Source organism: Equus asinus, chromosome 9 (assembly GCF_041296235.1).
Source record: "Equus asinus isolate D_3611 breed Donkey chromosome 9, EquAss-T2T_v2, whole genome shotgun sequence".
Lineage (NCBI taxonomy): Eukaryota > Metazoa > Chordata > Mammalia > Perissodactyla > Equidae > Equus > Equus asinus.
Window position 1 is genome coordinate 43,125,830 of NC_091798.1, and position 65,644 is coordinate 43,191,473.

The window sequence follows — 65,644 nt, forward strand, 5'->3', positions numbered from 1 at the left end:
TCTTTAATGCTAGAGCCTCAGGTGGGAAACAACTGGATGCTGAAAAATGCATATATTTGGCAGAAGATGAAGTGGAGACAGCACTTTTCTTGCTTAAGTGCAGCTCTAAGGGGCTGCCTTCATTGGCTGTTGGTGTGTAGCCCTTGAGGTTTCCTTTGTTTCAGACCTGAAACAGCATCAGGGCAACACAGATTCTCTTCTCTGTGAGGAGCTTGTCCCTTACCTATCAAGAGCCTCCTGGGGGCCAGCCTGGTGGCGCAGCGGTTAAGTTCCCACGTTCCACTTCACGGTGGCCCAGGGTTCGCCGGTTGGGATCCTGGGTGCAGACATGGCACTGCTTGGCATGCCATGCTGTGGTAGGTGTCCCACATATAAAAGTAGAGGAAGATGGGCACAATGTTAGCTCAGGGCCAGTCTTCCTCAGCAAAAAGAGGAGGATTGGCAGCAGATGTTAGCTCAGGGCTAATCTTCCTAAAGAAAAAAAAAAAAGAGCCTCCTGGGTGGGGCTGCACCCTGCTGCATGTATGGCCAGTCTTGCTGGTGTCCTGGTTTTTAAGGACCAGGGCCTTTTCATCCAGGGCCAGGCAGAACAGCTGGGCTTTGAATAGCCTCCTGTGACCTCCCCAGAGCCCCGGTGTGGGAGCTGGAGGGCTGGGCCTGTTCTCTCAGAAAGGGGAAGGGCCCACTTATTATGCCCCCGGTGGCCACCCCCAGTGGCCCAGGGCCCTTGTTCTCTCCTGCTTCTTCCACTCTCCTCTGTAACTGAACCCCCGCTCTTCAGCGGCCGGGGGTACTCCAGCTCAAAGAGGCACAACCATTTTCGGCTCTGTGTTTATTTTAGAAGGAGATCATTCAGAACTGTCCCAAAGACCCCTGTCTAGAAGCCAGTAGTCCTGGGGATGAAGGAATGTGTCCTTGAAAAGGATACCTGGTGACCTTGTGGGGATGGAGATCCTGCCGCCTGACCTCGGGGCGGGCATGGGGTTGGTGGGATGGCATATCTTCAGGGTAGGGAAGGAAGAGGACCCTGCCAATCCTGAGAGCTGAATCAGTGAGTTCAAGCTGTCCCTTCCATCTTTCTCTTGCTTTTTTATCCTCATTGTGTCCCCAATGACAAGCACTGCGCTTGGCATGGAGTAGGGCCCAATGAAGAGATGGTGAGTAAATGAATAAGGTATAAATGACTCACAGGGCAGTTGTCCCATGAACAGGACACTCAGAGCCCGAAAGCTCTTCTTTCTTTAACACTCCTGGGGCTTGTGTGGATGGGTGGGGGGGAGGCACACAGAGTCAGTGTGGGCTAAGCTAACAGACACTGACTAGCAGACACTGGTGAATTCTTCACATCACAAACAGCAACCCGCTTTGGGTTCTTTAACCGAGTGCCTCCACCCACAGTTTTGCAGGAACACAGGTAATTGGTAAAGCAGCCTTGCCCCCTACATTCACCCCCACCTGGCATGTGAGGATTTCTTTGAGCCTCAGTTTATTCATCTACAAAATTGGGGGTTTACAGATAATATTACCTACCTCATAGGTGAGAAAATATTAATTGTAAAGAGACCATTAACTATACACATTAATTAACCTTACATACAGTTAAAAACAAGAAAATAGGCCCCAAATGGAGTCACTTATACTAAGCCCCATGTCACCAAACAGACTTAATTACAGTTTTGGCCTTTCCTGGAAATGCAATCTTGAACAGTCAATCAGGAGTCACCAGGTCAGCACTAGTGAGGTCGTCTGCCTGATAGACCCCTGCCATCCCCTAAAGGAAAGGGACCTTGCCACAACTAACCCACTTTTTCTTGTCTAACTTCCTTGTTCCCGCTCCCTTCTGCCTATAAGTCTTTCATTTGGTACAGCTCCTTAGAGCTCTTTCTATCTGCTAGATTGGATGCTGCCCGATTCACAAATCATTGAATAAAGCCAATAAGATCTTAAAATTCACTCAGTTGAATTTTATTTTTTTAAAAGTTTGCATGTTAGCTAACATACCATTAACTAACACAAGAAATGGTACTACCGCTTCTCCTCCCAGCCCCCGTTCCCAGCACCGTGCCATTCAATACATATTTATTGAAAGAATCGATGAATGAATGTTCAGAATGCTAATCCCACTCCCTCTTTTCAGAGGCCGGGGAGATCCCACTGCTTTCCAGAAATGGGTGTTTAAACTCCAGAAACTCATGCATTAAATTGAGAAAAAACCCCAACGAACTCTGCATTGCATCTCCCTGGCAGCTGTTGGTGAACCAATAAATAGACATCTGGAGAGAGGGCTGAGCCACATCTCATTAAAATCACAAAGTCAATGGCTTCCCTTCAAAAATGTTCTTTTCCTATTTGCATAATGATACCAAAGTTGCTGCCCTTGACCTTGTCAGGAAGCTGAGAATCCAGGCTGGGCTCCAGATGTGGCTGGCAGGACCCTCCTCTGCTTCCTGCTCAACCTGACCTGGCTTCTGGGGAAACAAAGCTTTGCCTTTGGAATGCAAAGCAGAGACTGAGAGAGCCAGACCCCCTTTTTCTGCTGGCTCTGTCCCAGCAGATGTGGCCCATTTCTGTAACAGGGGTCTTTAACCTGTACCCTGCATCAGAATCACCAGAGAGCCTTGTTAAAACTGCAGGCTCCACCATGAGTTTCTCATCCAATAGGTTGGAGCTGGGCCCCCCTCCCCCGCCCCCAAATTTTCGTTTTTCACAAGTTCCCAGGTGACGCTGCTGGTCCCAGGACTATACTTTGAGAAACATTGGTCTAGCTAGGGCAGTTCTTCCAAATCTGCTGGGACACTTATCACTCAAAGTATGGCCCCTGGACCAGCAGCATCCATGTCACCTGAAAACTTGCTTGAAATGCAAACTCTGAGGCTCCATCTCAGACCTATTGAATCAGAATCTTCATTTTAACAAGTCTGAGAAGCACTGAGCTGAACTGCATGGGGGTGGTGTTCACTATGCTAATTCCTGGGCTTCACCCTGGCCCAACTGAAACACAATCTCCCAGGGTAGAGCCTAGGGATCTGCATGTGTAACAAGGTCTCTAGGGGGTTCTTACACATGGCTGTGTGGGAGAACCACTGCTCCGCGCGTCAAAATCACCCAAGGAGGTTTTGAAACTACTGAGGCCCCAGTTCCCTTATGACCAATTAAAATCAGAGCCTCTGGCACTGAAGTCCAGATTTCAGAATTTTAAGAAGCCCCCCTGAGGATTCTAACATCCTCAGTACTGCTAACACACAGCAGCAGTACTGAGCACCACTGACTGCTCTGCATGTCGTTGCTGAATGCATGCCTTCCCCTTGGCTACTAAGAATCCCGGCTCCATCACTTATTTAACGATGCCTCCTTGCATAAATTATACAACCTCTCTGGGCCTCAGTTCCCCTCGCTGTAAACTGGAACAATGATAAGATAACAAATGAGAATGTGAGTGTAAAATACCTAGCGTGAGGTTTTGTACAAGGCCTTCAGGGAGAAGGGGCCTTTTCTCCTCCTGAGAAGATTATGATGATTGGCACTAGAGGGTGGGGCTGGAGGAGCTCCACAGCCCTTTGTGATCCACTCTCAGCAGCCAGCCCTTGGCTGCTATAGGACAGAAATGTGAAGACTTAAGTGTGTTAAAATGCAAAGGAGGCACTTGTTCCCTGAAGGCCCTGTGAAAGCTCACAGGTTCAGCTGATGGGCATCACAGTTTGTCAGCCAAATGTAGTCCCACTGTGCATGTGGAAGCCTTTAGGGTGACAGCTAGACCACCAGGGAGGATGCCCAGGAACGCACGTGGAAGAGAGGTGCAGCCAATCCAAGGGAGTCCCACACCCCAGCTCTCAGCAGGTCTTTTGCAGGTGTGGGACAGTTCTAGGGTGGGGAGTCTCCCCGCTTCCTGAAGGAAGGGCCTTCACCTGCACAGCAGGGCCTTGCAGGGCCTGGTCCTGAATCCCAGTCCCAGACATCCCATCTTGGCCCAGAACACAAGCTTTCCATGGAGCGAGGGTGATTCAGAGGCCTCTGCAGATGCTGAGGGAAGGAAACTAAATTCACAAGAATATTCCCAAATATGATTTTCCTAATGTTGAAAATATAGTTGGAAATATGATAAAAGGGCTTTTCTTCTTAATCATTCACCAGTTTAAATGCCTCTATTAGTTGTCTCCGGCTGTGTAACAAGTTACCACAAACTTGGTGGCTTAAAACACCACCAATTATTTCAGAGCTCTGTGAGTGAGAATTCTGGGTGGACTTGACTGGGTTCTCTGTTCAGGGTCTCATGGCGTCTGTGAGCCCTTACCCGGAAGCTCTGGAGAAGAAAGCAGTTCCAGCTCATATGGGTGGGTAGGTGGGAGAATCCGGTTGCTTGTGGTTGAGGTCTGAGGGTCCCCTTTCCTTGCTGGCTGTGGGGCGCTGGGGCTGGGGTCTAGCTCTCTGCTCCTAGAGGAGCCTGCATTCCTTCTCACCCGGCCCCCTCCATTTTCCTGCCTTATTTTTACTTTAAAACTTATTAATAATTTATTTTGGTGCAATAAGGAAGATTATACATTATGTATGCTCACATTCTCCTCAAAAGCATCTGGAAGCGTCTGATCCAATAATCTGACAAGGTTGTACTAGTTGGTAGAATTATAGGGAATCTTTACTTTTTCTTCCTGCTTCTCTGTATGCTCTAAAACTTTTGCAAGGAGAAAGTGTTAATTTTATAAAAAGAAAAAAGTTATCTTCAAAAGCAAAGAAATCTGATTCCATGAGATGTTAAAAGGTACGAAATTAACACCAATTTAAGTGGTGTGGAACAGGTGCAAGCACAGATATGTAGATCAAAGGCACAGAAAATGTGACCTCAAAATACAAGCTGATGTGCTAAAAGAAAGCGCATGTCCAAGAAGGCAGAACAAAGTCATGGGGAAGGAAGTGACTGGAGACTTCCTAGTGGCGGGATAAAAATTTGGAGGTGAAATTGTTCATTAAGGTCCTGAATTCCCATCTTAGAGTATATTGGATTCAAATTGGACTTTAAAGTTCGCAAGAAAATGATAGACACATTAGGAAATGAAACTAAGTTCACAAATAATGATTTTTCTAAAACTAAAAACATGGTTAGAAAGAAGACCAAAGGGCTTTTATTTTTAATCATTCACTGGTATAAATTTCATGATCTCTAAAAAGGTATAAGCTATTGATAAATACCTTCAAAGATTCACTTTATTTATAGGATATTTCTCCTGGTTGAATTCTCTCAAGTATGTAAACTATAAACCAAAAATAAAGGTGTTTCCATGTTACTCAAGCGCCCTGGGGTCCCCACAAGGGTGGATTCTCCCAAGTTGAAAACGTCTTAGCTTCTAAGCAAAGGTCTTCCCACCCTCCTGACATCTGCAGGGGTCTCCCCAGTGTCCTTGCTGAGGCAGACGGCGCACAAGCTTCGTGGGAAGGCCTTTCCACACCATGCCTGATCCCGACTTTTCTGTCTCCTCTCTTGCTGTCAGGCTGCCCCTGGGCCACTGAGGGACGGCCTCAGAGCCCTCCTGCAGGCCCAGCAAATGGGTTGCAGATCAACAGCTTACTCATTTTCTATTTATTGATGACCTACTGCATGTCTAAGCTAGATGCTTTTGGGGCAGAGGACTTGCCTGCTCACTCAAGAAGCATGCAGTGCTGCAGAGTTCAGGCTGAGTGGCTGTACCTGGAGTAGGGCTCAGGAGGCGTGGTCCTCAGAACTGTGTGTTGTAGCTACCTGTGCATTTTCCTCAGAGGAGGGTCCCCGGCTTTCATCAGGAGTCCCCGGCTGAAGGAAGATTAGGAGTCCCTACTCTAGGCTGAAAGTTAGTAGGATCTGAATAAAGGTGTTTCCTCTCAGAGTAGGGCAGGGATTTGAGGCTGCATCCTGGCAGTTCAGAGTGTTCGTCCTTCCTTCTCAGGCTTGTTCTGAGGTGTCGCCCCTGCACGACTGAAGAGCTGAGGACACAGGGGGCTTACACGCTGGCCCGGATTTCGCTCCCCACCACCAGGGGACTTAGCCTTCTCCTCCCCCAGGGCTGTTTCCCTCACTCTCCACTTCCACTTCCAGAAGCCCTACTGAGAGCTGTCATCAGAGAAAGGTCCCTGTGTGCAGATGGCTTTCTTGAACTTGAATTATTTAAGGGCTGTTGCCAAGAAGCCATAGGGACTCACTGGCCTCACTGACAGGAGAGAGTGGTTTTCCATCTGTTCACTCAAAATCTCATTTCTGCCTAAATGAGCATATTTAATCAGAAGTCTTTCCCTTCTGTCTCTGCTGCTCACAAATCTCAGACCTTCTTCCTTCTAACAGAAGTGGAGGAAGAGGATCTTAGAAATGGGGAAAAGCTCTCTAAGCACAAAACCTCCTCCCCAAAGGAGTTAGAGGGTCCAGTCACCTGCTCAAGATGAAGTGACCCGTTCTGCAGTGTGATTAAGCCGCTGTTGTCTGTTCTTTGGACTTAGATGCTCTCCTTGACCTGGAGCCTGCTGACCCATGGAGTCTTCTTAGCCAAAGTGGACTAAAGTAGAGCTGGGAACCTGGCTGCCCTGGGGATGGTGATGTCCACAGGCCACCCTCTGCTTTTCTGGGAGAAACCTGAGGAGCATTCTGGATGCAGGATTCCTCCAACCCACATGCATGAGAACCCCCAGAAGGATACCAAAGTCTCTGGAAAGCCCCCTCTTCCTTTTCAGAGAGCGACAGGGGCCTGAGCTCACCTTGTTGAATGAAGGAGTCATTTGTTCTCTGGAAACCAGGCTCTGGGGTAACACCTTTGGAACACTTCCTGTGTGCCAGGCCCTGTGCTAGGTGCTGGGACACAGGGGTGGGACAGAATCCCTATCTTGGAGTAGCACACACCCTAGCAGGTATAGCCAAAAAGGAAGTGGGAAATTACTCCAAATAAGTTATTAGGGCTGTGATAATGGATGCACAGGGGATGGCGTGAGGGGCTTCTGATCCAGGCATGAAGGATGAGACTGAACAAGTAGATTATTTCCAGCTTTTCATTTACCTACAGGGTTCTCAATCCCTAAAAATGGCATCCAGTCAAGCACTCAAACCAGAAAACGTATCGTTTTCACCCCTCATTCCCTCTTCCTCCAGATGCAGTCCTCTTGCCTCCACTGAGAATGCTCTCGCCAAGGTTACTGATGACATTCGCCTGGCCGCATCTAATGGGCACACCAATAATTTAACAGAGTTGATGCTCCCTCCTTCTCGAAAGGCTCTCCTCTCTTGGCTTCTAGATTCCACACATAACTTCTCAGGCCCTTTTGCAGATTTCTCTTCCTTTGCCAGGCTTCTAAACGCTGGAGCAAGCCAGGGCTCTGTCCCAGGCACTCTTCTTTATCTATCCTCTCTCCCTAGATGATCTCGCCCAGTGGCTACTTTTGAATAACACCTATTTTTGATGACTCCCAGATACCCCATCTCAGGCCTGATCTCTCCCCTGAGGTCTGGGCTTGGATATCTAGAAGGCTTCTTGACATCCCACTTAGATGTTAAACAATTTCCTCCACTTAAAATACTCAAAGTAGAACTCTCAGTTTTCCTCTACCAGCAGCTCCTCCCCCATTCTTCTGCATTTTAGAAAAAAATGGCACCACCTTTTAGCCAGCTGTTCAAGGTGAAACATAGGCATCATCCTTGAATTTTCCCTTCCTCTCACACCACTCTTCCAGCCCATCTTCAAGTCCTGTCTGTTCTTCCTCCAAAATACATCACAGATCCCTCCCTGTCCTTACATGTCTAATGCCACCGCCCTGGTCATCCATCATCTCTTGCCTGGATGATGGTAACAGCCTCTTAACTGGATTCTCAGCTTTCACTCTTACCCTCACCCTAACTTATCCTCCACACTGAAGGCAAAGCAATGTTTCAAAAACACGTTGTAAAATTAAGAGAACACTTCCATTTACAATGGCATCCAAAAAAAAAAAAAATACTTAGGAGTTAACCAAGGTTCTATGAAAGACTTGTACACTGAAAAGTGCAAAAGATTGTTAAAGAAATTAAAGATGATACAAATAAATGGAAAGACATCCTGTGTTCATGGATTAGAAGACTTAATATTGTTAAGATGTCAATAATAGACAAAGTGATCTACAAAGTCAATGTACTCCCTGTCAAAATCCCAATGATGTTTCTTGCAGAAATAAAAAAATCCATCTTAAAATTCATATGGAATCTCATGGGACCCTGAAAAGCTAAAGTAATCCTGAAAAAGAAGAACAAAGTTGGACAACTCACACTTCTTGATTTCAAAACTACAGTAATCAAAAAAGTATGGTGCTGGCACAAAGACTGACCTACAGACCAACAGAATAGAGAGCCCAGAAATAAACCCTCATATACATGGCCAAATGATTTTCAACAAGAGTGCCAAGACCATTCAATGGGGAAGTAATAGTCTTTCCAACAAATGATGCTAGGAAAACACAATGATGCTATCCACACACAAAAGAGTAAGATTGGACCCTTACCTTACATCATACACAAAAATTAACTCAAAATAGCTCAAAGATCTAAACATAAGAGCTAAAACTATAAAACTTTTAGGAGAAAACATAGGAGAAAAACTTCATGACATTGGATTTGGTAATGATTCCTTGCATATGACACCAAAAGCACAGGAAACAAAAGAAAAAATAGATAAATTGGACTTATCAAAATTTTTAAAAATTATGCATCAAAGGACACTATCGACAGAATAAAAATGCAATGCAAAGAATGGGAGAAAACAGCTGCAAATCATATATCTTATAAGAGATTAATATTCAGGATATGTAAACAACTTCTATAACATTAAAAAAGCAAGAAACACAATTCAAAAATGGGCAAAAGACTTGAATAGGTATTTCTCCAAAGAAGATATACAAATGGCCAATAAGCACATGAAAAGATGCTTAACCATCACTAATTATTAGGGGAAAAAATAAAATCAAAACCACAATGAGATATCACTTCACACTCATTAGGATGACTATTATCAAAACACAGAAAATAGCAAGTGTTGGTGAGGATGTAGAAAAATTGGAACTCTTGTGCACTATTGATAGGAATGTAAAATGGTGCAGCCACTATGAAAAACAGTATGGCGGTTCCTCAAAAAATTAAAAATAGAATTACCATATTCCATTTCCATTTCTGGTTATATACTCAAAATAATTGAAAGCAAGGACTTGAATAGATACTTGTACACCCGTGTTCATAGCAGCATTATTCACAATAGCCAGAAGGCGGAAGCAACCCAAGTGTCCATTGATGTGGTATACACACAGTGGAATTTTATTCACCTTAAAAATGAAGGAAATCCTGATACATGCTACAACTTGGATGAACCTTGAAGGCATGCTAAGTGAAATAAGCCAATCACAAAAAGAAAAATACTATATGATTCCATATATATGAAGCACCTAGAGTAGTCAAATACATAGAGAGAGAAAGTCAAACAGTGGTAACCAGGGCCTGAGGGGGCGGGAGAATGAGTTGGTGTTTAATGGATATAGTTTCAGTTTTACAAGATGAAAAGAATCCTGGAGATTGGTTGCACAACAATGTGAATGTACTTAATGCCCCTGAACTGTATACCTAAAAATAGTTAAAATGGTAAATTCCACACTATATATATTTTACCATAATAAAAAAAATCTGATCATGGCACACCCCTCCCTATCTCTCTTCTTGAGCTAAAATCCTGCAGGAGCTTCTCATTGTCGTAAGGATAGTGTCCTAAGTGCTTACCACAGCCTGCAAGCCAGGCACGGTATGGCTCTCAGACATCTCACCAGAGGAATTTTCTCTACCTCTCCACTCTAGCCACACAAATCCTTCCAGCACCTGCCTCAGAGACTTTATGCACACTGTCCTTTCAGCCTAAACTCTCTTCCCCAGCCCCCTCACCCCTCAGGTCTCAGTGTCAACTCCACCGCCTCTCTCATGGATGGCAAGCTCCGTGATGGCAGGGACACCACTGCTGCCGCTGGCTGAGGTGTAGATGGCTGGGTGCAGCCTGTCCCCAACCGGCCTGAGGGGGGGAAGGTTCCTGTGGGGCAAGCCTACCTCAGCTGCTTCCTTCCTCTCCCAGGTCCCAGAGTCCTCTCCCCACCCACAAGGGAGTGTGAAGTGTGAGTTGCCTGGACCCCAGGCTCTGTCTTGGGCTTCTTAGGGCTGTGTGTGTGTGTTTGTGTGTGTGCGTGAATGTGTACATATAGGCGGTGTCCCAGGCCTCCACTCCCCACTGCTTATTCTCTGAACTGGCTTAGTTCGGGATTCGGCGGAAGGATCCCACCGAGCGGATGTGTTTCTTTCCTCTCCAGGCAGGACGGCCAGAGGCGGCCCCATCTGACTTCTCTGGACAGGGCATTGGGCCCGTCCCTCATTCCATGGCCTTCTCTTCTGGCCTTGGAAATTCTTCTGAGCACAATATTCCAGGCAGCCCCTCTCAGACTATGACACTGAATTATGGTTTCAAGCACAGAGGTATTTTCCTCTGCGTGAGGAATCCCTTCGCCCTCTCTTCTTTCCTGACACCCACGTGGCTGGGGCATCTATGACTGTTGCTGGCCCCCTCCCAGCCCCCCAGCAGCGTGTAGACAAGTTATGGTCTAGGCCATGCAAACAGATACCAGGCCTGCTGGGGCTTCTCAGGAGGAGTGGGGGTTTCGAACCCTTTCTGGTCACTCTGGTACCCATGTCCTACTTTCCCAGGGCTGCCTGGCCTCCTCCTCAATGGGCCTTGGTGTGGGGGGATGGAGGGGACGGAGTGGTTAAGAAGTGTAGGGTCTGGAGTCACATGGGCCAGGTTTGTGTTCCAGCCTCTTCCTATCCTGTGACCTGGCAAACTACTTTACTTCTTTAGGCTTCCATGTCCACAGCAGTAAGATGAGAATTCTACAAGGACTTCCCTATTTCATAGGACCGATGGAAGGAAGAGGAAAGATCACACATTTAGGTGCATAGCCCAACCACTCCTCTGGCCTGATAGCTGAGCTGGCCTCTCAGTTGGCCAAGGCGGCCTCCTGTGTGGGAAAGGCACAGCCCAGCCTGGAAGTCCTTGGCCCCACTGCTGAGGGTCCACGCAGCCCTCTCTACCCCAGGGGCCTGGTAGCCCCAGTGACAGCACAGAAAAGGTGATCCAGCAGAGCCCCTTTCCCTCCTCCCTCTCCTTCCTTTTCCTGGTTGGGGCCGAGTGGGCAGGGCTCACAGGAGGCCTGGGCAAATTCCCTCTGGCTTGGGCTGCTCTCTGGCCTTCTGACGGAGGCGGGCACAGGGCAGGCGCACACCTCCCTCCAGCAATCACCCACCCCCCGGAACATTCATTGTCCGACTCCTCGGCCCTGGGAGTCTGCAGCACCTAATTCTCAGCATGGGTCTCCAGGGAAAACGGGGGAGAAGTGGGTGCTTAGGACCCAAAAAAGGGAACTTGACCCTCTTTGGCTGGGAGGGGAAGGCAGGGCCACCGCTGCTTATGGTTCTGTCACATGGGGGACTCTCTGGCTGAAAGAGTAGGGTGAAGATGTTGTCCCGGAGGCTGGGATGGGATGGGGGCAGGGCCAGGGTCACAGGGACAGATGGAGGTGGGTTGGCATTCTTAAGGAATCGTGTAGTGATTTTTATTTTAAATTAAGAGATCTTTAAAAGTTATACTGATCGCCTCTTTGGGTTCTGATGTTGTCTCGTAAAGTCCAGGGGTGCGCATTTTGGGTGCTCAAAGTGAAGCTCAGCCGCAGCACACCCAGTGAGAGCTAGGCTGTCACTGGCAGCCCGAGGCAGTACGACCACCCAGGGGCGGGCGAGCCGGGCAGAGCTGTGGGAAAGTGACAACGGGACCAGGCACACGCAGAAGCCAAACCTCACCTCTCGGGACACCTTCTCCGGAGCTCCCTCTAGCCTGACTCCTTCCCCTCCAGGTTAACATCTTCAACTCCTCTCATTTCCTCCTACTTCCCGGAGCTCCGGGGTCATTTCCTCCCACTTCCGGGAACTCCGGGGTGTCCCTTCCCCCGGCCCCCACTTCTTCAGATTCCTTCATTATCTGTCGCAGAACCAGCGCTGTCCTTCAGAGTCCACGTGGACCCATAGGCAATCGTGCTGATTAACAACTCTCTTCCCCAGGAGTAGGGAAGCTTCGTGAGTATAGGGACGTGTCTGCTCCCCAGGACCTAACACAAATATTTGCGGAACAAATGGACGAATGACTTTATTGGATGACGAGTCTTTCCCCAGACTGGAAGCTGTGTAAGGGTAGGGCTCTGCCTGCTGTCCACTGCTCTATTCTGGCCGTGGACACACCGGCCGTGGACACACCAGCAGTGGTGCGGTCGACCGCACCATCTTTGGGTTTTCCGGTCCGTTAAGTGAAATGAGCTCCCCCTGCTGGAGCGAGTCAGCCTTGGCAGAGTGAAGAGTGGAGGGCAGGACTGGCCCATTCTCCAGGAAAGTGGGTGCCTTTGGGAAAGACACAAAAAGGGGCTCGCAGCTGCACTGATCCTGAGCAGTCCCAGAGAGCAGGATAAGAGTAAGGATATCTAATGCCGGGCCAGGCGTTTTATAAGGATCACCTCCTTTCATCCTCACAACGGATCTATGAAGTAGTTGCTATGGTCCTCCCTGTCACAGATGAGCAACGGAGGCACTGAAAGGTTAAGTGACAGACCCAAGGCCACATAGGAAGGGAGAAATGATACCATGGCCGCATTAGCCTCTCAGCGCTAAGGCCATTTTAAGATGAAGATGGGGAAAGGGATTTGAATGTGGGTCAGCACAGAGGGTATGAGGCTCGAAAACCTGGACTTGCTTGCTTATCAAATGGTGGTCTCTGGGAGTCAGGACACAGGGGTTCCCGTTCTAGCTTGGCTATTTTCTGTGTTACTAGTGGTTCTCCCTTTCTTGAGCCTGGGTCTCCTCATCTGTGTAATGGGACTGTGCTGGCAATCACTTCACAGGGTGGTGCCGAGGATTCAAAAGTCCAACACAAAGCGGGGGCGGGGGCGGGGATGGGGGGGACAGTCACAATCCTGGAAGGGAGATGGACGCCTAGGGCCAATAAGAGGAGTAAAGTGCTGGTGAAGTGACCAGTGAGGACTCGAGACCCCAGAGCTGACTGAGACTGAAATGAAAACAAGCTCAACAGAGCCTTAGGTTTGAACCTCCATGTGCTGTCTGGGTGTGCGAGGGCCAGCTGCTGGCATCTCCCAGACCATCCCTCAGCTCCTGCTGAGCTGCTCTGGGTGGAATCTCCGTATGAAGGAGCATCAGAGCCCCAAGGAGCAGAAACCCATCCCTCGTGAAGACCCAGGCCAACACACAGTTCCCATCCACACGGGCATACGTTTCTTTGGTTTTATTATTACAAACACACCATGGCTCTGCCACACCTGGGAAACCCTGGGCTCCGCACACTCTACCTACCCTCTCTCTTCTACCTGGACAGGGCCACACGGAAGTGTCCAAGCCACAAGTAGGCACAAGACATGTTTGACAGATCAGTTCAACTCATAGCTTATAATGATGCCATTTCTCCAGCTGTGAAAGAGCTTTACAAAAATGATACCAGGGCTTCCCCCAAGATACTGGATTGCTTGATTCATGTTCCGTGAGCGCCACAAAACTTCAGCTTCCTTTTCTAGAGAACTTGGCATAGGCAGAAAATTCCACATTTGGGACAGGTCCTTTCTGGAAGTGAATGTCAGGCAGGGACATCCAGGTCTCTGCATGCAGTGGGTTAACAGCCATGTTTGGGGGAAAAAAAGTTAAAAGTACATCTCCCTCCTCCCCCAACCCGCCCGAGGCTCAGATCTCATTATGGTGCAGCCCATGTACATTGAAGTATGATATTTGGTTTCAAAAACATTCAGTCTCTTTGGCAAACTGAGAGAAACTGGCGGGGAGCCTCTGAGGTGCCTTCCTCCTGTGGTCCTTCACACTACTGCTTCATCCTCTCTAATAACCGCTGATAGACAGGGGCTGAAAGAGAGAAGTTTGAAAGACTAAGAAGATGCAGACTTCCCTAGATCAGTCTAGGACGCTGTCAGAATCATGAACCTGGGGGACAAGTGGCTTCCTTCTACCATACCCTCCTGCACACAGCAGGCACTTTTCGGTTTGTGAAGCTTCGTATCTTACTCAGTGATGTTCTGAACTGGGATTTTCCACATCTACCAGCTCGAAACCACGTCTGCACCGTGGGCTTCTGCCAAGCCCCTGAGCAACACTCCCAGCTCCCAAAGCCAAAAACTCAGATCAACCCTAAAACCTTGGCACTCTTATTATCTCCATCTTATGGAGAAGGAAATTGGGTGTTCTGTGTCTGACCTCAAAGGCCAGGCTCATTTTATTTCACCATGATGTTCTTATTTATACACAGCAGATGGCAGGTTTGGGGCTGCTTGGGGGTAAGGCCTAAACAAGTCTAGAGGACTTCAAACCCAGACCAGACTTACCTAGTTTCACAGAGCTCTGGGCAGCCTGAAAGAAAACACAAGGTGTCAGGTTTTCTAGTGACAGTCATACCCACACCTGCTTATGGCAGTGGCTTTGCCCATTGCTACCCCTACTCAGAAAAAATGCTGGGGTTGAGGAAGAGGAAGGGGCACAGAGAACTGCCGGGTCCTGGGGAGCCCCAGAGTTGGTCTTGTCAGCCCTAAGTGATGTGCAAGCCTCTCCCAAGCAGAGTCTGAGGTGGGCACAGAAGAGCAGAAAGAGTCAGAGAGGTTCTGAGAGGGAGGTGGGGCTGAGGCAAGGAAGCGAGGTTCTACACACACAGCTGGCCCTGTAGCCAGAATCCACACCACCACCCAGGAGAGCTCCGGTATCACCCAAGATGGGCTACGTCGTGGAACACAGAAGAGAGACTTGGAGGCCCAGGCTCAGGGCAGGCCAGGCCGCTGTAAGGTGAATTTGGGATGGGTTGCCCTCCTTGGACAGAGGAATTCCAGAGCTGTTTCTCTTCTTATCAGCAGTGGCTTCCCACAGACTGAGGCTCAGAGGCCTCACTTTGAAGGCCTGGGCTTTGGCCCACAAAGGAAGCACAGGCTGCCTGGGTTCTTTCCTCTGAACTCCATACAAGCCAAGGCTAAGGATGCCCCAGTGGGAGTGGGAGAGGTTTCAAGAGAGCCCTGGGAGAGCAGCCAAGGAAGACAGGGGCCGGGAGAGCCTCTTCCATGGGCCCCAGCAGAGGACCTAAGGGGTGAACCCAGCGGGCATCTTACCCTGGAAAATGCGGATGCCTGTTTGAAGATTTCAAGTGCAGAGTCTGCAAGTTCATCCCCTCGTTCCTGAGGTCTGTTGGCTGGAGACGAAAGAAAGGCAGCTTTGGTGGGAGGGAAACTATTAGCATGTCATTCATAACCATGACTGAGGGGCACTGTTGGGCTTTCTGGCTCACGTTCTCAAATGAATTTTTCCTTTATAACTTTTCATAACTTATGGTGGAATTTGGCCCATGGGGAAAGAGCTCAAAGAAAGCTGAATGCACAAGTGAGGACAGAGGCTGGATTCAAGTTCAGCTTTGCTGGAGGTAAAGAGAGCTCTCACGAGGTGAGATGCTGTAAGAGGGTGCTCAGAACCACGTTCACAGCATCCACGTGTAACAAACAATGGGCCATGTCTGCATGGGGCCAAGACAGCCAGGCAATTCAGCAAAGAGAGGTCTGTCCTCCAGATCCTTAGGCTAGTGCATTCGAGCCAACAGCTCCTGATTCGCTTTTCAATCAGCCACAGCGATGCCATCCACAGAGGCTCAGCTTGCATGTCGCACATTATGCTTATCTTTGCTTAGAATAGATTTTCTATTGAGCACCAGCTGCCACGTGTAGAGAAGGGCCAGCTGCAGACTCAGTGGGGATGTGGTACTCTAGGCCTGACCTGGAGGCTGCAGGACAGTATTGATGGCGTACACAACGCCATTTGTGGCCATGATGTCAGCTTCAGCAACAGGCTCCTTATTGACATTCACGACATTGTTTTTCTAGGAGACAAAAGACAACAATTATTGAGTGTGGAGCATATTTATCTCATTCGTTTAGCAAAGGTTTACCGGGCACTTCCAGACGCCAGATCCTGTGCTAAGTGCTGGGGATGCTCTGGCGAAGGGAGCCCTCCCCATCCACCACAGACCTGCAGTGTCGGGGATTCATTCTGATCCCCGGATGGACTCAGCACATTGTAATTTACAAAATGCTCTTTTGCCTTATTCACTTAGTCCTCACAGCAACGTATGGTGAAGAGGTCCATACTATTGCCCCCGTTAAGGGAAGAGGAAACGGAGACTCCACAGAGGCCAAGCGCCTCCTTTGAACTCAGTAGGTGGGACAGCTGGGAACAGAAGCCAGGCCTCCAGCTCTGGGTGAAGAGCTCTTTCCACTTCTCCTCGGTGCCCTACTTAAGATTTCCTCACAGGAAGCACACCCAGGGTAAGTCTATCTCAGGCCTTCCCCAACAACCCACACATCAGACCCCAGGGAGAAGCGGGCAGCTGAAGCCTGTGACAGACAGGACCCCACACCCAAATCCATGAGCTGGGAGATTCTCAGGTGAGCTGCAGACGTGAGGCAAGTCATCCCATCCCTCCCACCAAGCCTTCCCAGGCTCCAGAGAGAAAGTGACGAGCAAAGGGATGGCTGAAGGCTAGGAGAGGATCAGGGAACAGAAGCTGAGCCAGCCACACCCGGAAGAGCAGCCCCTCCACAGGGGGTCAGTGGCCTTGGCTGGTGCAGCCAGGGAGGCCACAGGCAGCTCGATGGAGCTGGGCTGGCTCTCTCTTCTCTCTTCAAGGTAGGGGTCCAATGGGGCAGCTCCAAAGTGGAATAAGCATCATCAGCTGGCAGAGCAAGGGAAGGCTCACAGGCCAAGCAGAGAAGAAAAAGCCCCTTGGGGTGGTCTGGCTCCTGGTGCAGCACAGTGAGCTCCTGGATTTGCGGGAGGGCGGGAGGGGATTGGGGATTGATCTCTCAAGACACACATGTAATTTCTATCACCTCCTTAACGGAAGGAAGATCTAACAGCCTCTCCCACATGCCAAATGAGATGCTTATTCCTCTGCAAAGCTGGAAGTTCTTATTTATGTCTAACCACAACCTTGCTTGATTTCCCTGAAGACCTTTTCTGTTTTCTCTCTCTCTTTGGACAAAATGCACTCAGAGATTCAAGATGCATCTTAAAAATGGTGTGTGTGTCTAATGCCATCCCAGGGGTAAGATGTGCCCTGGAATCCTAGTGGCAGGGCATGGCCAGCCTTTTAATTTTTAGACACACTCACTGAGCTGACTTCCAGCTTGTCACCTTGGAGAGACTTCAGCCGCACAAGGGCCCCGATGCCTCCACTAACCAGGATTTCATCGCCAACATGGTATTTCAGGATGTTGGCAAGCTCCTTGGCATTGCCTGCAGGTTTATGGGAAAAGGAGACAGAGTTAATCCCAAGGTTGGTAACTGGGGTGGTCAAGGGGGGTCCCCAGAGAAGATGCCAGTGGTTACCCCTGAAATGGAGAACTCCTTGCCCAGGTAACAAGCACTCATTAAGCACCCACTATGTGCTCAGCCCTCTGACCCACTGTCTGCATAATGGTCAGGAGCACAAGGCACAAGTCCATGGCAGCAGTCACGGGCTGCTGGTTAAGCAAGAGCTCTCTGTGCTGCTGAGAAAGAGTTAATCCATACTCTTCCGTGAGTATGACTCATGTTTCCATGAGCTAAATATTTGCTTGGAAAGCTAGGGACCTTTCCAGCACCAGCATCTGGGATATTTCATCATCAGTGTGGCTCCCGACGGTTATAACACAGTAGTGAAATATTTACACATTCTGCCCTCAAATGCAGATTCTGAGACGGCTGTTTCCTGAAGGGAGAACTTAAAAGACTCAACAGCTGCATTCTGGAGGAGCTATGGAGCCGATGAGGTCAGGACTGAGGGGGGTACTCCCTCAGCAGCATCCCTCCTTGTCACGTCTCAGCATTCCTTCCAGCCCACATCAGCTTCTCCACCAACTGGGGAAAGCAACCGATTGCTCATAAAGGTGCACAGGCATTTCCCAAATTAAGTGTGGGAGGCAATTCTGAAAGCTGCCAGCTGCCCTCTCATCTCCGTCAAGGCTGCCCCTGACACTCACATTACCAGCCAAATGGCTGGATTTCCCCCGGGCGTACGGATGGCTATTTCTAGCATCTTGAAACTGAGAAGGAGGAAGTTTTAAAGCATTTTGGTGAGTTCTCTTGGTTATCGACAAATCCACATTAGTGCCCTGGGATGGAGCCACAAGGTACCAAGTGAGTTCTGCACATCCACAACCTGGAGCTGATAAGAGCTCCCTTCCACAAAAATACTGCCTGGGGGCGCTGAGCCGAGCCAGCCCCTAGGGTGCGAAGGGCCTCCTTCTTCTGAGATCTCTAACACCTGCATCGACCTCTAACACCTGGCTGCCCTCCGTCCGTCCAGGGAGTGCTGGGGTCTACTCCTGCTGCAGGCCTGGGGGAGGGTGTGAGTGGGAAGCTTTGCCCTGTCCCTTTGCCCCTCTCACACTGGAAATGAAAGGGAAGCTGAGCAGGCTCAGACCACCTGGGAAATAATTCTGTTCCTGCTGGACAGGGAGAGGATGGAAAGCTTATGTTCAGAATGCACTTCTCCCCTCTTCTCAGGAACATACATCAGCATCATAGACACAGGCATTCATTTAGCAATAAAGAAAATGAAACAGGACACAAATTCAGCTCCCAGCTGCCTGCAACCTGAACTTTCTATTCTCCTGCTGCAGAGCGGGAAGGGAGGTGTAGACAACGTGGGCCCCAAGGGTTGGCCAAGGTCCTTCCTCCCCCTCAGCCTCACCTTTCTGTGATGCGTGAAAGAGTCTCTCAGGAACACACATCAGAGCTAAACACCGCAACACCACCGCCCTGCCCGTCATCATAGCCACTACTGACGGAGGCCAAGTGCCCAGCACCGTGGGCAACACTCATTTAATCCTCACAACACACTGAGCAAGATAGTCTGACCACTCTCATTTTTCTAATGGGGAAACTGAGGCTCAGAGAGGTTAAGCAACTTGTTAGAGGTCACTCACCTGGTAAATGCCAGAGCCAGGATTTGAATCTGATCTCAGGTTATCCAGTAGCCAAAGCTATTAACCACTCGATTGCCTCTCAGACATCCTGAATTAAGTTTCTCAGGGCTATGACTAGCTTCTGGGGAAAGCTTTTCTCCTGAGGGACTTCATTATCATTACGGTTTCATTAGCACTGTTCTCACAGGTCCTCAGTGGAAGACACGCCGGATGACTGGGCTGCTTGTTACCCCCATCAATTCCTTCTACTCTTCTCGGCCTTGTTTGGTGCTTGGGGAGGCTGACTGCTGGGAAGGGCATGATGCGGGCTCCCTTGCCCTCCTGTAATCAGTTGACAGGAGGCCAGGCAGGCAGCAGGCGTGTGGGAGGGGAAGGAGGCTGAGTCACTTAGTGGCCCCCTTGCGGTGGCTCTGATGGCAGCTGCATGTGGCTCTGGCCACTGTCCTGTGCCCCTCCCTGCTCCAGGGCTCCAGCTCCCCCTGTTCCTGCCCTCCCTGCTCAGCTTCTAGGCCCAGAGCGGGAAACGCTTCCCACGGTAGTTAGTGCCTGGGTGTCATCACCCTCTGCTGGCTCCTTAATCCTGTCCACATCTCTGCAAATAGTCTCATCATTAAATTTCTTTCAGTTGAACCTTTTACAATGTGCCAACTGTTTCCTGCTGGGAACTTGACCTAGACAGTTACTTTAGAAAAGTTGAAAAATGGACTAAAGTTGGTCTTTACCCAAGAGTTTGTTCAGTTCTCCTGGCGGCAGGGCCTGGAAGGCTTCATCTGTAGGAGCAAAGACCGTGTAGACCCCCTCCCGGTTGAGCGTCTCTGTCAGCCCCGCAGACTGGATGGCGGCTACCAGCATGCTGTGGATACACACAGAAAACGTCACCTGCCCGGAGGGGGAGTGGGGTTGTCATTGTCCCAAATACCTCACCACTGAGGGTAGGTGGAGCCAAGACCACTGGGATTCACACCCCTTGCTGGTTTTCACCTCCTCCCCACACACAAAGAGGGAACGAGTCCAGTCTGCACCTTCTGTCCATAAATGCTAAGCTCAGTTAAACGGCCAGAAGGGAAAGGCCAGCAGCGTGGCTGACCCAGAGACTGGCTGAGCCATCTGGCTGAACCACTGGGCCCTGAGAATGTGATTCCAGGGAGGGTCAAGGGTGGGTGGTGTCCCAGGCTGTCCTGCAGGTGGCTGAACTCGCGAATAGGAAATATGCAATGTCACAGCACCCAGTGGTGAGTGAGCAAGTCAGAAATGGAGAGAGTAGGGCAAGAAAATAGAGTGACACGGGAAGCTGGAGAAGGAGTGGCAAGGAATAGGTGCAATTATTAGATACAGCACAGAACAAGACTCATCATATACTCAAAACCAGGTGCTCTCAGCTTATTTGGGACTTTAAAATGGAAGTGTGATGTTTTCCTTGCATTTCAAGAATAAAAATGCAGTCTCTCCCTGTTCCCATGGATGTGAGGATTACACTCCCAGAAGTAACCTTCTTCCCAACATAAGTTTTCAAGGTGACCCTCATCTTTTCCACATCCCAAGCCTGGAAGGTCACACAAGCACACTGCCAGCATCAGTTGAACCCCCAAGGAAGTGGGGAGCTTGAGAGAGAGCTGAGGCCTGGTGTCCTGCCCCACCATGACCATCTGGCAGGGATGGGGCTGGTTACCTGAAGCGATTATCCCCCTTCAGGACATCCATGACGGTCCCCACTGGGGGTGTCAGCACCCGGTCCATGGTGAACAGAGTCCCGTACCGCCCCCTCTTGTCATGGGCGGCGATGCAGCTGTTCTCGATGCACAGGCTCTGTGCAAAAGAGGGGCAGAGAAAGGGCAGGTTACCCACCCAGGCAGGGGCCTCCCAACTTGTTCTGGGCATGTGCTGATGGATTCATGCACAAAGATCAATAAATATAGATCAGGGTGGGTCTTTTAGACAGGACAAAATGATGTGTTTTCTCTAGGAAAGAAAAAAATTAAAATGATGTTCCTTAAGGAAAGAAGGGCCACAGAGGGCCCAGTAAAGTCACAGAGAGTCCTCAGAATGAGGATATCATGTTACATGTGAGGCTTATTGACAACGACCAAATAAAAGGATCGAATCTATTTACTCGTTTATTTAACAGAGGACAACCATCTTTAGCCAAACTTCCTGGCTGGTCCCAAGAAAGGGTTATGTTTTGTTGTGCTTCCTGTTTGATATTCCAGGGTAACTGTTGGGTTTGAAGAGAGAGAAGAGAACCTTCTGGACCAAAGACAGCCATACTTTAGTTCAGGGGCTTCTTTTCGTATAAGCTAAAAAGGATTCAAAACTTCCATCCCTCTTATTTTTGTTCATCACTCTGAGTTCAAGGTGGACTGACTACCCAGCCAGGTCAGACGGGTGCATGGTCTACTCCCAAAGGCCTCCGGAAAAGGAGATTCTCATCCTTCCACAGGATCCCATTTTAACTCTTTGATATCAGATACACTTTCCAGAAATTCCTTCCGCCCTCCTTAGAAACCAGTTCTCAGGCAAGCTCCTGCTTATTGAGGACATTTTTTTTTTTTTTTTGACACTACTATGGGTGCCATTTCTTAGAGCTGAGACAAAGAAGGAGCATGACTTAGGACCCAGAACTTACATTACGATAAACAAAAACTCTCAGTTTTTTGCCACCCAGCGTGTCCAGGGTCTGTCCATGGTACAGATACTTGGAGGCCAGCTGGTCTTTAATGATGTGGTTCAGAAGCAAATTCTTCATTTGGGCATCAATTCGAGGGGTTCCATCTGCAAGAGAAGGTGTGGTGAGGTCAGAGGCATGCTCCAGAAATGAGGAGAACCGGAGACAAATGCCGTGGGAAGCCCGTCCCTCTTTGAGTTTGGAAATGGAGATTGAGAAATCAAGGGAGGCTGCCAATATTCCTTAACATCTGGCATCTTCTGAGAATTAAAAAAACAGAGAAAGGTCTGGATCATCGAGGGTGTTTGGAGTTTTGCCCTAAGAGGGAGGGGAAGCACGGACACAACTTGGCCTTCTTCTCCGCCTTCCCCGTGGCCACGGCTCGGCTGTATCCTCACTCTGACCTCCTGACTATCACATTGGCAGTTGACTCTGCAAATCAAAAGGCAAGGGAGTGCTCTGCTCTCCCGACAGATGCAAACTCTGGAGTTCTGAGCACCAGATCCCCAAGTGCATCCTCTGCTCTGCCAAATGGAACAACAGGGCCTCTGCAGTTGCTGGTGACATCACCTCTGCTCTCCATTGAGCTGGGTGGAAGCGCTCACGTTCCACACGGTGCTGCCGATCGGGGAGAGTGCTGTGGAGGTGACAGCGGGGGGCAGCTGTCCCCAGAGACAAGCTCACAGGGATGCCCTCCCCATGTTACCTTTGAATACAGAATTCAGGGGGGCCAGGAGAGTCAACCGCTCGCTTCCGGAGAGATGAGTGCCGAGCCCTGCTTGTCTGAAAAGGTCCACGGCTGTGGAAACATCCGAGTCTGCAGCCAACTCAAACAGCGTCTTGGCTACAAGGAAGGAGAAAGTCGGTTCCAAAGTTAAAAGTGCTGTTTTCATTTATCATTTGTCCACCCCAAAGCATGACATAGATCAGCAGGAATGTCATCTCATGAGTCAACAACCCCTCTAAATGCTGCTGGGGCACAGCAGGTTTGTGTCATCAGGGGTGCAGTGGCCCAGAAAATTTCACTGGTCGGGGAAGTGAAGTGAGGTGAGGTTCGGTAGAGGTCAGCCTCTGGCCCAGCCCCTGGTGAGGGCACTTCTACTGCTCGGGAGGAACACAGCTGTGTCTGTGTCATGGCTTCTGAAGAGCAGATAATGCCAGTGACCACACCCATACAAAGAGTTTTCTTCTGGTTTGTTTTTTTCTTGTGAAATTCCTTCACTCATGGGCAGTAGACCTCACTGGAATTCTACAATGAGGCTAGGACGCTGAATGAAATCCAAGCCAGAGTCCCTTCGGTCATTGCTCCCAGGGTCACTGACCCTGGGATGCTCAGGCACTATTGAGAAAACAAATGCTCTGAGGTCAGCAAATGGCCCTCCGTGCCCAATAAGAGCAGGCAGACCTGCTGAAAATCTCCTTAATTGAGTCGCTGCCCCTCCAGACACCTTCAGTGGCTCTCCACTGCTTCCAAGATAATGTCTGAACTCCCACGCCTGCAGCTCAAGATTCTTCACTGTCTGGCCGCAACCTGCTGGGTGCCTAGGCCTTCTCTCCTTAGAGGCTGTGAGCTGCGTGCAGGCAAGGAAGCAGCCCCAAAGACCCCTGAGTTCCCCAAGCCCTGCCACCATGGACGGCAGAGGGGGCCATGGGCCTGGCAGGACCGAAGTCCCCAAGGCCTGGCTTACCTGAGTCCGGGATGAGCAGCTCGTCGATGAAGTGGATTACACCATTGGTGGCCAGGACGTCTTTATTAGAGATGATGGGCTTCCCGTTGATGGTGAGCATGTCCCCGCTGCAGCCCACCTCCAGCGTAGTGCCCTCCAGGGTCTCCATGGACATTCCCGCGACAATGGCTTCGGCGCACATAGCTGACTTCAGAATGTGGTTTTTCAGCAGGTCTGGGGGCCGAACAGGACAGAGGTCAAGTCAGGACCTGCTCCAGGCTGAGCTCAGGGGCCAGCTTGCAGCCTGCCCACGACTATAGGGATCCTGTTCTCTCCCATGCTGACCTTCAGACGAGTCTGGGGCACCGCACGGCCCGGATCCTCCTCTCCTCCTGCCTGCTGACTTCTGAAACCAGCTGGGACTCGGTGGTCAGACGGCCCTAGTTTCAATCCCAGCTCAGCCACCTACCAGCTGTGGGGCCCTGGGCAAGTCATCTAGCCTCTCTGAGTCTCCACTTCCTTATCAGCCAAGTGGAGAGAGAAGCACAGCACTCAGCTCCCAGGGCTGCTGTGAGGATGACATGAATTCTCGGGTGCAGAGCACCCAGCCCAGAGCCTGACACAGAGTAAATGCCCAGCACGTGTCAGCAACTAGCTTCTCAGTACCTGAACTACAGGGACAGGGGAAAAACTCAAATGATTTCACCCTGGGACTTCTTATCTACTGACCTTTATGTAGAATGTGGTGGGAAAAGATGGCAATGTTAGCAAATGAGAGTTTTGAATTATTTGTACATTTTATTTGTTTTTGTTCATTTCACTCAAAGGTCTATTAGCTGCCAGGATGTGTCTTGGGGGTTGGGGATGGTGATCAGAAAGACGTGGTCTGTGTTGCCCCATTCACCTCACCCATAAATCATAAATATAGTTGTTTATTTACTTGTCCAAGTGCTGCTTTAGGGCCAAGGCAGGGGCTGGGGGCCCTGAGGAAGCTGCAAAGTACAGTCAAGGGGGACGTGCCCCCAGCCCCAGCCAGGCAGAGCAGGTTCCCGGACAGCCACTCACCAAGGTCACCAAGGCCCTTTGTCTGGTGTTCTCACCACAGATGTGAGTTTCAACTTGGCCTGATTGTGGGAACCAAAACCATGCTGTCACAGACAGGAGGAAGTGCTGAGGCCCTGCAGAGGCACCGGGCTCCTGCAGAAGTGTCGAGGGCCTTAAAAACCAGTGCTGACCCGATGCAGCCGGCGGAGAAGAGAAAGGACGGCAAGACCACTATGGGAATGAGGCTTTGGGGATTAGCTTCCCAGGGAAGGAAACTGAAGGCCAGTGTGGGGTAGGGGTGACCTGCCAGGGCTACTCGGACAGTGAGCAGGGCCAGGGCTGGAAGCCAGTCTTCAAACAAGGCACACTGGCCAGTGCCGCTTCTTGCCCGTCTGCCAACCCACTAGGAACAACAGGAGACTGTCAGGGTGGCCCTCTGCCTTCCAGCCTGCCTGCTACACCCCACACCGAGGGTCTTGCTTTGAGCAAAAGGATCACTGAGCAGGAAAAGGCAGATGTACAAAAGGGATAAATCTGGGTGTTCTTTTCCTTTCACTTTATAATGAAAAGTCCTGATATCCACAAAAATAAAAATGTGCTCTGTACAAAGCCTGCTGTAGGGAGAACCTAGGTCTAATAGGAAGCTCAGTCTGCTGAACGGCACCCAAGTCTCACCTCCTCCACAAAGCCTCCAGGACCCTTGGGCTGTGGGCGCCCCACCCTGCCTTCATCCCCATGGTGTCAGGAGTGTCTCTGCCTTCACACTCACCACATCAGATCCCAACAACCTGCTTTTAAGCCTATCATCCCAACGAGGCTTAAACCTCTTTGAAGGCAAAGGCTGTACTGTATTCACTTTTGTGGCCCCAGTTTCTGGCACAGGCCAGGCATGTAGAGGCAACACAACATCTGGACACAACAGATCCCCATCTGCGCTTTCAGAAATGTGCCCTTTGCCATCCCTGCACGGCTGCAAGGAGAACATTACATGTAGAGGGCATCTAAAGTGCATCAGGCTTCTATATAGTACATTTCAAAGGTGGATTTAAATGAATTCAAAGGAATGAAGTCATCCCTGGATTGTATTTGGGAGGAATAAATGTGGTTGGGGTACATGGGGACCTGGGGCCTACTCCCCTCTGCAGGGGACTCAGGGAGCAGCAGGCAGCAGCTCAGTGGTCCTGGTGTTGAAGGGGGCAGTGGGAGGATGGGGAAGCAGAGCCCGGTCCCCTCTTCTGATCTCCCTCCCATGCTTGGTCCTTCCCTCTCCTCCAGCGATCATCAACGCATCCCCTAACTTAGCAGCCCACTGAGGAGGTGAGGAAGGACTCAGCAAGGAAGAGTCAAGAGTTGATTATTACTGGATTTTAACTGTAATGTTGGATCACCCATGAGACTCCTGGCCAGACACAGGAAAAGTTTAAGGGTCAGAATGATGATTCCATTTCAAGGATCCAAGACTTGTCCTCCTCTTCCCACACTTCCCAGCGGCTGCCCGCCTGGCAGCCGTGCTTTGGCTTAGATCACTGGGGCCTTTAACTCCTCCTGAGTCTGGCCAGGACCTGCTTTGGACCTCTACCCTTGCCTCCCTCCTCAGTCCAACTGTGTCCCCAGACAAAGGCTGCTGCATTCCATCCTTGCCCGTCTGACCAGGGCTCTGCTCTGGCCTCTGCAGAGACATGGCTGGCTGGGAGCAATGGGACAGGAGGACAGGTAGAGTGTCTATCCTGTGAAGGATGGCAGGCAGCATGTCTGTCTGGGACGAGAGCAGGCTTTTGGCTAGGTCTGGCTGCTGCAACAAGGCAGCAGCAGGAGCCGAGGGGTGCTCACCTCTCAGGGCCTCTGGGTCCCCCAGGATCCGGTTCAGGGTCTCTGCAGGGATCTTCTCGAAGGCCTCATTTGTCGGGGCCAACAGCGTGAACTGGCCGTCCCCTTCGAGCAGGGTGTTGAGGCCCGAGGCGGCCACGGCAGCCTGTGGGGAGGGGAGGGGACACAGTGCTCCCTGAAGGCTCTGGGCGTCTGTGCAGACCACAGGCACACACAGCCTTGTCGTGCTCCCTGGAGGGCTCCAGGTTATGGAGAAGCCCAAGATGAAGAGGAGCCAAAGCAAAGCTCACCTCTACTGTGGCTGTGGGGTCCTTGCCCAGCCTGACCTCCAGCCACCGTGGCCATCCCAGTGACCTCACATGCCTTGCTCCTCCCACCACCAGGCCTTGCCTGTCGCTCCCTCTGCCCTCCCCCTTTTTTTGCTTCTTTGATTCCTATTCCTTCTTTGGACCTGGACTGAAATGTTGTTTCTCTAGGTGGTCCACTTGGCATTACCCCCCCCTAGCCCGGCCCCCAGACGAGAGAGTCCGTTACACACACATTCACAGGTGGCGCTCCTCCTCACATTACAAACAGTTACTGGTAAGGATCACTCGTGTGAGCTCCATGAGTGGAAGGATCATGTGACCATTCTCTACAGAGCTGCTGGAAGGATCTTCTAAGAGCGCAAGTGGCTCCCTACCGCTCTGAGGATGAAGATACCTGCCTCCGCCAGGTCTACAGGGCCCTGCAGGATCTGGCTGCTCCCACCTCACATTGTGGCTGCCTTGCTGTCTTCTCCTGGCCCCCTGGCCTCCCTTCTGCTATTCCCACTTCTGAGCCTTTGCTCTTGCTCCCTCTCTGCCAGCTCTGCTCTTCCCCACTGCATGTCGTATAACTGGCCATTCTCATCCTTCAGGCCTCAACTCCAAAGTTACCTCCTCTGAGAGCCCTTCCCTGACCATCCAGTCCCAACTGGCCTCCTCTGCTCACCACTTACGCCGCCCTGACTTCACACGTTCGGCACAATCTGAGGTCTGAGGCTACCTTGTTTTTTTCTTGTCCGCCTCCCCAGAAAGACTATAAGTGCTACTGAGGACAGAAGTTTGTCTGTCTTGTTCACCTCTATAGCCCTGGCACGTAGAACAATATCTGAGAAGTAGCAAGTGCTTAATAAGTATGTTACTGGAAGGAAAGCTAGGCATTAGGGAGGGCAAGGGGGAAGAAGAAAGGAAGGACTATTTGCCAAATCTAAACAGTAAGAGGATGTTTCTCAGCGGCGAATCAGCTGCTGGTAAGCGAAACACGCCACCAACTTTGTGGAAACATCATTCCCTTGCAGACCCCTGACCGTCGAGTGACCCAGAAAGCAAGCAGGGCAAGAGCTGAGAGAGCAGGGTCCCCAGACCCTCCAGAGCCACTTCCTGAAGCCATTCAGTGCCAGTCCAGCCCAGGGGTGTTTGTGTCTGTGTTGGAGATCTCCAGGGGAGGAACCACCCCACTCCCACTTGGTATCCTTTGTGGTCAGGAAGTTCTCCTTGAATCAGGGCAAAAACCCTGACGGGGCAGCCTGTGTTCACTTCCTCCAAGCAGCCGTTGCCAAGAGGAAGGCCCACTCACCACTCTAGATGTAAGACAAATGCCTGCTGGGCACGGGGGAAGGAACAATATTGTGTGGCCCCAGAGCAGTTAGAAGCCAGGCCAGAAGTCGACCCCCAGTCTACACATTAGAGGCCCCTCTGCTGGTCTGGGCTCCAAGGAAACATGGGTACGGCTGGAGCAGGGGTCCATGGTGGGGACATGTAGTCTGGAAGATCACGCAGCCTGACAGACCATTTATTCTAGTTCCCCAGGTGGGAAACACCACCTGGGAGGAAGGGCCTTCCCACCTGTGGAACCCACAGTACATGGCCAGGCAGCCAAGGGCTCAGAGGACCCTGTACTGCTGCAGACACAAACACTGAACTTCCCAGGGGAGCCCAGGAAAGGAAAGCTTTATGAAAGAGAAGACAGGCAGAGGAAATTCCCCGCAGAGGATTAGGATGTTTCCTTGTGACCAAGCAGAGTATCTGATTAGTGGATTATCCATGTTCATGGGCATTTAAAGGAACTTGCTCCATGTCCCCTAAATGACCATGAACACGGAGATATCCTCTGTTCCTCCTGCAGAAGCAGCCCCTCTTGGGAGGTGGTGTGTCCCCAGGCTGGGCCTCCTCCCAGGGCAGTCCCTCACCCGAAGGGTCTCAAAGGTGTCCTCGATCTCGATGATCTGCTGGATGTTGTTGGTGACAGTGGAGATGACCTTATCTATGAGGTGCACCACACCATTGGTCGCATGGTGGTCAGCTTTCAGTAGCCGAGCACAGTTGACAGTCACGATCTGCCCAGAGAAGAAGCAAGGATGAGTGGGGAAGACATCAGAGGCACAGTCTCGAAGCCCCAGGAGGGGACAACACAGTACAGAATGTGGGTTCCATAAGCTGTGGAACTAGAGGGCCTGAGGAGAAGCAGGGGCAGGAGGCAGAGGTTACCTATAGCTTACCCCACCTGCAGGACAGACATCCAAAACCAGCCCGCATGTGGACCAGGCGTGGGCTCAGTTGGCAGGGAGCAATGCTGTGTAACTGGGGATGCCTACCCCGTTGGGATAGTGGTGGATTTGGATGTCAGAGTTCTGGTACATGGAGGTGAGGGCCATGCCGTGTTTCAGCTCATCTGTCAGGACCCGTCTGTTCACCATGTGGTAGCGAAGGGCGTTGAGCAGCTCGATGTTGACGTTGCTCACCAGGGAGTCCAGCACTTCCTAGAAGGAAGGTCCGTGTGGCAGTTATGAGGCTCAGACCCCACATTCAAGAGATGGGTTCTTGCTACCCTGGGAAAGGTTCAGTGACCCCAGGCCTCCATTCTTCCAAGGACCCCTCCTCAGTGAGCTCTGAGGTCTGTCTATCCAGCTGGATGGATGGGGCACTGGAAGCAACCTGGTGAGGTATATTTTAGCTCAAGTTCCCAGCTTTATCTGAGGGCTTAAGGACAAGGTTTCCTGAAATAGTGGGAACTCACTACAGAGTCTCATCTTTCATGCCCACCAGCCCACCCCTCTAGGAAGTAACGCAGTTCCCAGTAAGAGTCCCCTCAGCAGAAGGAGGTCTCACAGCTGGCAAGGAAGCCCAGGCCTCATTGCTGGGGGCGAAGATGGTGAAGCTGCCCGGCCCTTCCATCTCGGGCCTCAGCTTCTCTGTGCGGTCCGTGTACAGCTGAGTGGTGGTCGATCCAACGACTCCCAGGGTCTCATAAAGGTTTGAGAGAGGCAGGGCTGCAGAGGCAGAGGACAGAGGAGGGCCAGGCCTGTGAGGTCCATCCCAACCAGACCACAGCCTCCCCTGTCTGCAGAGAGGACAGGGCATCTGCAGGAGAAGAGTGTGGGAAGGCCCAGAGACAGCCTACTGCTGGGGAGCCTGAAGCTTCTCACGCTTCTTAAAACAACTCTGTAGGTCAAATGCCTCCCTAGTTGAACTCAACTAATTGGTCATTTTTAATCATTTTAACCACAGAAGCGCAAAGCTTTTGTTCACAGACATTTAGATAATGCAGGCAGGAATGCACACCAGAAATAGATACCCTAATTACAAACTAGTCTTACAGATTTATCTAGTTGTTGAAACTGGTTCCCTAATGGCCTCTATTAGAATGAAAGAACACTACAAATCTTCAAGGTACTTTGCGTATTCATAAGTGATAAAATGTTATCTCCTAAAAGTAGGCTGAAGCTTCAGAGGGACCTCCCCTCACACAGGGAGCTTAATGTTCATTTTAAAGGGCATGAACCAAGGCTCAGAGGCTGAGCTCCCCTTCTGAGTTCATTATCCTTTTCCCATTCCCTCTTTCCTGCCTGTCCTTCCACTTAAGTCTGGAACGCCATGGCCCCAGCCCATGCCAACCACACCCCCTTCTGACCTTGGCACCAACCAGACTGCCCCCTTCTCTTTAAGTCTCAGTCTCACATTCTCAACTAATAAACTAGCAAATATTTCAAAGTTAAAAAAAAAAGAACTCCTCTGCACAGTCCCTGCTGGTGTGCAGAACTAAAGGAAAGGCTCTGATAAAATTCACAGGTGCCACATGGTCTTTAGTTGCACGTGGCCATACACAGCACCCTTTGGTGACTCTGGGTAAGCCCACCTGGCCTGCCACTCTCCTCCCTACGGAACTCCAATGGGCCAAGTTTCAACAGTATAAGGTGGGGGCAGCTTGGTGTTCGCAGCCCAGCAGCAGACCAAGCCTATCCCATCCGCTCCTTAGCAGGGCCGATCGGAAGGACTGGACGTGTTTAGAATCACTCCCAGCCAGAGACAACAAGGCCAGGAGCCTGTGCCTGGTGAGGAGAGCATGGGCAGGTCAGAAGTGGAGTCTGTTCCACCAGCTGGTCAAGCAGGTCAGCCTGAACAGGAAGTGAGTAGCGTGGGAAACTCACTATTTCCAGCTTCCATCCTCTGGCCCTCACATGGAACTTAGAGGCCAGAGAGCATGTGATGAGAGTGTTCACACAGCTTCATCCCTCAGACTCCCATTCAGACTCTGTGGCCTTTTACAGGAGTGCTCCTCTCCCTCCTCCCCTCCATCTGTGCCAACAGGCAAGGCCTGGCTTATTCACCTGCAGGACAGCCCTTCTCTCCTGGGACCTTTTCATATCCAGGACAGCACTCGTAGCTGATGACTCTGCAATGAGACACACACATGTTATGAGGCAGGGCTTCCCTCCTCCTCGCATGTCATCAGTCCTCTCTCCAGGAAAAATGGCCTCCACAGCCGAGGAAGGGAAATGAGAACATCCCACTCTCAGAGGAGATGTTTCATCAAGTCATATTTGTGCCTTTCATTGGCAAGGAGCTTGTCACACCCCCTCAGCTTTGCAGAATGTTCCCAACAGCTGCCATCACACACAGCAATGCAACAGGCAAAGGTCAGAGGACTGCGGCAGCAAATTCAATAGTGGGATTAGAAAACACTCACCAAGAATTTACCTCCAACATAATTTGTAGGGAATCCAATGGATAGCGTTCCTGAGAGGCAGCAGAGAGGAGCAGAAAGAGCCCTGGACCTCTTCTGGCTCTGAGTCTGCCACTAACTAACTGGGACCTCTCCAACCAGTCCCGTCTCCTCTCTGCATCTCAGTTTCCTCATCTGTAAAATGCACGTATGTATCATGTGATGATTGTTGGACTAAATTTCTCATGGTCTTCTAGCTCTCTGATTTAACAGCAAGAAGAGGAGCGTATAGGTGATCATCCAGTTTTTCTCAGTCTTTACAATCAAACTTCAAACTTTTAAAATTAATATAAAAACAGTTATATGGTTTCAAATGGAAAATACACAAAGGATTATATAGCAAAATGGTCCCCTTCCACCCTCATCCCTCAACCATCCCATAGTCCCCAATAACATTGCAAGGAAGTAAGAGTTCTAGAAGCCTACACCTAAGAAAGGCTTGCTTCATATCAAATCCCCAAGTGCTACCTGAGGCCACCCCTGCACCGGCAGTGTGAGCACAGCCCCTCCTCAGCAAACAGCCACGTCCTGTCCCTTCTTTCCTTACACATGGTTACGCCCTTTGGGACAAGAGAGAATTCAGACTTTAATTGCAGCAAGTTTTACTATAGAACTGCTCACCACGGGCCTCTCACAGGATGTTTAACGACATCACCAGAAGAGAAGCAGAGCCCTGCTCTCTTCATTCTTGTGCCATCCTGTTTCTTTCCAATCTTTCATCCCCATACTTATAAGGGCTACAGAGGCTGGTGGGCTCAGGACTGACCCTAACTGACCCACAATTTTATCTTCAGAAACTAAACCTATCTTCTGCAACTAATGTCAAATTTGATTGATACACGACCTCTGAAAGGCTATGTGGCATAACAGATTAGGAGACTTGGCCTGTGATCCATTAGTAACTAGCAGGGCCACCTTGAAAGTCCATTTCTCTCTCTGGGCCTCAGTTTCATGATCTATAAAATGGGATGAAGTTAAATTCAAGAATCTCTAAGGTTCCTTCAATCTCACACTCACAATTCCAGTCAATGGCATTATTTCTAGGTGACAGAGAAGCACTCTTTCAAGAAGGAGAGTGCCTGCCAGCTTCTCCAGCTAAACCTAGGGAGAGCTGCAAGCCTTGAGCCCATAGGACCAGGGGACAGCCAGGCATGGGATCCCTGGCTTTCTCTGATAAACACCAGGGCTCTGTGGCCAGGGTTGGGGAGGTGAGATTAGGTCAAGTGCCCCAAAGCTTAGCTTCTTTCCAAAAGAGCCTGGGTGACATTCCATGGAGTTGGAGAAGCACAGTTGGGAGATAGGTCATCTCCTCAAAGCCTTCCTCATCTCTGGGGTCCCCCATACACATGGGTGCTGCACACTTCATGCCTTGGAGCCCCAGCCACCTCAGCCAAAGACTCTTCTTCCAGGACGTCAGTGTCTGAGTTCCATCCTTAAAAACCATAAGTAAGCTTAACAGCTCAGGTGGCCTCACTAGGATTTCATTAAGGACAAAAGAAAACCAACCCCCGAATGTGAACTCCCTGGTTCCTGTGGCCACGTGTGTGTGGGAGAAGGAGCTGGGAGCAGGGACGGATCTAAGGAGAAAGTCTCAGCATGGAGAAGGATACTTAGGATGGAATCAGAAAGCTGCAAGGGCTCTGAGGGATGAGGCCTTTCTTAAAAGGACAGCTGGGGAGGGCCAGATCTCAGACCCTCCTGGAATTGTATCAAGTCCAATCCCTTTTCCATTGCTCTTGACAATGCTTGTGTTTGGGGAAAAGCAGTCTGATTTGGAAAGTTTGACATCGAGAGGACAGAGGTTTTCTCTCCCATGTGACCAGAACTAACCCTTGTCACCACTCACAGTGCCTCTCGGTGGGCTTTCTGTACCCATGTCCCACAGTGGTTGGATGTGGGTGGCACACTACCCCAGGCAGAGGCTCAGTCCCCCAGCAGAAGGCTTTTTCCTGGTTAACTGAGTGTGGTTCTCTGCCAGGAAGCTTTCTCCTAATCCTCTTGCCTTGCTGACCTCTCCCTCCTCTGCTCTCCTGCTGCCCACAGTCTGGCATCCCCGGCACTCTCTAGGTGTGCAGGTGTAAGCCACGCCTCTCAGCCTGAGCACGGCAGCTCTATGGGTTGAGATGCTTCCACAGCTGCCAGTTTCCCTGCTCCCAACTGTCCCAACAATACCAGCTCTTCTCAGAACTGGTATTCTGAGAAGAATGGCCCCAGAGAAGCAAGAGGGCAGCTGGAAATTGCAGACTGAAAAGACAGCCTTTGAGTCAATCTTTCTGGACTAGCACACCCTGTTCTCAGCCTAGTGTACCATTCTCCTTGGGCTCTGGTCCTGGGGAGAACACACATGCTGTGGACAGGGCTGGGGACAATCACAGAGTCCTGGGCCTGATGCCATCTCTCTAGGATGAATGCAGCAAAGGATGGAAATCATGGGCAGCCTCCATCGGTGTCTCCCCAGTTCCTTGGCTTCCCTGTGCAGAAAGGACCAATCTGTTGGTATCTGAATTGAATCTCATCAGCAAAAGCTGTTCTGATTAAAAGCTCCTGGCTTCTCCTTGGCCTGACATAGTCCAAGGAGTGAAGAGCTCAGGTCAGAGAAAGCATCTCCTTTAGGGCAATGAGACACTAATTGTTTTGTTCCAGCTTCCCTGGTCAGAAGAACAATTTGAGGAAGAAAGTAAAGGAAAGTGCCCAATTTAGAAGGGCCTTTGGGGAGGGGAGGGGGCAAAAAGATAGTGTCAATCCAAGGTCTAAGAACTGAGATGTTTGGGAAGCTCTCCTCCATTCATCTCCAATATTCTTACTCATAATTGGATAAAGAGAGAAGTCTTGGTATTCCTCTCCCCAAAGTAATTTTCCAAGAAGTCAATACAGTAAGTTAAAACAGTCACTCTCCCAAGTGTGCTCCACAGCCTTGGCTTGCTCTTGTGGCTGTAAATACCTAGGGATTAACTAGACTCTGGAAGTAGGTGGAGCAAGGAATGGAGCCTGAGAGCCAGTTTCCCATGACAGAAGGGAAACCGTTCAGTGTGTCATGCTTTCCAAGCAATTGCAGAGCAAACACAGACCCATTTCGTCTAGACATTCGACATGCCCCCCAGACTGCCTGCCTGGAGTGGCTCATTTTCTGTATTCCTGGCCTTGAAAACTCAGTGGAGGTTTCTCGAGTGTCCCAGTAGAAAAATCAAAATCTTGAGCCCCCCGGTGAAAAAGGGTTTGCTTTAACCTACTGCGCACCACCAAAGACCTCACCACTACCCTATTCACCAGGGTCCAGCTTGGTTAGTGAGGAAGATAGGGCCTTTAGAAAGTGTACTTAGGTTTTTTGTGACAATCTATGTGGGGGTGTGAGGGCATTTTGGGGGCTCCTGGATGCTGACTCTCTCTTCCGTTCCCATGCCCTTCGTCTGTCTAGGGGTGTTGGGGAGTCCCCTTGCAGCAGAGGATCAGAGTGACCACCAGACTAGGGGTGAGCAACCAGAGGAAGGTTGGGTCAGTGACTCTGGGCCCCTGCTGACCCTGAAGAGGCCATGTCTCTGGGACGATGGTCACAGGTTTTGGAGCCCTAGAGAGAGATCTGGGGCAGTTCACCCTGGCCCTGCAGGGCTGCTTACTTATGAGTCGCTGACATTAGCTGCTAGGCTTGATTTTCCCTGGAGCAGCATAGTAGAGAGCTAGACCTCACCTACTCACCAGCACATGACTTTGAGCAGGTTGCTTAGGCTTTCTGAGCCTCAGTCTCCCCATCTGTCAGTGGGCTAATAATCATGTTGATCTTGTAGGGTGACTGTGAGAATTGAATGAACGTACAAATGAGAAGCACTTAAAAAATTCTGGATATTTACTAAGCACTCAGTTGTTGAGCTTCTCAAAAAACTCCAGGTATAAACTTTAAAATTGAAATTAAGCTAATAACTTCATTGAAAGCAATGTCTTGCACAAGACCACTGATCAAATCACATTGTAATAAATAAATTCCCTATAACACATTGCTATAACTCAATACATAGGGCCTGTATTAGTTTCTCATTATTGCTGTAACAAATTACCACAAATTTAATAGCTTAAAACAAAACAAATTTATTATCTTATCATTCTAGGTGTTAGAGTCAGAAGTTGGCCTTATGAGGCTAAAATCAAAGGCTACATTCCTTACAGAGGTTCAAGGGGAGAATCCATTCCTTGTCTTTTCCATATTCTAGAGGTTGACTGCATTTCTTGGCTTGTGGCTACATCACTCCACCTTCAGTTTTCATTGTCACATCTCCTTCTCTGACTCTGACCCTGCTGCCTCTCTCTTATAAGGACCCTTACGATTACACTGGACTCACCAGATAATCCAGGATAACCTCCTGTCTCAATATCTGCAGTCTCTTTTCCCGTGTAAGGCAAATGTTCACAGGTTCAAAGATTAGCATGTGGACATCTTTATAGGGTTATTACTCCACCTACCACAGGGCCTTACCCCAGATGGTATGGTGCACGGACTCATGTAAATACTCAACAGAATAAAATTCCATGTCAGCTAAGCTGCCTCTTAGGAGTTTACAGAATGTGATAAAACCTTCAAAAAGCCTGCCCGACAGACATGTTTGATGAACCACTTGTGTATGGTGTATGTCAAAACTCAGTTATTTCAGAGCAGATTATCCACAGAGTCCCAGCTGGCTGCATAAAGAATATGAGACAGGGAAGAAGGTACAGGAGTGGGTCTGGGACACCCTGACTTCCCTAGATACCTTCTCACCAGCCTCTACTGTTTCCTCTTAGGATCAAGGTTGTAGGATACAAGAAAGGGAGGAAAAGGAAGGCTCTTCCTCAGGTTCACTGCAGATGTCCCCGGGTGCCCTGTCCAGAAAGAGAGTTCCTGGAAACAGCTCTGCCAGCTAATGGAAAAGCCAACCATACACCAGCTGACCAGCTGGCTTCGGTAGAAGTTAAATCTCTAAGCTTTAACGCAGTGCTGAAGTAGTATTAACATTTCAGCCCTTGGGTAAAGCAATGCTTGCTACTAGGGAAAGAGGAGTGTTCTGCCAGCTCATCCTGGCTCCAGAGAATGGCTGCTGCACTTGTGAAATGTGCTGCTCATGAACCAACTTCAAGACTTGGAACGGAGAGCTGCCACCCCTACCTGCTAGCTCCCACGCTGGCCCTCCCTGAGCCACGCTTATGATGTCTGAACTCCTGCTAGGACTATTACAACCCCATGATGTCAACTCCGACTTGGCTGTTAAATAGGACTCCCTCTCACTGGGGCTCGCACAAAGGAGGCTTGTCGAGAGGCAGCGAGGCTTCCTGACCACGATTTCCTGCACCATCGCTCAAGCGGTTGCACTTAAAAATTTTATGGTTACTGATCAGACGGGGGCCTGAAATCACAGAATGGGATGCTGTCTCCCTCATAACCCTCTTCGCTTGATTAGCGACTGTATTGCTCTGGTGCTCTTTAGGGTCTGAAATAAAAGCTAATGTGAATTTCCCAGAAATAAAATTCACTTAGGTCACTAAATAGGGGCCCACTGGTAACTACTTCCTGTAATAAAATCCACATGTTCGGCTTGACAAATAGCATCAAAGACTCAGGAAATGCAGAAAAGCTACTGTTTGAAGACAATGTAGTGTTTTCTGATCTGGGTGCTGAGTGAGGCCAGTCCCCTCCCTTCTTCCCTCCATGGAGGTGGAGTTCGGGGCCTCATAGCAGCAGACAAGTGGCTCCAGGCTCCTGAGTCTCTGTATGACCTGACACTGCAAAGTCTTCACTCCCTGGCCCTGTGCTTGGTGCCACTTGTCTGCTTTCAGGTTCAAATTCTCCTTCCAAGTCTTGGGCCCCTTGGAGACCTGTGCCCGTTTCCCGTGACACCTTGCTGCCTTTCATCCCAACACTCACTTCTGCTCCAGCATCTTCCCTGGAGTCTTGCTGAGAAAATTCGCACTGCCCAAGGTGGCCCCATGCTGAGATGGTCCTCTTTACTCCAACCACCACCATGTTCCCCATTTCCTAGTCGGTCCTCACTCAAATAAATACACCTAGGGATCCATTTTCACCAAGATGATGTCAACTCCGGCCAGCACAGCCCTCTCTCCCTCGTCTCCTAATCACCCATGGCACTGAATCCTGGGGTCAGGTGGCAGCTTTCTTATGAGTCTGGGTCCCGGCTACACAACTGAACAAGGCTGTGCTTTCTCGGCTCTCTTGGGGACGTCGGAGATGAGTTCAGCTGCTTCCCCTTTCCCTCCCTGAGTTCTCTGGACCTCTTCCCAGTCAGCTCCACCTTCACGACACTGCATGTGATGTTCCAGGAAGGGACCCCTCTTGTCCTGGATCATAAAGTTTTATATCAACTCATGTTTTCCTATCCTTATTTCCTCTTTTTGAAGCTGCCCAAAGCAACAGCCGCACTGAAGAGTTGAACATGCATATCATCGCCTTCTGGTTTGTAAGACCAGGTCAACGGCTAGGAGTGGGCACTTGGCTCTGCTTGACTCTACTCTCCACCTTGCTTTCCCCACCCGCAGCTCCCATGTATTCCTTTTCTAGTACCTTGGCTCCCCATGTGCCCACCGGCGTGAGGGTGCTGCACCACCTCATCACCACACTCTCAGAGCCAAATCTGCCCAGAAGGAAGATGGGGTCATCAGGAACACAACGCACAGCTGCGCCGCCTTGCCTTGTCCAGGCACAGAGACAGGGATGGTGCAGGTACCAAGGGCCAACAAGCCAAGATGACCCATCATCCACAGCAGTGTCAGCCTGGGCACTGCCAGGGATCTTACTAAGCTACTGTTAACTAGGCAGGCAAATGCTTCCTTACAGGGCCACCCAAAATACCACGGCCAATGTCACTCTGTTGCCAGCTTGACCTCACAAGCAGGTCCCATTTTTAGAGAAACTGGAACTAACAAAAAGGTGGAGCTCTTTGAAACCTAGGGCTCCGAGATGTGGAAGAGCTGTCTTCTTGGTACCGGCGCTGTGGTCTCCTTCTAAGAAGCAATTATGTGGGGCCTGGTTGTGTATTTAATGAAGTAATTAATTAGCTGTTTATATGAGTAGATAATACACACACAGGAAAAATCAAAGAGTACTAAAAGTTTTTTTTTTTTTTAAGTGAGCACCATGGAAGGACGCGTGGTACAGAATTTGCATAATCTCCTTTTGCCCATAGCAAGAATTATCACTGGGCATTTGTTCACAGAACCCAGAGGGTATGTCCTCCTAGTTCACTCAGCCTTAGCTCTGAGACTGGGCTTGGTCAAGTGGGAAGCCAACTGTCAGGGACCTGGCCTCAATAGGCTCCCAGGGAGCTGGGGGTCTCTCTTGCTCTGCCATGATCCCTAATTTCCCAGATTCATACCAGGATTGATAATTGCCTATCACAATCGGGGTTCCAAGCTGGGATACTTATTTCCATGTACATTTTAAGGAAAGAGCATTTTCCCTTCCTTCAGCTGGTTATGAAGGTGGAGGGGATGTCTGCTCAAAAGCAATGTTACAGCTGTACGTTTAAGAATCTCTAACATGAGAAAGGGTTCAAGATAGTGGCCTGGAGTCTCTTAATCCTCCTTTTATGCAAAGAAGAGGAAGGGGAGGCCCTCACAAGTGGCTCAGGAGGTTTTGCGTAGCACATCTTCCTGTCTGTAGGAGACAGCCAGCTTTGAGATTTGTTGATGACTGGTGTCAAAACAGATTAGGTTTCCCCGGAATTCTGTTCGAACATGCCCGCCACCCTGTTAACACCAGGCAATGGGGCAGTTAGGGTGAATGCCGCCTTCCTCCATGCGGATAAAGGCACCAACAAGCCCTACTGTAACTACACTGGTCCACACCCCACTGGCATCACACTTCTGTTTGCATGGCCTAGATTTGCAAATAATAGCCGGTAGCATTCATGAAGCACTTAAGCTGTGCCAGGCGCCATATTCAGCCTCCCATGTGCATTATTTCAGTCAATCCTCCTGACAACCCCAAAAGGTAGTCCTATTGTTATTTTACAGACTAGGTCTCTGAGAGTTCCAAAGGTGAAGCGACTTACTCAGGTAAGTGGCAGAGCCAGCAGCTGAATCAGGAAGTCTGAGCCTATGTTCTTAATTCACTGTGCTGTCTCATCATGTGCCTATTTATAGGCATTCTAAGTCGTTTGGGGATGTGTGCTTAGGATCGCAGAGCAGGGGTGGTGTTATTTAGTATAAGTTTACCAACGGGCTTTCTTTCTTAGAGTCACAGGCTGGTGGCCGGTGGCTTCTCCAGTAAATATTTGTATCATTTAGTGAGGATTAAGATGCACACACAAACACACACCATGTTTCATGCTTCTTGTAATCCCAAATCAGCCCTGAAAAATATATCAAAGTCTTGTCAGGAGCCTTAAAAATGCAAAACAAAATTGGCCGGCTTATTAAAAGCCACTCCCAAGCACACAGTGCCCTGACACGTCTGCATCTGCATGGCTCCTTAGACAGCCTGACCTCTCCAAAGGCTGACCCAGGCCTGGGGCACTGCAGCCGGCGTACAGGCGGCACGGCCTCCTTGGTGGCTGGCGGTCTTAGATGGCTGCAGATACTCACGTTGATTTGCCGCAGATCTTCCTCTGGTACCACTGCTTGCAGTTGGTGAAGTACTTCTTGTTGGTGCCGATGAGCTTCTGCACAGCGCACACGTTGGGGCTGAAAATAAAGGCAGCAGCTTAAGCAAGATGGTCAGCATGTTCACCCACCTCCATGTCCTTCCCACCATGTGGGCCTTCCTGGGTCCCTAGAACTTTCTAGCTATGGAGAAGCCACAGTCATTTCAGTCTTGGTAACAGGAGGTGGCTCAGGGTAGACTTTGGTCCTCCTGGCCTGGATTTCCATCCACAGCCCTCCCGGAAGTTTTCTCCCAAACTAAATGTTATCAAAGTATATCTCACACATTGACATAACTTCTTGTAAGTATCCTTCTTTGACACGGACATTTGGTAAGTGTAAATAAAAGCATCTTAAATATTTTAGATTGTATGTTACAGATTGAGAAAACTAGCTAAGTAAAAGTGGTGTTTTTGCTAAGCAAAGCAGCTCTGAGAGGAACCCCCAGGCTATCTCTGCACCCCCACCCCACACTGAGCTCTAACCCAGCTCCCAGTGCCCATCACTGGTCCTGTTGTCATGGGGGCTGAGGTCTGGGCCCAGCACCTTCCAGGCAGCTCCACTCACAGACATACTCCGCGTCCCTAGGCCAGCTGCCTGGCTCCCCAACACAAAATGGCAGCTGCTTGGCGGGAGATGCTCTCCCACTGGACTCTCAGTCATTCATTACTTAGACTCCAGCTGAGTCCCATTCTCCAGAAAGCCTTCTTCCACTGTCCCAGGTAACACGTTCTGTCCATCCTCTGACCTGGGACGCGGCCCTTGTTTACACTGGGTACCAACAGAATCCAAAACTGATCATGGTGTGTATGTCTCCTCTCTTCCACTACCTTCCAAAGAACATTGAAGGCAGGTGCTCTGCCTTGTTCTTTCTTTTATATTCTAGGTGGGGCCGAGCACTGCGTCCCGGTGAAGAAGGAGCCTGGACCAAACTTGTTGAACAGAATCCTTCCAGGACCGCCCAGCTCTGCAGAGTCCTCAGGAGCTCTGCGGAAAAGCTGAGTGCAAACCTCCCTGGGGTCTGCCGAGCACTGTGGGGTTTTGTTTTTGCGTATTTTATTCAGTGTACCAAGTCCTGACCCAAATCGTGCTCAGGCCACGCGGTGGCAGGACCTTCATTAGGAGCCCCTGGGGAAAGGAGGCAGCTGTGGCTGTGTGGTGACAATTGGGAGGGGGTCTTCCTGAGCTGGAGGTAGGCAGTTCATCCACTGAATCACAAGTCAGAGGAAAGAGAAGCAAAGAGACTGAGGGCTTTCACAAAACCTTTGCACCCAGAGAACTTCAGGTATCATTTTTATATATCAGTTCCTCTGTTACTTTAGAACTGTAACCAATAGCCATCATTTGATGTGCACAGTATTTTTCAGAAGATACTGATACTGCAGTGAGAGCTACAGCTGCCATCCCCATCCTATCAGCTGCAGAAACTTGGTCACTTCTGAAATACTCAGTCAGGTTATTGGGTAGGAGGGTGCAGTGACTCTTTACATCTCTGCCCTGTCTCTTCTACTGCATGGATGTCACCTCCTGTCCAGTTTGTGGTGCAGTAGGCAAAGGTGAGCGAGCAAAGGAGGCACAGTAAATCTTAGTGGGTCGATGTAAGAACCTGAGGGCAAGAGAAGGGTGGAGAGGAGATGACAGACCAACAGGGAGGAGAGCCCCACGTGCCCTTAGTTCTGGCTGGCCCTGGCCAGATGCCCACAGCCTCCAGAGGATTCTAACAGAAGCCACCTTGCCTCTCTCTTTGCTGCCTGGGATTCACAGCTTGCAGCAGTCCTCACAGTCCCCACATAACCCCTGGAGCATCCCCGCTGGCCACACACCAGCCCTAGATGCTATTCCTCACTGCGCAATCTCAGAAGTTCTTCTATCTGACCAAGCAGGAAACAATTACTGTCGATGAATTCCCTGCAACTTTCCGTAGGCGTCTGGCGGGTCGTCAGTGAGTCTCTTGTGGATGTGGTTCCAACATTCCTCTGCGGAGTGAGTTTCCACTGCTGCTGCCCTTTGAGACAGGAGCGGGGGCTGGGGTCACTGTGCCCCACTCCCTCTCACATCCATTGGGGTCGGAGGAGGGGAGAGGTGAGCTGTGTATATAGGAAATTTAGGCTGAAGTTTAATTGAAATGAGCAAGCCATTTCTAGGCATTTGGCCTCAAGCACAACAGCTCTGCTGTTCGACTTGGACTTGAAAATCAAGTGCTTCAGGAAATTCAGTCCAGTTTTGGTTGATGATATTCAAAAGTATGACTGCCTTTTTACTTCTCTCTCGGTATGATTTCTTTCCCTCCCTATAGGAAAACTATAGGAACTCCCTATAGATAGAGCCGGGAGTCAAGAGACCACAGCAGTCACTACTCTCCCAACAGCTTTCTGTGTTTGGACTAAGTCACGCCATCTCACTAAGCTGCAGTTACTCCATCTGTAAAATGGGAATACGAACAATAGATCTCATTGTGTTGCAGTGAAGACGAAAGCAAAGTGGTGACGGGTGACAAAGTGCCGCGCACAAGCAAGGCACACGCACTACTTCTGCCTTCATATCTTGGGGCACACTACATTTCCCTAAAATAGCAGAGACATTTCCCTTCCCTTTTCACCAGTTCTCACTTTGAATGAAGGGTTGGAGCTTGAACAAGGTTATCCATTTTGCACAGGGTGCCACACCCATGTGCAAGGCCAGGCGGCCCTGTGATATTTTCAGGGACGGTTAGATCAGAGTAAATGCAAGCGTTTCGTCACAGTGCATCTGCCTGTGCATCTAGACTTTCCTGGGGGGGGGGTGCCCATATGACTTAGCTCCCTCTGCCCCTCACAGATCACTACAGGCCTTTCCAACTGCACAGCAAGAAGCTAATCAAGAGGATTAGCCAGCAGGGGTATGGGGGTTGGGGTGGAGTGGAAGTTGATCTCCTATCTGAAAGTCATAATGAAGAGCATTTGCATTAAAAAAAAGCGCCCTATTTTCTGACTGGTCAGTGTCTCCTCCGGGCTCTGATGGGAAGGAGGCTTTCTTTAGAGATGGTCTGGGCGGAACAGAGTAAACCCCTTTGGGGAAGCTTCACTGTGGTGTGCACAGAGACATCATTCCGGGTCGCAGTGCTGCAGGGCATGCTATAGGGGTCTTCTCCTGACTTAGTGGTTAAGATACAGAGGGGTCAGAAACCTCCCAGGCAGATTGTGGCACCTGAACACAACAAGCTCCACTGGCAAGAAAGGCAGAGGGACAAAGGTGAGCTGGGCAGAGACAATGAAAATGCCAGTTGCTCACATTTAGACTTTCATGTCTCATATCCCCCTCGTCTTTCCGACCTGCCCCCTCACCCTTTAATACACAAAGCCTACGTCAAAGGGGACTCTCCCACTTCCCTAAAGACCCCAGGACATCCCCCCTACTCTCCTCTTTCCAGGAGGGTGTTGAGGCTGCGGCAGGGTCCTGCTTGATTTCAATTCTGCAGAGCGGCCGACTCACTCCCAGCAGGCCCCCACCCCACAACTGTGGGCACCGGAAAGGCCAAGTGAGCCCATAAAGCCACACGCAGAGAGGACAAAGATAAGTACTGCCTGTGAGGGGCAGCCTGCCCCCACCCCCAGAGCACTCCTAGGGGTGGAGCCAAGACTTTGTAAAGTCCTTCGAAGTCAACTCTACTCACCCCTGACCATGAGTTTTGATCTGAGTGCAGACCTGTCCAGTCATGGGGTGGTCTGGGTTCTACCAGGATGCAAATGCCAGAGCAATGGCAATGGGGTCCCCCTGACACCCATGGCATTTGGGCTGCTACATGACTAACCACATATAGTCTGACCTGGCTGTGAAAAAGGACTTGGTGTGACCAGCTGGGCTGGAAGCTGCCGCCAAGCCTGGGTATGTGCACGGCAAGCTGGTCTTGTCTGGGAGGGAGCAATATTGCCCACACTGGCCTGGGTTTGGGTGAAGGCCTTTACCAGCTCAGACCCTCTGCCTGGGCTTGCCTCCTAAAGCCAACACATCTTCAGTATCTCAAAGGAATATATGCAACGACAATGTCCCAAATTTACAAACCCAGGTATTGTTCTAAAGAGATTCCAATCCCGGCTCTACTGCATACTGCAGGACTGTGGGAAAGTAGTGTGTCCTCTCTGGACTCAGTTTCCCCATCTGTACAGTGTATGTGAAGCCCATGGAATTCTGCTCATCCTCTGGCAGGGGAGATCCCACGTTGCCTTAACTGCCCTTGCTGTGCCTGGAGAGCACTACCTGGTGCCAGGTGTTGGGTGCAGGGCCTGGCCAGGTGGACAGGAGCCTGGGGACCTTGGAAGCTGCCAGTCTTACAGGTCTTCAGGCACTGGACAAGGACCTGGCAGGACTGGACTCTCTGCACTGCTGGGTGGGCTTGCTCTCGGCCCTGCCACCTTCCCACGGTGCTTCTGGGCAGAGCTTCCAACTACCCCTTCCTCCCAACTGCTGGGAGAAGCTAAAACCCCGGCCGGGTCAGGTCGTCTCAAGCTCTTGACCTGAGTCCGGTGGCTGGTCGGCTCTCCCACCCCTTTCCTCGACAAAGCGTCCTCGGCTGGCTTTCCCTCCGTCGCCCCCACCTTCCTCCTCCACCTCGTGCAGGGCTGGTCCCTCTGAGCCCCCAACACTGCCTGCTTTTCGTTCGGGCTTTGTCCCCTGCGCCCCTAGCCCGTCCCTCCGCCACCCTCGGCGGGGGCGGCCCGGCTTACCCATGCTGCCGGCCCCGGAGCCGGCTGTGCTGCAGCACCAGCTGGTAGGGCGACCTGGCGGGGCCCGCCAGGCTGGCGGCGGGGCCCAGGGCCAGCGCCAGGGCGAGGGGCAGCAGCCGCACGAGGAGCGCCATGGGGCGATGGGCGGGCGGGCGGCGAGGAAGTGAGAGCGCCGCGGCCGCAGGCAGGTTAAGTAAGCGGCCGGCGGGAGGGAGCGGCCGCGAGGGGCGGGGAAGCCGCGGGCGGGCGGAGGGCGGGCTGCCCCGGCGCCCCGGCGCCCCCGCCTCCCAGCCCGGCGGCCCGCGGCGCCCCGCTCGCTCTCCTCACCGCCCAGCCCGCCCCTCCGGGCGGCCCTCCCTCCCCTCGCCAACAGGCTCCCTGGCTGGAAGGACCCCAGGTAACTCCGGGAGGGAGAGGCTAGAAGTAAAGGGCGGCCGTGCCTAGGCTTTCCGCACACTGCACTCTCTCCTGGAGCCCTCGGCGCGCTGAGCCCAAAGATCCCTCACTGCTCTTGAGGCTACAAACACCTTGGAAGTGGGGAGGGGGACAATGCTGATCCCCATAATACGAGCCCCATCGGCCTTGCCTCTGCATTCCAGGAGCACCCCTCTCCTCCCCAGGCTTGCTCTTTGAAAGATGGATAAGGAGTAAATCTTATGATTGACAGAAGACAAAAAATGAGGGGCAGAGTTTGTGAAGACTCTAAGCTACTCTTGGAAACCATGGAGAGGGTGAGGTCCACCACGTAGGTGCACACTCGTTGTCTTTCCTTAAACATCTCTGCAGCACTACATGCCAGATACTTGCTGCAAAGAGACTGAAAAGTCAAGATTTCTGCCCTGGAGGAGCTCAGAGCAAGTAAACATGTAGTCACCTGGGAGGGAGGTACATATTCATCCAAGCATCTATTAATCACCCACCAGTTACCGGGATTGCTAGCCTGGGGACACAAAGATGGATGAGCAAATGCGATCCAGGCTTTTTCTGAAAAAGCTCATAGTCAGGAGATCCTCGGGCCAGCCAACAATGTGCCATAGAGAAGGACAGCTGTGGCCTTGGGAGCCCAGAGGAGGCAGCTGGCCCTGAGAGGAGGCAACACCTGCTCTTAGGCCTGAAGGGTGAGAAGGAGTTAGCCAGGCAAAATGAGGCATGCGTTCAGGGAACTCAAGTTGTCCGGCTGGCTGAAGCATGGGCAGGTGGAGTCAAGGTTGGAAGAGGAGGGAAGATGTGTCACAGGACCTAGACCCAAGCTAAGAGTCCTGCAGGTGATGGAGAAGCAGGCAAGTGGCATGGTCACTGTCAGGAGCAGCTATGAGAGGGTCAGATAAAATACCACGAGGCCAGACTTGGGGCAGGAGGGTCAGGTGACCAGAAAGGGACCATGTGAGAGCTTGACCAAAGGTAGAGGAGGTGCGCATGAAGAGAGGTGGCAAACCTGAGGAGTGCCTAGGAGGTAGCAGATCAGGAGACTTGGAGGTGGTACATGGGGACTGGGGGAGGAGAAGGAGGAGTCAAAGATGACTAACGTGCTATTGGCACGGGCATCTTGGTGGATGGTGGTACCGTTTTTAGAAAGAGGGACATGGAGGGGGTTGCAGGTTTGCCAGTAGAGAGTGAGTGGTTTTGGACACACTGAGTTTGAGGTGCTTGTGATTCAAGCAAGTGGAATGTCCTGTAGACAGCTGGCTATAAGGATCTGGAGCTCGAGCAGGGATCTGGGTGGAGATTCAGACATGGGAGTCATCCCCGGTCTGTCTCAAGGCGAAGCTGTGGGAGTGGATGAATTCTCTGGGGAGGGCATGTGGAGCAAGAGCTGGGTGATGACAGATGATGGAGAGGAGGCATGGCAGAGAGCAGCCACAAAGGAGGTGAAGGAGTGCTGACAGGAGAGCAGGAGGAAATGGGGGGTGTGGAGTTGTGGTGGGAGGGGGCGCCCCAGAAGGAGGGAGCTGCACGCCAGACAGATCCAAGGAACGTCCACTGTTTGGAAACAGTGAGGCACTGGGGACTTGGCTGCGGAGAGCAGGAGGGTGGAAGCCAGGTTATGGTGGTTTGATGGAGAGATGAGGTCGTGGAGGCGGCAAGTGTACAGTGTAGACGATTTTTTCAAGAAGCTTGTCTGAGAAGGGAAAGGGAGAGTCAGGGTGGAAGCCAGAGGAAGACGAAGTCAAGAGAGGCCTGGACATGTTGGAATGAGGATGAGAAGAAGGTAGGAAGGAGGAGATCAACACCGTGGGAGAGAGAGGGCTGGCAGAGTGAGGGGTGAGGGAAAGCAAGGACAGGGGGAGCAGTGCAATTCAGGGTCTGGAGGAGGGGCAGGGTACCGAGGGAGCCAAGCTATTGCAGGCCTGACTTAGGGGAGTGGTAGAGCAGTGGAGAGGAGAGGAGGGGTTTCAGGGAGATTTCAGGGGTAGCACTGACTAGACTTGGAAACCCCCTGGGCAAGGAGGAGATGGAAGATGGGGAGTCTGAGACAATGACCAGGGTATAGCTGAGAGGACTGCATGCAGGTCAGGCACCCTGGTGAAGGTGCACGCTCGGCTGCCTGCAGGGAGGGAGGCTCGACTCCAGGTGTGTTCACATCAGGCGTGATGAGCCAGCTGCATTTCCAGGTGGAGATGTCCAGGGGGGAGCTGCCTTCAAAAGTCTGGACTTCAGGGGAGGTGGGAGGACTGGAGATGCAGATTCAAGTCACCATACTAGAAGCTGATGGCTAAAGCCATGAACACGCTCCCTCCGGAGCATGTGTTGGAAAAGAGAAGGACGAACAAGGGGGAGAGGAGGAGAGGATGATGGGCCAGAGCCCTTGGGAGCACCCATCTGGAGAGGTTAAGGGGCAGGCAGAGAAGGAACCCTGAAGGGACAGAGGTCCAGGGAGATCCAGCGAGGCCACAGGAGAGGAGAATTTCAGAGAGCCACCATCATTGCCAGGTGAGGCAGTCACCGAGTGGTTCCTAGACCATGGGTCGCACTCAGGACACCAAAGACCACAAGGCCATGGAAAGCACTCTGACCCTAGGCTGTGTCTTCTGCATTGAAGACTAGGGCATGTTCTGGGGTAGCTCTGACTTTGGGGAGAGCCAGGTCCTTCCCTGATGTCCTCTCTGTCTCCTCCTCTCCCCATCTCCCCAGAAGGGAGACGTGGCACATTCACTCCCCTGGCTACCTGTGCGGGCCAGTCCAGTGCTGAGGACTTTTGCCACTTTGGGGGAAATGTTCCCTTTGTTTGTCTCTGTCCAGGTGGGGCTCATTCTGCTCGCTGGTGAAGACTGTCAAGCACATACTTGTAAGAGGACTTTCCTGAAAACAACCTTCCGGGAGAAGGGAATGCCTCTCCTGCTGCATTAGGTTCTGTGTTTGGGCTCCTGGGACTTAACTCCACTTTATCTATGAATCCTTTTCCTCACTGTGGTGTTTGTTATCATTTCCTTTTTTTCTGGAGCCTGGGGGAGAAAATCTAGAGAACAGGATTGGAGGAACTATTTTGATGGTGTCTACATCAAAAAACCCTATCTGCTGCCTTTCTGCTCAGTCAATGATCATGCAGCGAGAGAGGTGTCTTTGGCAGTGACCCTACTCAGTGAGTCAATACGGATGGCCACTAAGATCACGAGGTGAGAAGGCTGCCTTGGCTGGGCCTTGGGTCTGAGCACACAGCAGCCTCCATGGACTGCCATCTGAGTCTGAGCTGTGGTGAAATAACCCCTTTACAAAACTAGAGTGGTCCTGACCAGAAGGGTAGGGTAAGAAATGGAAGGAAGTTTCTGGGAAGGATATGCACTGAAAGGCGAGGAAGCAGCCTTTGGCAACTTTGCTTGATGGTTTAGATGTGTAGCCTGGGATCCTCAGCCAGGAACCACCAGGTAGGTTACCAGCCCTGCCTCAGTGTTGGCATTGGTATAGCAAAGCTCTTCAGTGCAGATTCTGGAGGCAGATGACCTGGGTTCAAATCTCAGTCCTGCTACTTACAAGCTGTGTGGCTTTGGGCAAATTGTTTGACCCCTCTGAGCCTCAGTTGCTACTTAGCTCATAGAGATGATAATAAAACCCACCTCACAGGACTCTAGGGTAGATTACATGATATAATTCAAATAAAGTGGCCTGAAAATATGAGTTGCTTACCTCTCCCTAGTAATTGTTCTTTATAATAGAGGTCACTGAAAAGATAGGATAGTTTAACAACTAAAAAGTAAGCATCGGAAAATGATCATTTAACTGATCGCAAGCAAAACATTTCTCTGTTTCAACATGACCGCTTGGCATAGGACACTGGGATACTCTCAAAGAGACTTCAAGTTTGGGCCTGACGTTTCCCCTGGGGCCGGAGAACTGGCTGCATCACAATCAGGGAGGATGTCCCTCGTCTGTAAGGACCTGGGAGCCCTGCCTTGCTGGCCCAGCTCTCCCTCTAGCAAGATTTACAGGCTTTGGGGCAAGTCAGGTAATCTCGCTGTAAAACCTCCCTCATCTTTAAAACTAACATTCGATGACTTAAGTTTTTCCATGAGCTCAGGAAAGCGATTACAGTAATACTTCATCTGCTGTTTCGATGTAAAAAAAAATTCCACCTCCATGCCCCCCCACTGCCCACTCTCCCAGACCAGAAAACGCAGAACCCTGTGAATGTAAACATGTTCTCCCGCCGGACAGCACTGCTTTGGGGGTGGTTTTTCATCCCACAGGACAATGCTGCTGGAAGAAAGAGCAGGAGGCCTCCAACCCCCAGGGACCCAGAGCGAACCAGGGCTAGCCCGGCTCGCGAAAAGACCTTTCCTTTGGAAAGGATTTTCCTTTTCTTTCCATGTTAGACAAACTAGAGAGAAAGAGAAGCTTGTTTGGAACAATAATTACTAGACTTTTTCAGGCACTTTATAAAAATGACTGCTTTCACATTTTGTGGCTCATACAAGATCACCAAAAACAGTTTAGTTTTTGAAAATAACTCTGTTGTGCTTGACAACAGGCCTTAAACATCAAGTGAATTAGTAGTTCCAACAAGTTCCCCACAAAGGAAACTAAGAAAGCAACTGCTTCTGGGTCTGTCGGCGGGAGAGCTGGCATCTGCAGCCTCGCCAATTTCATGCCTCCCCTCGCCATCCTCCCCAAAGTTCCCGGTGGTGTCTGGGTACCAGTGGAGATGGAAGACACGGTCAAAATAATTTCTAGACTGCTCTCGGCCTTCCTAACTGGCCATCATGTGGCGATTTAGAGAGCTCTTAAAATTTCCCTAAGACTTGCTAGGGAGAAAGAAGGGTGGGTTTTGTCAGGAGATATCCAATTTTAAAAAGGATATGAATCAAATTTGGGGGAAAACTTCTCTGTACAACATACAGCACTTGGAGCTTTTTTTAATACACAGTGATTATTCCATCCACCTAACAAACAAATGCAAAAAGCATACCTGTTTACTAAAATTAAGGGGTGATTATCGTGCTATTCAGGAGATTTGGATCTGGTTTTTCAAGGATTTTCCACGGCTTCATCACTCAAAATGTGATCTACAAACAGCAGCATCAGCACTAATCTGGAGCTTGTCAGTAATGCAGAATCTTAGACACCACCCCCACTGAATCAGACTCTGCATTGCAACGGATCACCAGGTCATTTGTGTGCATGGCAAAGTTTGAGGAGCACAGGTCTACGGGTTCAGCCGTGTTAAACAGCTGAGGTTCAGATGAGTTTAAAATAGGATTCGATTTACGCACAACTTTTCAAGAAATATAGCCATTGACGAAAAAGAAATACACCTGAAAATTCGTACCAATGAAATGACCACATTGGCAATCTTTGCTCTCACCGAACCCAGCTCACTTTGTGTATGACAGTCAAGATGTCTTGGTGACTGGCAGGTGACTTTTTCTCTAGGTCCAGTTGTTGGGTATTCAGTATGTTCCACACACTGGACAGGGAAAGGAAATTGTGTTTAGTGAGGATCACCTTCCGTTCTTCTCTCCTTTCGAAGCCTGAAAAGCGGGCCTGGGTGGTCCACAGGTTTGCAACAGCAAAACTTAAATAGACTTGCATCTTCAGGCTCCACAATTGATGGGGACAGAACAGCTGTCACAGCCCTAACATGGCATTAGGTCCCCAGTGTTTACATTCCTAAATGACTTGCAGTTTTTGCAACTTCTCCAAACACTGGCTTTCTTCATCAGGGCTTGCCAAATGCTACTTGTTGGTTAGAACCCAACTTGGTTTTCCAGGGAAATTGATTTTTCACAAGAGAGTTGCCTTGATTTGGCTCAGATAAAATATCTTAAAAGAGAAGAATCCAGAAGTGCTGTTGAGGTTGCTTCAATTGCCTGACCTCAACTACTTTCATAGAGAGAGGCCCACAGTGGGGAACTTACCAGACGATTGGCGGCTTGAGAAGCAAAGCTTACACATGCCTTTCCTCTGCTCCCCTCACATTTTCTTGCTGGAAAGCACAGCCCTGAGAGAAATAGACAGCCCCGGTGGCCATGGACTCCAAAGTCCAGGGGTCCCCATGGCCCCTCTGTCCAGCTCTTCTTCGTTTCTTTAGTCTTGCCAGTGGCACTGCCCAAGGTTGGAAACCTTGCAGCCAGTTTTTCCTCTCTCCCCTTCCTGGCCCCCCACATGCAATCAGTCACCGAGACCCTTTCCAAATCTCTCCTAGATGTTTCTATTCCCCAGCCTAACACTCAGATGCCCCAGATCCCCCTTGCCTCATCTCTCACCACCAGCAGCCCCCAGCCAGTCTCTCAAGCATCAGCTCCTACCCTACGCACCCACAGCCATCCATCTTTGCCAACACTCCCTGTCTTATCTCCCCAAACACTACTGCTACCAAAACGCTGCTCTCCTAGGACACGCCCAACGGATTCTATTGTTTATGGGAAAAAATACAGACTTCTCTGCCTGTTTTCTTTTGTTTTAATGAAAATCTTTTTTTCCCAGTTAAAAAGGGAATATATGAACATTATCCAAAACTTGGACAACACTGAAAAAGCTCGATAAGAGGATAAAAGTTTTCCATCCATAATCTCTATACCAAAAGATTCTTTCAGGCTGGCCCAGGGGTGTAGTGGGTTAAGTTTGCACGCTCAGCTTTGGTGGCCCGGGGTTCGTGGGCCTGGATCTGAGACACGGACCTACACATTGCTCATCAGGTCATGCTGTGGGTGCATCACACATACAAAATAGAGGAAGACTGGCACAGATGTCAGCTCAGTGACAATCTTCCTCAAGCAAAAAGAGGAAGATTGGCAACATATATTAGCTCAGGGCCAATCTTCCTCACCCCCCCAAAAAAAGATACTTTCAATGTATTGCCCTCCTCCTATTGTACCTGGCCTCTAAGTCCTCTACACAATTCCTCCTTCTGATGGACCTAGCCTGCTTTCCCACATGTCACCGTGGGCATCAGCCCCGGCTCCTGCAGGGCATGCGCCTCCTCACCCTCCCTGCACACAGCCTGCACAGCCCCACTTCTGCTTCCCCTGTGTAGAGCACTGGGCTCCTCTTGCCTCCACGTACAAGTATGATACCCTCCCTTCAAGACCAGCTTTGCTACTGAGCAGCTGTGTGTCCTCAGGCAAATTCCTTAACCTTTCTGAACTGCTGTTTTTTTCAGCAAGTCTCCCTTCCCTGGCCTCCCCACTTCATAGATGCTCTCCCTTTCCATGTCTAACACCTCTAGCCTTTAGCCCTTGGGTTTGCCATCACAGTTTGCACCTGTGCTTCTTTTATAACCTCCTAATAACTCAGCATGAAGCCCAGTTAACATTTATGGATTCATTAATTGACTGGCTGTCTGTGTTTTGAAAGGTCTAGCCTAAATCCCTTCTGGTGCAATTCATACCTATTCCAATGGATTGGTCCGGGGTAGACAGAGACTGGCACTTCTTTAGGTGGCTGCTCCACCACACACCTTGGACTAGACTGAACTGTGTGGCCATCTGGGTCCAGCAGAGACTCTGAAGGGCCTTAAAGAGCATTGGTCCTGGCTCCCCTCCCCAGCTTCTCTGCTGGGGGTCTTCAGTCCCAGCAGGAAGAAGCCCGCTTCTCTGCAGCCAGGGGCTCTCAACATCACATCCCGATTCTCTGAATGTCCCCCAACGCTAGGTGAAAAGAAAGCCACTTCCTCAGCTCCAGGGCTGTGCAGGCATCAAATAGGACAAGGAGGGGAGGCTGCAGCGACCGTGACCGCCGGCTCTGCAGCAGCCACTCTGAGAACCATGGTAAAAGTGCCTAAGAAATTGCTCTTAGCCTGACACCACCCTGCCTGGCCTGTAAAAACTCTGGACATTTGAATCTATGGTATAGAAGGCAATTTGTGCAAGCTGGAGAGCTTGTGAGATGAGACCCACAAAGTGTTGCCTGCTGGTTTCAACATTTTGGAATGTGCTCTTTCTCCAGATCAGCACCTTCATCCTGGAATCAAAGGACAAAATTAACCCCCATGCAAGCGCTCCTCAATACCCACCCTGACTTCTCCGGCTGCTCCCCCCTCCCCCCCCCACAGCAGTCAGCCTCAGGCCCATCCAAGAGGAGGGACCCAAGGGCACACCCATCAGCTTCAGCCAGCTGCACCCCTCTCCTCAGCCGTTCCCAGCACTCTCTTCCTCTCTCTTCCACGGAGGGGGCTGCTGATGTTTCACTGGGACGTGAATGGGGTAAATGCTGTGAAAGAGGAGGCACGTAAAGGGCCCAGGATTGCTGCTTTCCTTTGCTAAAGACAGCAAAGGAGGCATTAGCTTCTGAGGTGCCTGTGGATGACGCTGTACCTAGGAAAGGCTGTGAGCTTGAGAGTGACGTAGAGAAGCAGTCAGAAGAAGAAAGCAGATGCGTGCATGTGTGTGCACACACAGAATATGGTCCTATTAAAGAAGAGCTACAGCTTACCAACAGCGGGTACTATTCTAAATACTTCCCATGCATTAAGTCCTTTCATCATGAAAATAACTCTATGGGTTGAGTGTTGTTCTTTTTCTTGTTTCACAGATAAGGAAGGCAGGGCTGGGAGAGATGAAGGAACTTGCCAGAGTGGTGACGGACCTAGTGCAGAAGACTCAGCATTTGAACAGAGGCAGCCCAGCTCCCAGCACCTGCCCTACCCATACCATCACACTACACCCCTCTCTAGTGTAGTTGCACATTTTTTGAAAGCCCTGGGACCTTCTCTCTCTTGCACATATGTTCATTGAGCAAATCCCCACAAGTCCCCAGCAGCCGCTCTAGTGAATGAGGCAGCCTTGGTGAGGAAAATGGCCGGCACATGGCCATCTCCCTCCCACTTCGGACAGGCAGGGGAACTGAGCTGCTGGAACCACTATTTATTTTCACCATGAAATCAGTCTTCCTTTCAGTGGATCGGCCAGAATTATTTAGCAATCCTCAACGATCTTGCTGTGGCCACTTGCAGCCTACAAAGAGTGCTCTGTATTTACTGCTTGGTGACGCTTGCTTCGGGGGCATGGGGAGGAGCCAAGAGCTACTGCAGCTCCTGTGGCTTCCTTCCTCTCCACATCATCCAGTGGCAGCGTCCTCCTCTGAGGAAGTCTCTAGAACTTGAGTTAGACAAATAAATATGCTAGTCAGCTAGCACAGGCAACAGGGGAATTGATTCCTTGAATTTGTGAAAAGCGCATCCCTGTCTTTTCCCCAGAACCTGGGCAGACCCTGAGGGAGTCTGCAGCACTGACCCTGGGCTCCCTGTGGCCTAGGACCTCCCAGAGGGAACATTCTCCACCTGCACCCCGATTTACATCATGTATCCTCTAGGCTTCAGGTGCTAATTTGTGGTCTCAGCTCATGTGGGATTCTTAAACATACGCAGCTGAAGCTGGCAAGGTCCCACCCTTCTGTCCTAATTGTCTCGAGCCTTCTTTGCAGCCTGCTGTACTCCAGCAATGACCTCTGTCTGACTCTTCGGTTGGCAGGACGGATCATTTTCTTTCCTAATGCATTTCACATTGGGGATGGACTAATATATACTAAGCGGTCATTGTTTCTCTTAAAGCACCATAAAAGTATGTAAAATAAGAAGGGAAAGGTAATATTTTGGTGCTTGGCACAACCCCACACGTGACAACACTTTGGCAAGTCACATTTAAAAAAAACCAAACTTTCTTTTTATTCCTTTTCAAATTACTGATCAACTATCAATTATCTGTGTCTGAGAATTCTTCAAACTAATGGTACGGTCACTTTAATTGACGTTTAATACAACAAAATCCCAGGACAATGAAAGAATTAGAATGGCCCCTGGAGTTCATAGAAAAGATTTGCTTACATTAATTAGCGCATTTTGGAAGTTACACTTGAACTAGAGTTTGAGTTAGTCCTATTATTCTACATCATTAAAAAAAAAATAGTACTGGCAGTGTATGGACAACTAGCTCGCTCCAGAAGGTAGTCCTGGACTGATTCTACAAAACTCCCTGAACTTATGCTACATGCCCAGCAGCAGGCTTCCAGCTGCGGTTCTCGAGATGAGTCAGTCATTCTTTGGCCAGGAGGCACTCAGTCTGGTGGGGGAGCCGGCACATATGCAGTGAAATAAGTGCCTACTACACAGCCAACATGGTTCTATGCAAAAGGAACTCCAAAGGGAAGTTCCCAACCACACGGCAGGGGTGGGGGTGGCGGAGGGTGGGAGGAACGGCAGAGGATCAGGATTCTTCCCAGAAGAGGTGATTCATCATCTGGTTGAGAGTGAAGCCAAGTCAGCAAGGTAGACTGCAACCCATCAAACCAGAAACCAGAGACAGGGTTAGCACCAGAGACGCACTGCTGGTCTGGCTTTCTGGTTCTCATTAGAGCTTTACAATTCCCCAGACACGGGAGCCTGAAAGATTGCTTTTCTGTGCGTCCATTCTTAAAGGCCGAGGAAAATGCGATCCTGATTATTCTATTTAAGATCATCCTTTTTGTCCCTCCATATAGAAATCTACTAAACATCGGAAGGCTTGATTTTTCAGTCCTTCTCCAAAATAAACCCAAGTCTTCTATGGGGGCACCTTCTAAACTCCAAAACCAATGAGGTCTGGAGCGGGCCCCTGGGCCTTGTGGACTCTATTTCATCTGCAGATCACCACCGACAAGTATTGGCACATTGTTCTGGCGCCACGCAAACACAGTTCAAGCTCCTTCCCAACTTTCTAGTCCCTTACAGTTTAAAGGAGACAAGGGGGGACAACAAGTGTTTATCTGTGTATGTGTCTGTGTGATGTGCAAACGCAGGCACTATCCGCGCACCCGAACGCAATAAGTGCGAATCCTATGGAACCCGTGAGGGCTCAAGGCAGAGCTTATAAAGGCTTGGCTTGGCGATTAAAGTCCAACATAATATGCAACTTCAAAAACATGTTTATTTAGATACAAAGTTTGTCCAAGACCCCATAAAGAAGACCGCGGCTTGTTTTCACAGAGTGGTGTGACAGTCGTGACCTCTTTTTAACTTCGGTTTCTATAACATACAGTGGGGACCCGCACTGATCACTCCAACCCAGTAAATTAATAAATAAAGCAGCAGAAGGGAAGACTGTGGGGTCATGAGGCCTGGCTTTCATGCCTCTTCTTTCTTCATAAACGTTTCCAGATGTGGGGGTTGGCACAGTGTCAGCTCGGTGACAATAACTAATGAAAGTCCTTCTTCCCTAGCTAACAGCAGGCAGCTACTGGTCCCAGCAGAATGGCCTGTTTGTGTTTTTGCTTCGGAGGACTCACTGGGCTGGAAGCACGGCCCTTCCTGAGTGTTTAGCTGGCATAGGCCATGGAGTTGATTATAGCCAAACACAAGAACCTCAGTGCCAGGCGCCTCCTCACTAAGAAGGAAAATCGCCTACTTGTAACTGTGTCCTAAACGACGGAGAAAGACAGGGGCTGGATTTGGGGTCAAACATCCCATCACTAAGGAAATGGTACACATGTAGTTGTTAGCCCAGGACCCTGTCCTTGCCGTTGAAGAAATGCTTCCTCTAGGGTTCCTGGCATGGGAGGCAAGAGATGGTTTGTTTTTGACTTCACGGTGCTGACAATCTGAGATAGGGCTCATGCCCATGAAACAAAACCAGAGGAGTGATGGCGGCCAGATGAGCTCTGTCGGGGAAGACATCCTGGAAAACCTGCGTGTTAAATGACTCATAAAAGACAGCCAGACTGCCTTCAGTAGCAAAAAGAAGTGCTCTTAGAAAATGGCAGGTCCTGGCATGGTTCAAGTGGCTGGTCTCCGTGTGTGGGGAACTTCATCCTGGACCTCAGACCCTGATCAATGTACCAGTCGGGCTGCAAGTGGCCCAAGGCCTTGAGGCCAGGCCAACGGAGCCCAGTCTTCTCACATTCTGCTTCAGTCCTCTTCTGACTTTTGGGAAAGTCTCCTTCTCCTGTTGATTTTTTTGCCGGCAAACTGGCTCATCACCACCACAGGGAAAATCAACTTTGAATTTTAAAACTGGAAACATATAAATTAGTTTTACATATATGTGGGTTTCTCCAACAGACAGACAGGGAGTAGGTTTGCCTATGCAGTGGTATCATTGACCACCTTGGAGCCAACCATAGGGATGAATTACATTGCTTTCTAGAACACAAGCAGCACTTGTGGATTTCCAGGAAAATCCCGCAACTGGGAATGCTCCAAAAGATCACAGAAAATCTTTGCTTTCATGCCTGAAAAGATATATCTGATCTCAGTTGGTTTTGATTTGTCAGCGACCAGAGCTTATTTCCCTGAGTCATTTGCAAGAGTTAATTTTGTGGATTTGAACAGAAAGCCCCAGAGAGTGTGATGGGGAGAGGGAGAGCATGTGGCTGGCTAGAGCCACTTTGGGCAGCAAAAAAGGCTGAGTGTGTCTGTTGGTAATGAGATCTGACCTGCCAGTGTTAGAGCAAGAGTGTAAATGGACAATCCTGCTGTCTCATCTGTGTTGCTGACTCTGTGTCCTTCCCTGGTCTCAGATGGGAATGGTAGGCTGAGACAAGCCACACATTTCATCCATCCCACAGACCCATAGCCCCAGCCCCAGGGCCACTGAAATGCTGCTATATAGTCCTGATTTGGAACAATGCATGAAAAGATATTTCAGAGCGTGGCTTCCTAGGGATTCATGTCTTGGGGGCCAACAGATGGGGTTCTGTTAGCTCTTTTCCTGCCTAGACTGTCTTCCATGCAGTGCTGCCCAGACCCAGGGATGTATGAAATGAGCTCCAGAAAAGCTCCAGGAGACCTCCTTTTCTAGTAAGTTCAACACCCAAGGAGCATTTATTAAAGTGTCAGCTATGGGTGTTGCATAGTTGAGCAAATATGGGGGTAAACACAAAAGATGTAGAAGATTCTTTGTGTTTTTCAGAAGCTTATCATCACCTGGGAGGGCCAACAAAAGGCAAGAAATCAAGTTCATGACTGGGTAACCTTCATCTCTATGGCCAAGTTTACTAAATTCTTTTCTGTTCTCAGAAGCCAGCATGCTCTTTCTCACCCCCACACCTATGAACACACCATTCCTGCTGTCTGCCTTCCACTTGTCCATCTGATTTTAGTTTAGACAACACTTCCTCCAGGAAACTTTCCCTTCCTTGAGGCCCTTTCTCTGGGCTTGCATGGGCCCCTATTTTTCTACTACTGCAGCATCTGTCAGTGTTGTAATTGTCTGGTGATGTCAAGATTGCAAGTTTGGGGAGGGCAGGGAAAACGCCTGCCTCCTTCACTATTCCATTCTCAGCATTCATTCATTGATTCATTAACTTGTTTATGGGGTGCCTGCATGAGCCAATCAGATGATCAAAGAAGAGAGGCTCCATCGCTCAGGGGAGGCGTGTTGGAGGAGGTGCGTTATGAGGTCCCCTTTGAGGAAGTTTGAAAAGGGAAGACAACAGGAGGCACAGAACCTAGCCGCATCGTGCTACCACCTCCACCACAAGAGGTTTGGGCTTCCATGGGAATAAAATCTGCGAACCATTAGTAAGAGGGAAGGGCGTTCACATTCATGGAGCTCCCTCTACATGCCAAGATGGTTTTCCAGATGCCAACCATATTAAGAATATCTGCCATTCACCCAGAGCTGGCTGCAAGCCAGGCCACTTCTTGGGCTCTCTCATTTGATCTTCCAACAACCCTGCTGAGTAGAGATGGTTGTCCCCATTTTTACAGATGATGGACTGAACCTCAGAAAGGGTGGGATTGTGTCAAGACCGCATAGTCACTGGCCAAATTTTAAAGTTGATATTTAAAGATTTGTATCATATGTTTAAATAACTGCCAAAGATGCCAGAGTTCTGTATTTTGAATATGTGCATTATGTGTATTTTTGTCAAAATATTTTGAAACTATAGATTTAATTCATGTAATTTATAGAAAATGTCTGCTGTATATCCACTCTACCCCTTACCAGCCACAGGACCTCGGGCAAGTTATTTAACCTCTTATATGTCAATGTTCTCTATAAATTGGGAATAGTAATAGTATCGACTTATAGGGCTGGTGGGAGGATCAAATGAGTTAATTCATGTGAAGTGTTTAGAATAGTGACTGGCCCGTACTGCTATATAAGTGTTTGCTATTATTGTTATTATATGATCTAATTGCCAAGCCAGTCCTCATTGTCAATATTAGCCAAAGCAGACTTGCTTTTGATTAGAAAAGTATAATTTCATTTGTTAATTCAAACAAACATATCACTACCTGCCCCCCTGAGAATCACCTCTCTCCTGAATTCTCAGTCTAGCAGAGACGGAGAAGGTTCTGTGCCTTATAAAACCAGGTGTGACACCTTCACCACTTCTCGCCTTGATCTCGGGAGGCTGCGTTTTTTTTTTTTTCGAGGAAGATTAGCCCTGACCTAACTACTGCCAGTCCTCCTCTTTTTTGCTGAGGAAGCCTGGCCCTGAGCTAACATCCATGCCCATCTTTCTCTACTTTATAATGTGGATGCCTACCACAGCATAGCTTTTGCCAAGCGGTGCCATGTCTGCACCCGGGATCCGAACTGGTGAACCCCGGGCCGCCGAGAAGTGGAACGTGCGCACTTAACCCCTGCGCCACTGTGCCGGCCCAGGAGGCTGCATTTTCTAGTGGCCTTTTGTTAGGTATCCTGGGGATTTTTGCATCCTGGCACAATGCTCCATGGTAAGCCAGAGGAGAGGGAAATCTTCCTTTTGCAAAGAGTAAGACGAGTTCAGGAAAGGGGAGGTGGGCTAGGCAAATCAGCACTGAGGAGGCGTGCTCTCAGGCAGATCTGTGGTAGGAGAGCACACATGCGGAAGCCGAGAAAATTGATCCCGGTAAAAACTATGCGTGCCCACGACCCCCTGGAAGGTCTCCTTGTAGCCCCAGGGCTCTGTGTGCTTCAGCTGACAGTCCCCATTGTCCTTGAAGGTCAGCCGCCACTAACGCGAATGAGGCCAGCCCCTCTCAGCAGGGCCCAGCATCCCAGAGCAAACCTGATGAAAGAGGGCAAGATTTTCTCAATTTTTCCTCCCCAGAAAGGTTAAATGGCAGGCAGGAGCTCTGCTGATGTGGCGTGACCAAATCCTATAGACCCTTGCTACTCAAAAAGAGTGGTTCACAAACCAGAATCACCAGCATCCCCCGAAGCTTTCTAGAACAGACCCCACCCCACTGAAGCAGAATCTGCTACAAACCAGTCGTTCGTAACCTTGGCATCCTAGAATCTTAGAATCACCGACCACGGGAGTTTTTCACAAATCCTGAGGCCCGGGGCCACGCCTCAGACCAATTAAACCAGAACTCTGGTCCGGTGGTCCAAGCCCCAGTTTATAAGCTCCCCGGGTGATTCCCGGGTGCAGCCAATGCTGAGAGCCACTGTCACAGCCGCCTCTGCAGTAGCGCTGCCAGTCCTGCCACCCCTCCATTCACAGCTGCATGCTCATCTCCTTTCTCCTGGGCTACCATAGGGGCCCCTGCCCTTTCCCACCCTAAGCCAGACCCTCTACAACCTGGCCCTGCCGATTCTTCCCAGCCTTTTCTCCAAGGGCTGCCCTGCTTTTCAACCAAACGGGAGGACATGTTCTTCCCCAAGCATGGCTTAGTTTCCCACATGCTCCCCTTTGATCTGTCTTGTGCTCTATTTCTTGCCCAAATCCTCCCATCTTGTGAGGCACATCTTAAATTCCCAATTCCCTGAGCCCCTCCGCCTGGTGGTGGTCTCCCCATCGTGTTTTATCTGACTTTCCCATGGCCCTTCATATTTTCTACTTTAGATTCACACGGGGTGTCTTCTTTCTCCATTTCACCTCGTCCCCTTAGGCTGAAGGCTCTGAGGGCTGAGTAGGGTCCCTCTTATCCTTGTTTTTCCTGGTACTTGAACACAAGAGCTACTCATACATAACTGCACCCCCAGCCCACCCCTTCCCCAGGTGGAGGGCGGGCCCCGGACAGCTCCAGAGCCTGGAAAACTCAGGCAGGGGCCCGAGAGTCCTTGCAGTGCTGCAGACCATCTCCACCGCCGCTGGGGATTGTATGGCATGCCAATTTGTGTCATTAAATTAAAGCTATTTTAAATTACTAGTCTAAGGGGAGTGAGCAAAACCCACATCAGGCAAGTTGCTTTGCTTTCTGCAACATAAAACTCTCCTAGAAATAAAAAGTTTTCTGTCATTGGTAGCAATGTTAATACAGACCTTCAAATGTGGGCTCCCTCCCTTCTAAATAATAGCCTTGCTCTTTGGGAGATGAGATAGGCTCCCCCCACAGCCAGCAGAAACCTCACCACCAACTTCACTCTCCAGCCTCTCCTTCCAGCTCCTGCTGGCAGCCTGAGCCTGGCCCCAGGTCAAGCCCACAATAAATGCTCTTGGAAGGCAGAGACTCGCATAGCATTTGAGCCTGGACTCCTCCTCTGTTTTCTCTTCAAGCTATGGAAATCATTTAGTAATTTGCTCTTATAAAATTCAGGCAGTGAACCAGATATTTAACGTCTAAAGACAAGATGTGGGGAGGATGCCTCCACCTCACCCTCGCTGCCATTCATGCGCATTTAAGCACCCCTGACCCTGTGCCTTCCTCCCTGGGGATTGGGAATCTCAGCTGCTGCTCCTACAGTGTTGGTGGCCTTCCTTTCTTTCACCTCCTGCCCTTGCTAGGCACCCACTTTTTTTTTCAATTGAGACATAATTGACATATAATATTGTATATAATATTATATTAGTGTTAGATGCACGATTTGATATATATAGTGAAATGATTATCTCAATAGGTAGTTAATAGCCATCATCACACATAGTTACAAAATATTTTTTCTTGTGATGAGAACTTTAAAGGTTTACTCTCTTTGCAACTTCGAAAGATGCAATACAGAATGATTAACTATAGCCACCATGCTGTACATTACATCCCCATGACATTTATTTTACAATGAGAAATTTGTACCTTTTGACCACCTTCACCCATTTCACCCATTTCACCCATCCGCATCAGGTAACCACCAATTAGTTCTCTGTTCCTAAGAGTTTGTTTGTTTGTTTGTAAGATTCCACATATGAGCGATATCATACAGTATTTGTCTTTCTCTATCTGACTTATGTCATGCAGCATAATGAAATGCTAAGTGAATGGAGGTCCTTAGCTAAGTGAATGGACCTGAAGGTCCATCCATATTGTCACAAATGGCAGGATTTCCTTCTTTTTTACACACACACACACCCCCTCACATTTTCTTCATCCATTCATCCATCGACGGACACCTAGGTTGTTTCCATGTCTTGGCTCTTGTAAATAACGCTGCTGTGAACGTGGGAGTGCAGATGTCTCTTCCAGACCGTGATTTGGCAGCCACTCTTAATACAGCTCTGCCAGCCCATTTGTTAGAGAGGGTTCTGATAAGTATCAGTGTGAGTCACATTCAAGGTTCACTTTTTCTCTTAGATTAGAATTTGTACTGACAAGGTTGCAGGTTTATGGCAGGATTTATTAAAGGACCAGCAACTTTTTGCATTATTATCTTCTCAGCACCAAAGCACAGGTCTCAAGAGAAATTTTAGAAAGTGTTGCTTCCTTAGTACATATTACTTAAGAGGAGGGAACGTTTCACAGAGATAGAGCGAGGCAGTCTCTCTGTGCCTCTCCTGGACATGTGGTATTAAGGCAGCACCCCCACAGGGCCCCAGGTGAGAGCAGGGCAAATTTATATTCCATGTTTAAAAGATTCTCTCTCGAGTGTTAGGCTTGGAACGAGTTGCAGAAACTGTGGGAGGGGTCCTGAGGGATCTTTAAGAACATACAGCCATCTATCATGACACTTGGCTGAGGACAAGCACTGCAGAGAGGGCCAGGGTCGGGAGAGGGACTTTTGAGGGCTGCTTCTGCCCTGGGCGCTGCGAGGCGTGCAGCCGGCCTCAGCCCAGAGCCAGGCGAAGCTGCGGTCCTTCTCTGACTTCTGCTTCACTGCCTGTCTCTCAACAAACGTTTCCAGCTCACTGTACCACTTCCACTCTCCTGCGAGGCCTCATTCACATACACAAACTTCAGCTCCGAGGGGAAAACAATTGAGCTTTCTGGGCCAAACTCCAAAAAGCTTTTGTTTGCACATGGCTGTACAGTCGTTTCTTCACAGATCACACAATTGTTGAAGATCTAAATTCTGAACTTCCCCTTGTTCCCAAAAGATCTTTCAGAAAATGCCACCTCAAGGTGGACTAGACAATCAGAGGTTTATATTTTGAGCTCATAATTTATGATGAGAACTGCAATTTTGCCATTCGTCAGAAAAAGCATGAATTAGACACATAGTAAGAAGAGGAAATGGCTTACCAAATATCAGCATTATTCTCGAGATTCCGTTTAATTACACAACACTCTACTTCCTCTTCCTCAATTAACATGAACAAGCAATTGTTTGAAATATGAAGTATGCAAAACCACAGCAAACACTAAAGAATAAGTCCTAAAATTGTGTATGTGTGCTTTTTGTGTGCAAAGAAAAGCGGATGGCATTACAGGAAGAAACGACGAAATAGGGGAGCAATTCCTCCCCCTCCCCGAGTTCCTTGGAGCTTCTAGGAAACCATTTTTCAAGTTCATTTCTGATTTTCAAAACCACAGGCTGATAACAGTAAAGAGTTAGCTTTTAAATCTTTGGCTACAACTACCCAGAGTAAATTGCTAGGGAGAATAATTATCCAGTAAAAGCTCCTCTCTTGTTCTTCAGCCGTGATTTGTTTCAAATGCATCTCTTCAGTCCACATTCAATATTTGCACATATGTGAACACTTAGACATTGGAATAAGTTTCCTGTTAGCCGTGATTGTGCATTGCTTTCCAATTAAGAAAGAAAGATTTAAAAGATTGTCAAACAAAAATATTTCTAGGCTTAGAACAAATCCTCTTATTGTATTCCCAACTACTTTCTATCTCTTATCTCAAGGTTGGATTAAGCAGTATTTTTGGCTGTTTTCCCAAGCACCCAGACATATTTTATGTAAAGTGTGAGTCATGGTGGCATCGCTTTCATGGTTTGGGACAGTCTCCTTGCAGTGAGGAATAAATGGCAGTCTTAAGCTATTGGTGATGATGGATTGGGAACTAGACATTTATCCAAGTGAAGAAAAAAAATAGGAAAATGTTGCCTGCCAATTTTAAATAAAAAGAGCTAATTGTCTTATATGAGTCGTGTCAACTAAGAAGTATGGGATGGTGGCAGAGCCCAGAAAGAACAGACGTTAGAGAGGAGCTCCCTCATGAATGAAATAATTTAAACTCTAGAGTAAAATGTGGACTTGTAAGAATTTCAGGAAAAAATGATTTACTGTCTTTCCTCCATCCAGTGTTGTTTTCTGTGTGGCAAAGTTTTATGATGGCAATTTCAGTAGACAGTGAAGTCAGTTATTTCCTAAAATATTGATTTTAATCCAAATGTTATTTAACATATGTGTGATGAAACAAAGTCATTAATGTATCTGTGTCCGGGGGCTTTGCCCTTTCATAGTCTCATCTGAGGAAAGTTTCATTTCTGGCAGACCACTTATTGGAACTTTTGTGTCTTCAAATCAAGATATCGGAATGAGGGGGAAAAAACCACAGAGCAGGAAAAAAGGGAAAAAACTAGGAACTCTTCACTGATCTGACCCAGTGCTGTCCAATTGAAATATAATGTGAGCTACATGTGTAATTTTAAATTTTCTAGTAGCATATTTAAAAAAACAAAAAGAAATAGGTAAAATTAATTTTAAATATATATTTTATTTAATTCAGTATATTTAAAACTATCATTTCAACATCTAATCAATATAAAAAATTGTTAGTCAGATATTTTACATCTTTTTTTTATACCAAGTCTTCAAAATCCTGTGTATTTTACACCTAAAGCACATTGCAACTCAGACTAGCCACATTTTAAGTGCTTAACCGCCACATGTGGCTAGTGGCTACCATATTGGACAGCACAAGTTAGATAATAAATTAGTGGGAGGGGAGAGTAGAAATGAAGAAGAAAAGTCTCACAGGCTGTAGGTTTAGGAGTTTCAGCAAGGGCAAGAATTTTGAAGAGAGACGCACTGGAGCTGCTGTGAACTGTCAGGTACACGTATGGGATTGCTGTGAAGCACGGACTTAGATCCCTTTCAGAATTGCCAAAGAGTAAAAAAAAAGTTTGAGTTATTTTGAAATTAAATTTGGGTAGATGGACTGTGTTTCTTGAAACTTGACTACTTGGTCCTGGCTTTATAAGAGTTATATATCCAATCGTGGATAGAGGAGAGAGAAATGAAAATGTAGGGTTGAAAGATGCTGGTGGTTCTTGGCAGATGCCAAAGCTACATTATTATCTAGATCTGCACAAGAAATGTCTGTCCCTTGTCTGGCATGGGACACGACCGACCCAGGAGGGCACAAAGTCAGCATGTCAATCAGATGCAAGAGAGGATATCAACTGAAATGGCCCACTGGTGTTATGGAGTAACCACCTCAAAACCCTTGGAGGAGTTGGGCATGGCTACATGACACAGATCCTGACATGTGGTGTAGTGTGGGGCAGTTACTCTGGGTGCAGCAGCAGGGAGCACACAGGATAAAGGACACCTGACACCAATCGACTGCTCTCTGGTGCCATAGACTAAAGGTGTAC

General features: G+C 49.5%; 1 protein-coding gene across 1 annotated transcript; it reads right to left on the minus strand.

Annotated features, from left to right (window-relative positions):
- Nucleotides 1–13,328: 13,328 nt before the first annotated feature.
- TGFBI (transforming growth factor beta induced) lies at nt 13,329–44,846 on the minus strand. The gene is made up of 17 exons (XM_014828426.3): nt 44,604–44,846; nt 39,844–39,942; nt 30,887–30,951; nt 29,388–29,548; nt 28,874–29,038; nt 28,469–28,615; nt 26,260–26,401; nt 23,407–23,619; nt 22,425–22,562; nt 21,680–21,825; nt 20,726–20,862; nt 19,779–19,909; nt 17,259–17,383; nt 15,866–15,968; nt 15,211–15,290; nt 14,443–14,467; nt 13,329–13,966 (listed from the first exon to the last, which is right to left on the minus strand). The coding sequence occupies exons 1-17, from the start codon at nt 44,735–44,737 to the stop codon at nt 13,926–13,928; spliced, it is 2,052 nt and encodes a 683-aa protein (XP_014683912.1). The 5' UTR covers nt 44,738–44,846; the 3' UTR covers nt 13,329–13,925.
- Nucleotides 44,847–65,644: the final 20,798 nt, after the last annotated feature.

Coding starts and splice junctions, on each gene's coding strand:
- TGFBI (XM_014828426.3), bottom strand. CDS start 44,737: ATGGCGCTCCTCGTGCGGCTGCTGCCCCTCGCCCTGGCGCTGGCCCTG. Junction 30,952..39,843: donor AAGATCTGCGGCAAATCAAC/GTGAGTATCTGC, acceptor GTCTCATTGCAG/AGTCATCAGCTACGAGTGCT. Junction 26,402..28,468: donor ACACCTTTGAGACCCTTCGG/GTGAGGGACTGC, acceptor CCCTCCCCACAG/GCTGCCGTGGCCGCCTCGGG.